Below are 67,934 nucleotides of genomic sequence, written 5' to 3'. Positions count from 1 at the left end.
TCAAACTTTCTACTTCCTGTTTGGTCTGACTGGGAGTCCAAAAGTCAGATATTCAATTTAAAATAAACGGTAAATGGACTGTACTTGTATAGAGCTTTTCTAGTCTTCTAACCACTCAAAGCGCTTTTACACTACATGTCATATTCACCCTTTCACACTCTCATTCACACACTGATGGCAAAGGCCTTAGTGCCAATCTCCAATCTGGATCTATGCATTCATACCCGATGGCTGCTTCTTTGGGAGCAATTTGGGGTTCAATGTGTCTTCCCCAAGGACACGGCATGTGACTGTAGCAGTCAGGGATCGAACCGCCAGCTTTTCGACCACCGACACTACCACTGAGCCACAGCCGCCATAGACCGTATTTAGCATTTTGGAAGAGGTTTTGTGGTGCACAATGTTTTTTTAATTTCATTTTAGATGACTAATCAGTTTATATAAATATCAATTAACTTCTGCCACTACAGACATTAAGCACAGTCAGATCAGATGACAGCTTTTTGACAGAAATTGATCTCAGAGTTAAAAGATTGAAGAAGACAAAGGGCCTCTGACATTGACTTAAACAAAGTGATCATATGGTTTGCATGGGATAGAAGTGCAGGTGTCTTTCTGACATCAGGATCCGGGTCGGGGAGGAAATATCTTTTTTGAAACCATGCGTCACAAAAATATATTTCCGAGCACTAAAATGAAAGAAAAACAAAAAAACACTTTGGTAAAGACAAAACGACACAAGCCATCCTTCCACAGGAGACCTCACCTCGCTAGCTGGCGTGACGTGAAAGAGCCACAAGCTATCTTAGTGCAATGTCCAAGTAATTTATCTTTAATAGGAAAATTGTTACTTATTGATCTGCACTTTGTGAAGCCTTCAAGCAATGCTCCAATCACCACAGCTGTCACGAGCATGGAAATACACTCTGTTCCTTTGCGATTTGTTGGCACACGGATTCCCATTACTGGCACATTTCCAATGTTAATTACCTTCAACACAACATCATCTCGCTCTGAAGACTCTCGCGCAGGCCGCTCGCGTCCCACCAGAGGACAGCGGGAGGTAAGAGTGATAGGCCGTGTGTGGAGATATCGTGCTTTGCCCGTCTAGAGCTCGTGTTGAATCCGTGCACCACTGAGTCCGGCCATTAGGCAGCATGATGGGCTTTTCTTTTCCACACCATTTCCCATGGTCAAAATAGCATAAAAACACCATTTGGGTTCAATAGCAAAGACTTCAACTGAATAATCACAAGGGTGAAACTGTAACTATTACAGAGGCACCTCTGGGATAACCATACATAACAGGGGTGTCAAAAACACTGTAGGTTTTCTGGAGGGCAAAGTGTTTAAAGTGTATGCTGTTGGCTCTTGCTCCAACATCTGCTTTTAATTACTCAATTAGCGCCATCATTTAGTCTCCTTGACATTCATCCAAATGGCAAATCATAGCCGGAAGTTGTTCTGTTTAAACAGAGCGTTAAGAGGAGTCATGAAAAATGCATGCACGATAATGTATATGGATACTTAACTAATTGAACCAATTAAAGGGAGGGAGCTGGTTTGAGTGAGAGCAGCGCCGAGGCGTCGCCCTCCGGGAAGACGCTTTGACACGTCTGATCTACAGCCTCCCCTCTCCCTACTCACAGACCCAGGCCTCGGGTCATATTTCAGCAGACAAAAGGTTTCTGACTTCAGTCATACTGCAACAATGAACCAGATATTTAAAAGACATGCAGATTGAAGGCTGTGATGAGCGTCAGACAAGCAATTATAGTAAAAATTAACAGCACATTCAGAAGAACTTTGAATCTGTCCTTGGAAACTGAAGGAAACGTTTCAAGGATTTATTAACGCGCACAGAACTTCAATTTCCTCTCTATGGAAGTCAATGCTATAAGGTCCCAAAACCATAATGTGCACTTTAAAGTACAATATTTGCTTGGAGTATCATAGTGCGATGTGAATACATGCATATTTTCATCTTACCAACAGATCAACCTGACGGTTAAATGAATATCTGCTCCGTTTAAGACGAGCTAGTTTACCGCCTCCCAAAGTTAAACCGATGCAATCCCCCCCACCACAAAAAAAAGAATGATTGTACCCCCGCGGTGCTGATTTCCTGCATGCTATGGATGCATAAATAAACATAGGCATAAATACACAGAGGACACTGACTGGGACTCGCTGGCCAAGTGGGGCAGCTGTTATTAAAAGGGCTATTTATCACTGTCACCCCTCTCAGGTTCCATCCCTCTCTGCCCTCCAGCGATGTCACCAGGCCGCACAGGAACAATGTGGCTCATCCAAGCAAACCTACCCCCTTCTTTTTCATACATACGCAAACACACGGTCACAGCTACACAAACACAGAGTAAATACGTTCAGCTTCGCCTGCTTGCATATGTATTTCGTGCGCATAAACTGGAATCGACTTGGCGGTTTGATGACTCGGCTGAAGCAAACACAAAAACAAGAACCTCGCTGCTTTCCATTTCCGTCAGATATCTCCAACACAGCTACACTGCACACGCCGTTCATTTTCCGCTCTGTTACTTTATTGATTGCGGCCACAATTATCCACTTTTCTGAAGCACTGCATTAAGTGAATTCCCCCTTTGTTGGACAATAAGTACAGAAGGTTGGCTAAGTCATGCTATCCCTCAGCCTAAGGGGACAGTCTACTTCTCCCGCACCCTCATCATCATTAGCACGCCCAGATAAAAACACACCTCAATTAGCCCACCTCTACTGAGGAGAGGGGGGCCGCATCAAGCGAGGCAGACGCTTCCAACTGACCCGCGCTCGAACTTCCCTCTCAGGAACTTGCGCCACGTCCACACTGACCGACGAAGATTACCGAGCGATCACGCTTGCTTAAAGGTGTCAGCAGTTAAAGGGGGCCTTTAATTAAATTGAATCCTTAAATTTTCAGTGTGTTGCAGTGAAAGTGGAAAATAGTGGATGTGTACAAAAGAGCCTCAGGTCCAGGAAATATAGCCCTGAACATGAAGTACAATGCACGATCAGCACGTTGTAGAAATACAGTCAGCAAGGCTCGGCCTCTGCATGTCGATGCGTTAAGGAACATTTGCAATAACACGTACAGTATTATAATTAAGGCCTGCAACATACAGACAATATTGTTGTCTTGTTTTGTCTTGACAAAATGTCTAAAATGCAAAAGGTTTCCAGTTTATATTTATGATACAAAGGGAGGAAGCAACTGTCACGTTTGAAACCTGAGAAATTATCGCATTTTCCCGATTTTAACTTAAAAATTAACTTAAATATTCAAATAACAGCTGTAGATTCAGTTGATTAATAGTTTAAGTTCAGCAAAATATAGATTATTTAGGATTTCTTGGCTCCATCTACCAAAAATCAGCCGCCTTCTACCTTCCGAACTCCCTCCTTTTCCTCCATCTCAGTATTAGCGCTCTAAACCAGCGATAAACCTCTCACACAGCAATCCACTCACGATTAATGAAGTGCTTACTTAACCAATTTAAACCCCTAATTCCTATTAATTCAACATAATAGCCACCCTCTCTGCCAGAATTAACAACAGTCGAGCAGAAAGTCTCGAGTCTCTGCAGGCCACAAAGAGTCAAGCCAGCAAATTCCACATCCTTTGATAAATATGTAACAGTATGTATATCACTGTTAAAATGCATAACCCTCGTGTAAGACCCCTATCAAGTGTGCTTTACACCTGTATTACATTTCTCCCTCAATCAGCAGCTTTCTCAGACAGCGGCCTCCCACGAGGAGCAGAAACCATTACGGGGGACTGCAGCTCATTTGCAGAGAGATTGGAGATCACGCTGCATCAAAAAGTATGTGAAGCATTTCTCAGAACAAAATTGATTTATTCCATTTCTATGTTTGTATGCAGCATCTGTATCAGTGTATTTAATGTAAATCCCCAGTCAAGCATTGAGTTGCTGTGTAGGTTGCTGCTTATTGTGCAAGTAAGAAGCAGGGCAATCAAACACCATGAGGGGCCTGTTCTGCTGCAAAATGAAGCTACGTGCAGCGTTTTTTTACCGAACATATTCTGTCTCGTGCTACACTTTAAAAGCCATATGCAACGTGATAAATTATATCAATCAAACAAAGCCATGCATTATGCCCTTTTTCAGATCCACTGACGCCGCTTGTTTAAGCTACAAAGACATTAGCCTGTTCTTCAGTGAAATAAAAGGCATAAGCAAATAAATAAATATTTCGGGATATTTCAATTTTGACTCAGGAAAAACAGATCAAGCAGAGCCCGTGGCTAGAGGAGCCTGACTGCATGCTGGTGGGGGGTAAAAGACAGCCTGGGGGGTGTGGAGGGCGTCTGTTTTTTAATGAGCTGAAACTTTAAATACTGCATAATATATAATAAAAATGGATAGTTCATTTAACTCTCCCGATAAGTCGTGGAAAAACTATTAAAATCCATTACTCTCTTAATGTCAACAGAGTAAGCATTAAGTATGAATGAAGGGAACGTGGTAGCACATCATCGGAGAGGAGGAAAAACAAAACAATAATCAAGTTGGAGAGGAAGAAAAAAGAAGGTTTGGGGATGAAGTTAAGTGCACAAGCTTGAGGGCAGCAGCTACAGACAAATCTGTATCCACTCTAAGAACACAAGATTAGCATGTTAACCATGCTTTATAATGTGAAGTGGAATATAAGTAACCTTGATAAACTTGTCCAATAATGTTTTTTTACTGCAACTTCGTCCATTTGTCATCTGGGAGTGGTCTGCAACTAAAGCTAGAATAGATGACTGACAGACGTTTCAGTCACCCACTGACTGCAGCTTTGGCATCACTGATTGGCACAGCAGGCACGTCGTTTCAATGCTCCCCCTTCCCGATATACACACACACACACACGCTGACACACACACAAACATATAGGACACGTCATAAAGATAAAGAAGGAAGGGGGGATGTAAAGAAAAGAATTATGGTGCCTTGTATCATCCCTTGGGTGAAGAAATACACCATAATAGATTTTTAATGGCTTCAGTATGTATCCCCCCCCTCCAAAGGAAAAACAAAAGTTAGTGATTTAAGTGACAAAGACAAAAAGGTCAGTGGTTATTAAAGTTAGATCTAGACTATAATATACAAATATAATATAATGCAAATCATCACTTATGGGCCTCTATACATGTGTGCTGGTGTGTGCAGACTCTTGTGAGACCCTTCCCTCCGCATCTAAGCTGTTGTTTTGCTTTGCACGGGACTTTTTCAGGAGGGGCTCTGTTGTGGTTCCCTGAGCCAATCACAGCGTATAGGTGAGTGTGGGAGTAGTTGAAGTTAGCAACTGGGGCTCATTCATACCGGCGAACATGGAGAAAGAGCGATGCACAGTTGGCCTTCTTTCTGTTGGACAGGCAGGTGCTTAAAACCAGGTAGGACAAGCTAAGCGCAAAGCTAACTGTCAGTTAGCATGCTAGCGCAAAGGAAACCGGCGGTAAGCATGCTAGCTCAAAGGTAACCGCTGGTTAGCATGCTAGCGCAAAGGTAACCGTGATGCTGTCGGTGTAAGCTCGGCAGGGTGGGTGTGTTCTCACACAAGAAAGTGAGAGTGAGCTTCTGGTGACGAAGAGCCCAGGAGGAGGGGCCCAGTTTGAATGTGTTGACAAAATGCGAGGAAAAATCCTCCTCATTATACCTTTAACTACTGAAGAACACAAAAAACGTGATGCTCGTTAAGTCTAACTCGTCCAAAGCTGACGAAAGAGTGCATGTGTCTTATAGTTGAGTTTGATGTTCCAGCTGTCACATTATTATTCAAAGCGTCACTTCACTGTGAGTATTGTGACAACGTTGGCTGACACCTCTGCATTAACATGTAATTCCAGTGTGATCCTCAAAGTGATCTGAGTGATGGCTGTGGTACCCCCGCTGCTCGCGGAGGAAGCGGGGAGACGGGGCTGCTGGCCGATCCAGAGGCTCAATAATGATAACCTCGCCAGCATTAGCTGCAGGGGTCGCTCGCACAATAATTGTTTCTGCCAACTAATACATCCATATGACAGAGAAGAAACTGCTGCAGCTTTCCTGCTGAATAATTGATTTTAAGAATCGGCCGCATCAACTACTTCAAAGAGATGAACGTGGTTTGTACTATTTGTTTCTTTCTGCACTGAAGAAACGGAGAACTTATTAGCTAATTAGAAGATAATTACAAGTCTCTGCAAGTTGATTAGCAATTTCACTGTTGAACATTAACAATTTACGGCAACACTACACTCAATTTCAGCTCTTGTTTTGCTTTACTTACCTAAATTCTAAACAGTACAAGTATTTAAAGATTTCACCTTGACAAAACTTATTACCAGCGTCAGCATGCAATTAAACTTGCCAAACAGGCATTAATTCTTTGTTCATTACCGCATTAGAAGTGTGTTGGGTAATTTAGACTCTTCAATACAGGACAGGACCACCACGGCTATTAAAAGGCATCAATCTCGCACCAAATCCTGATATATTTTCTTAATTTACAGCAGCTCGTTTGCAGTGCAGACACTCTAAACCTGCACTGGATGTGACTGAAGTTCCACGTGTAACGCTGAGCCTCTGCCTGAGCAGAAGGGGCGCCCTCCCCTGCAGTTTAGAGTGACTCAAAGGTGAAGCCCTGAAAATGAAGACAATGTACTCACATGCTCCGCAGTTTGGATTTCACCGACTCACATCATCCGGTAATAGCCGCACACAAAGCTTGCAGTCAGTTGTAACCCTGTGCGATTGTGTCTGGCTGTTTGCGGCGGTATCATTGCAGCCTGCAGGTCAAAGGGTCAATGAGTAATTAAGACATGGTTGCCTGAGCATTCCCCATGCACACTTTCAGTCCTGATGAAAGGAGGGGGATTTAAGTGCAGCCTGATACTACGGATCAGATTTCCATAAGTGTGTCTAACTGTTCCTTGTTCAAGGCAATTAGTATGATTAACAAACAGTGTGGTGTCATCGGGTTCTGTAAGGGGATTTTACACATGAATTTTGCATCAGGTTGAGACATTTTGAGCACAACAGACATTACAATACTTAAAGTAAGTTTCATCCTTACTCTATTAAGGAAAGTTTTTTATATTTAGCATCAAATTTATTTACCCAGTTGAATTATTTTGCATATAAAGTTCCATAAAGTAAGACACTCATGAAAAGGCCATACATCATGAACAGCATGTTGGCCGATATCGAAGCCGTCAAGTGTGAAGAAGGTCAAAAGGTGAATTGATTTACATGTACGACAAGAAATTATTCGTTCGCTTTCATTGTTGCCAAAAATGAAGAGGCCAAGGCCAGAAAATTGAGGTCGCAGATAAATGCTATTAGCAGGAGATGCTGAGGGGTGAAGAAATCAATATGGCAGTTTGTCAACCTGCCTCTCAGAGGGAGCACGACTGTGCAGCAGAGGTGAGCGTGCCCTGTCAGCAAAGCACATTACCAGAAATCAAAGGCCGGAGAGGGCCTGAAGGAAGATGTCTCTGTACAAAGGCCACACTTTGGTAATTAAAACCCATTTTATCAGACCTGTCTTGTCACTGGTTTTTCTCTAACACTATTGACTATCTGTTGCATGGGGAGTGATCACTAATTTACCTTTAAATAAATGAGCCAGAGTTATTTAAATTCTTGCATTTGTCACACGAAATGAAGCAAAAGACACAGTAGTTTTAGACAAATCATGCCACTAGGTATCACTTATCTGAATTATTAATAACTCTTAATTCATGAGCATTGACAGAAATGTCTTATTTAACATCAGCTGCTCATCTTGAGGCTGACCCTTATGACCTACACAGTCCATGTGGCAAAAAAGGAAACATTGCAGTCAACTCATTCTGTACACTTTTATATTCATTGTAAAAAATATATTTTTACACTCTATTCACTGTGAAGACATACACACTGCAGGCTGATACAACGTTCATCCACAACACTGTGAAACATCCTTAAAGTCATACAATGTTTTCTTAGAGAGAGAAATCCTAAACTTTCCATTAAACTTTAATGGAAAGTAAGCTTCCCAAATAAACACCGTCAGTATAGTATGTCAGTGTAATAACATGCATAACTGACTCCTGCACAGCAACTTTTCAATCTTAAATAATTAAACACAAATGAACCTGTTCAGTCAGACAACAGGAGCACTAATGACACGTTTATCAATAGGTCCACCAGAGCATCACCTCGGGAACTAGCAGCTTAGTTTCTGGGAGAACAGCACAAATGTGTTATCTTCATGGTTAGTGCTGTGCACCTTCTTGTTCTTTGTAGGCAAAATAGACGGTTACAGGTCCAACACTTGTCTGCACTGTTTCTGAAGCTCCCACCACCATCCAGCAACCAATGCCGTAGGCCAAACAAGGGATTCCTGCAACAAAAGGGCACAGTGGTTATGTGGCGTCTGCACTGTTTTAAAATTATCTGTATCATATTGGATTAGGAATAAAGTGAATATACTGACCTAGATTAATACCTTTCAACATTGTGAAGAACTTGTCCTCAAAGTCCAAGTTCTGTGCAGGTGCTTTGGTACAGTGATATTTTATAAAGGGGAAGCAGCCTGTTCTTAGTATCTGGTAGTTTGATCCCTGAACTGTCCAGTTAAAGTTGGACGATCCAAACTGGTCATTGTGGACGGAGCTGTAGCGGACACAGAAAGAAGTCCACGGCGGAAGTTTTCGCTGCAGCAGGTGGCAGGTCAACACCTCTGAAGCAGCTGGCCGCGGGCCTGTCCTCCCAAATGTGCTCGGAAACAGGACGACCTTTAGAAAGACGTTGTGCATCTTCCTTAATAACTCCTTCATGACTTAAACTAAAATTAGAATAATTCACCTTTGCTGCCTTTCGTATTTTATCATCAGGACCTGCATGTATATTATTGACAGCTTGAACTCTGCCTAGTCGTAGATGAAATGTGACTAAATTTAAAGACAGATTTTTTCCAGCAGCAAAACATGCTGTAGTTAGACGCCCTTCAAAATAATAGGGAAAGGTGCTGCACTGAGGACTTGGTGCATGAGCTGCTAACGACAGCTAGCGTTAGCAAACAAGACAGCCTCTGTGTGCTAAACACGACTTAGCCTGCTGTAAATTTCCCGCTACACATGCTGAAAACAAACATACATTTGTCTTGGACTACTCAAGGACCAGAACATATGAAAAGTACCGCTCTCTGTTCGAGCTGAAGTGCAGCAGTGTTGGTTGCTCTGACCTGGTACTCCTGCCAAAGTCGTCCGGATGGAAACCCCGCGCGACACAATTGTTCCTCTCAAACAGCCTATGAAAATACATTACCTGCCTTTGATATCTTATGTTCTCACCTGTCGGTTACTTTGGTCACGTGCCCAGTGTGAAGCCAAGACTGTTCAGCTTGTACTACACTCGCAGCATATAACCCTATAAAACAAACAAATCAAAATAAGCTAATATCGTTTATAATTTAAGAAAATATTCCCAAATTACGTGACAATGTGTGAATGTAATGAATGTCTGTTGCTGAAATTTGTCGTGTTTTTCTGTTTTCGGAAATCTGCATGTCAAATTTATCAGGGCAAGTATAATAAAGTATCAGCTACCATTGCTGCAGATAAACTCTTACCACCGCTAACCTAGACTAATGAGTGTGTTTGTTGGGCTTCACACCAGCACAGCTTCTTTCCAGTACAACAGAACCACTGCAGCATTTACTTGAATATTTCCAATCAACATTTTGGTGCCTGCTGTAGACCAGCACCACTGACAGCAGTACACCACAGCCTGACAACCTAACAATAAGAAACATAAACAACACAAACTAGTATTCATACATTTACATATATGCATTATAAACTTTTAGATTAAAAAAGTTTGAGTGATTGATACAATATTTAACACGTTTTTAAGGTGTACAAAGGTCCAGGAGAAGCACTGAAATACAAGCAAAGATTCTGCTTCCAACCTCATGAGGACCTGGATGAAAATTGGCGTAGATTTTTTAACTATATCTACATGTTCATGAACAAATGTTCTTTGCAATACTGATATCAGTGGCTTATTTTCACCACTGGATATTTCTAAACCATGAGATCAAAAAACAATCACAAATCACAATGTAAATTTTACTCAATAATTATCACCATGGACAAGCCAGCACACCGGTCTTAAAAAAATTAGTGAAAGGGTGAAGGTGACCACTCAAAAAGCGCTGAAGATTAGAAGAGTCAGGTCATGTTTGCAGAGGTAATTTATCATTATATCTTTATTTAACAATTCTTAACAATTTTTAAACAATATGTTCATATCTATGTAAGCAGAATTAATCTGCAGTTCCTTACAAAAAATAAAACTTTATATAATGAAGTGAAAATAATGTGTCTATAGTTTACTGTGTGTCATTAATACATTTCATATCCAACATTAAACAAAAGCCTTTATTATAAAGGTTAAAGTCGAGGTGAAATGAAAAATGTCATTTTAATCCTTTTAGATCACATCCCCGGTAATATTGTGCATCTATTTTACAATACAGGCCAAAAAAAATACAGAAAATCTTTTTCTTTGTATTCTTATATCAAAATCTGATCATTTTTTCTTCCGGTAAAACTAAATTTCACGCGTGCTTACGTAAGTTAGCACCAAACAATTTCAACCAATCAATCTGCAACCTTTAGCCGCAGAGCACCAAGAACGCTGGGTCAGTTAGCTAGCTACTGCGCTGCGGAGCACGTCTGTCTACGCCCACTTCTCAACGATCAAATCAAATCCCTCTAATGAAATGTCCCACCTGCACGTCCTGTTTCACTCGGAAATACGTCACGATACGGAAGCTGGATACTCTCTAAATGCCGTGTCAGCTCGACTTTAATGACAGATTCAGCTGATATTTTTTCAGGAATTATTTGGCTATTTGTAGTTAATCACACAGTTTATCTGACACGCTGGCCATCACATTATGATCAAACCTGGCTGGAGTCAGGCAAGGTTTTTATTGAAGCAGCTGTTTAAGCGGCAGTTTTGTCCTCCACCGCTGGCATCTTGTTCTGTGCAGTCACCTGCAGAGCATCCTCTATGCCCTTGATGAACTCCTCCAAAAAAAAAAACACATAAAAGTGAAATTTAATTACAACCCATTATTATTCCACACTCACACTCAACTTGAGAAACATGTTCATGTAATTTTAAATCTTTTTTAATTATTTGGTTACACTTTCATGAGCAAAAACAATTCAGCTGACCAGAGCTTCACAGAATATTTAATTATATAGATGAGGAGAGATCGTTAAGTCATTAACAGGGTACCTTGAAATTGGTTTCTCCTCGCATCTTAGGGGCTGATATTTCCTGATGAATGACTGACAGATTCCGAGCAAAGGTCACCAGAGCTCCCTGGAGATCTTCTGAGACGGTCCTATTAACGACACCCCAAACAAACGAGTTTACTAATGTTCCCCATGTTGCCAGCTAAGAAACAATCACCTCGTTTATCTGATGCTGGTGGTTAAATGAAACTTTCAGCAGACAACATCTCCAGTCTTTAGGGGGATGAGCACAGCTTGATTTAACTGTTACAGCACTGGGTAAGCTAGAGGATTTAAGTGATAAATATGTTAAATAACCCCCTGCTTAACAACTTTCAGAGTTTGTAACGACATTTGTAAAGCCAGAGGTGGCAACTTAATCCTAAAAGAATCCAAGTCTTTTATCCACCTAAACCTCTACTGTTTTTCATGTGCTTGTTTATTTGAACAGAGAGAGGTTGAGCAAACCTAAATGGGCTCTGAAATCTTTCTCCTGGCAATGGACCCAACATTTGATAAAAACTCTGTGTGTCTAATAATGAAACGCAACAAGAAATACTTACATCATTCCAATATTGCATCGTTCCATGCTGTCATAAAGAGAAAAAACAGTGCCTTGCTTCCTCTGAATTCAAGAGTCAAAAGAAAGAAAGAAGAAAGAAGAATACACAGACTTAGCATCACATTCATACAACATTGTTAGACTTATGATGTACAGTTTAAAAAATGAGAGAGAAATTTTGTTTTTTCTCCTCATCGATACAAAACGCCCACGTTACCCAGAATGCAACTTGCTGACCAGCAGGTCAGTATCAGGTTTGGGTGTGTTATACTAGACTCACTAATGTAGCCTTGAGTGCTAGCCTGAAGCAGAGATAAGAAGAGAGCGACAAAGGTCTGGTTTAATTTCTAATCCACAACCCCAGATAGTTTATATTTTCAAAGTTGTAGTTTTCAACCTCAATTTAAAGACCCCCTCCAGTGAAAATCAAGTATTTAACCCTATAAACATCTCTATGTGGTGTTTTTCATGTGCTACAAGACATATTTTCACACAACACGTTTTCAGATTGGCAGGGTTTGAGACGTCACAAACCGAAGGAGCCAATCCCGTTAATGGACGGGGTGACGCTATGCATATCATTATGTGCAACCTATGGCAACCACTTTGCCGATGCGCAAGCCAGCTGAAACCGTCATCGTAATTTGAGCAATTCACTACTGACTACTAACGTTACGTTACTACTACTAATTACTACATTTCAAGCTAGCTAAGTTTCAACAAGTTGCCACTGGACGATTGCAGAGACGTGTTTTGTTTTCGCGACAGAGGGGGCGGTTGTAAATTTGCATAGTGGGCGGGGACTATGCAGATTGGGTCATTTTTAATGAGAGATAAGGAGGAGATGGCTTGGGAGGATTTTTACAAGGTAATTAAACGTATTTTGCAGAAAAAACATATCGGACACAATTTATTATTTCAAGCAGAGAATTTTATATGTCTGGACAGGACTGGGGCTGGACTTTAACACTGACTCGTGTGACATTACTTAAGGCAACTTGTCACACACTTGTACAGCTCTCTCTAATGTTTATGGTGAGTTTCTTAAAATCAATCATACAAAAAAGAACGAGACACAAGGATGTTAAAAGAGTTCTTACCTCCTTGTTAAATCCTATCCCATGAGCCTTGCACATCTTTAAGAACACATGATGGTATAACATGGAGAGGTTAGCGTGAAACAGGTGACTCCCAATGACTGCATAACGATTAACCACAAGAGGCTGTAAAAAAACAAAGCCGAAGAAAAAGATGTAGAGAGTAAGTGCGTAAAGGTTGATGTTAGTATTTATTTTAATCTTAAACAAGGCAGAATCTTGTTATGCATTTTTAGGGCTTTAGGATAACAGGTGGTGGTGTGCGTAAAATGGGTAGAGAAGAGATGGCTGAACCCCATACACATGTCCTTAGGGTCACTGTTGAGTTTGGGGAGTGTGTGTGATTAGTAAACATGATGCGTGTGGGGCACATGTGGTAAACTGTTGGGCCTTTCTTAATTAACTGCAGGGAGGAACAATTAATGTTTAGAAGACATGCCAAATACAAGATGAGCTTAATTGTACGATGCCAATCAAAGAAACTACTTTAGGAGTGAAAGTCTTTGCATTCTATTTGAGACACAAACACAAAAGGACTCCTCATGGCACAATACGTGTCACCATGATAGAGGTGTTTCGAGCACGTGGGTGCCATAAGTAACACTAGAGAGGTTGATTACTTAAAAGTGGCAGGGCTCAAGAGGATAAAAATGTTCCTGGTTCTGCGGTACCTTTGGGAGATGGAAGGAGCAGGCATAAGCCCCTCTGAGCTCAGGAGATAGCCCATAACTCGCCGTGATGGCTGTGTGTTTACAGATGTCAAACACAGGACCCTCACACAACAATAAAAGTGTCCAACAGGGGTTTAATTGTGTTTGTAATATGCAGGCCCCTAATGATGGCCACTGCTGAAGCCATTAACCACTGCGCTGGCTCTACTGCTGCTCTGAAGCGCCAGGCCACCGACTAAATGAATGTTTGATAAAATAATACAAGCCGCAGATTAACAAGCGTAAACTCAGGCATACTGCTAATAAAAGAACTCCATTGTTTAAGGCCTGGCACCAGGTTGATGAGGTGCTCAAGCATGCATACACATGCATAATGAAAATGGTATGAATTATTAATGTGTTGATTATTTAGGCTCATCCATCAAAATGATAATGAATTCAGCACCTAAACACCAATTGAGCTCAGTGCGTAATTACAGTATTTAGTTGTATTTAACAAAAATGAAGAGCACAACATTGATCTATCTTTGTGATTACTGCAGAGGTATAATTGTATCCTGTAAATCCTCCGCTTGCTTTAGAACGGGCGGTTGTGTTCTTGTTGAGGAAAAAAATTAACACAATTAAACACGCTATACAAAAGTATAAAATGTTAAATATAGCATTTAAAATAGATTTTCTCCTTGTTTAAAAAAATATGTTATTATAGGCAAATATAAAAAGGTACTTTGGCTGCAGTCGGGCGTTCACAGCATTTCTCTCTGATGGGCATTGGCACTTCTAAACAGCCTGTGCGGCAATTCAGCGTTCCTCCAGTCATCATCAGAAGAGTCTGGGTCATGGCCAGCTGGTCACTGTATGAGAGGTCCAGATCAATAGCCCACACCTGCACAGAGGACATCATGAGCTCTGTGTCACATCAGAGAGAAACAGACACTATAAATTCAATCAACCCAATACTCAATATTCAGACAGGGGTCGGTACCTTTTAGTCTTTACAGTGTTATCCAAGTGGAGATGCAGGAGGAAGGAAAAACACACTGTTTTAGGTAATTCAGTTGTGGAATGACACATGCACAAAGTAGATCCTTCGCTGTGCATTGGGTTCAGTTTGCCCCGGGCTAGTTTGTTTGGCTCAGGTCTGATGAGAAGCTAAGTCCAGATCTGTATGGTAAATGGCATCATTATAAGTATATTAAGGGGTCAGGTATGGTCGTAGCCTTCTGCTTAAACAGGGCTAATTTTCCCAATAATAACCTAATAGCTATGCCCTCTCTTCAAAAGTGGCAAATAAATCACCAGTGAAGGAGTTGTTAATAACTAAGTGGCAGTCGGCTGCCTCCTTTTGCTGTTCCTATTTGTCAAAGTAAACGCTCCTGCCACTGAATGCAAATCGCTGCCTGTCTGAAGCCCGCAGTCTCTCTAACCTGAGCACTTTATCTCCGCTAACAGAGGGAGATCTGACCATTAACAGTAATTCTCTTAAAGGCGACGTTTTATTTCTATTAAATTCAGATATATTGTAAAAAACGTAGGTCATATTCTACGGTGGCAAATAACACTTATTTTCATTATATATTATTATATTTTATTTATTTATATTTATTTAAGAGGACGTCTTCAATTGCCTTTTTTAAGTCCAACATACAGCCAGAACGCATCAATATTCATTTACAATGATAGCAGACAAACTACTTAAAATATACCAAATAATGCTGTAAATATAAGGAGGGTTAAGGATTAAACTTCCTTGTTCTAGTTGGGAATCTGGAACAGTTTTCCTAGAGTAAAAAAGCCAATCCTTATGATTTGCATTTGCATCAGTAAATATTATAATTTAAACATTTAAAATATTAATAAAATCAGCTATAAGAGAACCACACATAAGAGAGTAAATCTATAAATTGATATAAACAGCTCACTTGACACAATTGTAAGATGTGTATATTCATGTCTAGCGACAGTTCAGAAGTAACACCATGCCCAATCCCCTTCACTGTCAGAGCTATACCACCGGATAGATGCTCCTCTCTATGCATCAGGTTGGTACCCAGGCCTATGCGAAGAACACCCGCCATTCCCCATTCACCACACTCACTAAAAATCATACTCCATGTCTCATTGTTGCTCTTAACAAAGCTGTGGCAAATGTAAGCCCGGATTGTACCTGTTTTCTATTGCCTTGCATTTTCATTAAAATCCCTGATGCTGCAGCTGGGGCCCCATCGTTCCACAATGTGAGGGAAGACTGCAAGGGCAAACATATGCGACCCACTTCTTCACATCAAATAAAGTAGGCAGCTTTTAGCAACAGGTTTGAATCTAAATTGATGTTTAAATCCAGACAGGTTTGCCCATGTGGCTCTCCTCTGTCTGAGCGCTGTGTGAGGGGAGACGGGGAAGAATCTGTCTTTAATGTCCCTGCCTCTATTCAAGCACATGCTGTTTATAGTCTGCTCTTAATTATGCTGTCACTGAATCCCATTCAATTTCAGGTCAACACTGGAAATAAAAAAATTAAATCTGAGGCTGCTATTATATCACTTCACACAGTAAAAGAAGAGTGCAGCTTCTGTGCCTGTGATGAATTAGGGAAATAGGACAATCAGGACACTGATTTGAGTGTCACTAAAATTCCAATTTAGTATGACTGAATGAAATGTAGAAATACTGTGAGATATGTGGGAGATGTGTTTCACCTTAGAATAGAAACCATTCTAAGGTCCACTCTACAAAGATAGCTGACAAAACATCTGTATTTAAAGGAATCAATAATAATAATGACCTGAAATATAAATTAATTTTTCTTTAAGTTTTAAGGTTTAAATTGCACCGTCTAAACAATGCTTTGCTCACACTGTTGACATGTAATCCATAAGATACTACCCTCTAGTGGCTGCCATGCCCTTAGCTTGTGTCTACTTCAATTCCATTTTTAATACTGAGAATCCATTATGAATGCAAACATAGATTAAGCTGCAAAAGTTAAGACAAAAATAAAAAATACAAGACAATTATTGAAGAGGGAAATAAATTGCTGTCTAATTGTTTTTTAAATGAAAGAATAAAAAACAGAAAATGTCCAGTGCCCCCTCTCTAACCCTTTTGTAGAAATGTAAAGTAGCACTCGTGCTTTCTAGTGCAGGTTGAGTATTTTATAGACCATATTATAAACAAAGCGTTTCATTTTACAGCTCTGGATCAATAAGCAGTCAATCCAGCCACATGTTAGGAGCAGAGGTTAAACCATCATAAACCAGTCCATTTCCAATATCATAAATCAAGACGGGTTTCAGCAAAACTTAATCCTGACAAATGAGATAAGGCTTCTACAGCGGCTCGCTATTATAACGGAGACATTTCAGCAGACCGCTCAAAGTAACCAGCCAGGGGTTAAACACTGACAGGGCCTCCCCGAGAAGCTGCACAAATCACTTTAGAATGACCTATTGTCTGAAGGATAGGTGCCCCTGAATTTCTCGGCATTGCGGGGTTAAAGGGCAAGCCTTAAATGGTGGAATCAGTGTATCGACACAATAAGACCTGACAGTTTATTAGATGGCCTTGTGACACATTTGGTCGCCGTGCCCACTGTTTGCCTTGCCTGTTTTCTGAATCCCAGGGGAGCAGTAGGGGAGGCACCTATCTGTGTATATGGATCCCTCATGCAGCCTTAAAATTGATCTCTGTTACCAATATGGCGAAATAGAGAGCTTTGACACCACGTGTTGCAACAGCCCAGAACATCATTATCGTGGAAACATGAGCTAAAGCCTTCTCTAGCGTCTCACCTTCTGCTCCATGGTGTGGGGGTTCACAAAGGTAGCCAGGTCCACGGAGACGTAACCGACGATAAGGCGCTGCAGACAGGCCCGGCCCACACGCATGCAGATGGAGTTTAAGGTGTCAGGGTGTACAGACGTCTGAGGAACAGTGGAGCCCATAGCTTCCAGTTGAGAGGAGCCGTGAAGCTGGTCTCCACAGGAAAGCATGGTGACATCACCTCCTGGCTCCAGCAGCAGATCTACTGTCAGACAGGTGACACTGTCTGAAGGTGGGTAGGCCTCCACCACACCGCCTGGACACACAGTGAGAGAGTTTACAGCATCTAAAATGTTTAACAGCCGACAAGAGAAGCACAAAAACTGTTTGCCGGTTCACACAGGCAACATCTGGGAGCTAGGATGGACATAAATGTCTTTTAGCATATTCTGAATGGCTGTATTTGCGGGTGAAAAGCTTTCAGTGCCTGACAAAAGTAATCTGACCTTGCCTGAGGAAGGTCTTCAGGAAGCCGGCCCAGGTGGGATAGCAGGAGGTTTTAGCAGGCCGGGCGTAACGGGCAAGCCACTCTGGGATCTCATCTAAATATCTGAGCAGCACAGGCTCCTGCAGAAAGAAAGTGAAGGCGCATACATTAGGAATCTACTGAAATGACAGACTCCTGTATGTTTGTTAATTCAAACACAAGTCAATAACAAGTGCTGGCTACTTTATTCGGTGCCATTATCAAAGCTTTCTAGGTGTCGACTACATTATTGGAAATGCCCTTGTGTTATCCGGATGACTCCAGTGACTGCTTGTTATCCTTGAGACCTTTGGTGGCTGCTTCAATTTCTGTGCGAGTGTCTGATGGGTACTGCGGGAGGGTCTATCAGTGAGTGACAGCCTATTATCAGAAGGCCTCAGGAGTCTAATGGCTTTAACTCACAGGCACACAGACAGCACCTGCCCTCAATAACAACTCTCTCCGCTGGGCAGCTGATGAATGCCTAAGCTAACCCCATCTATCTGGGGATCAATCAGGGCTCGACTGGGATCGATATCACTCTTGTTTCTGTAACTAGGAAACGCCATAATGGTTTCAGCACTTAATTACGCTGTTAATTTCTAACTTTTGTTTTAGGTGTCTTTGGCAAGTCGTGAACAGTGTTTCCTCCTACAATGCTGTGATATGTTTAAAGTAGCTCTACTCTGCCTTGAGCTGACATTTACCCCATATTTACTGTATTTAAAACAATAATTGGAAGCTTACGTTGACTGTATGAAGAGTTTAAGGTCTGGGTCTTCTTTTAAATACAGAGTTCAGTATGTAATAATGTCTTTGTGCGACCATTAAAGAGGAATTCACAATAAAATATGTGAAACCTGCCTGAAAGACGACAACAATCTGAATGGAAATAATGTCTTTGTTCTTTTCTCGTTCCATCTAAAGCGTTACTTTGTTTGAGTATATGCTGTCTGGCTTCACTGGAGACAGGGCTGGAGATTATGCTGTTGATATTCCAGTCATGTAACAGCCATCATCATATTCAAGTACTGTAAGAGGCGAGGTCAAATGCTACACAGTGATTCCCTCTATACAAACCATAAAGCACACAATGGTGCGGGAAAAAGTGTAAGGGAACGGTTGTCATTTTCAACGGAAGAGCAAGCTCACCCCAGGACTTTGCCTATGCAGTTCACAGAAACAGCAGGACGGGAAGAGAAGAAAGAGAGGTATTTTGCAATAAATTATTTGGACTTAAACTGCGTACAGTCCCCTGTGATAGGATTCAGGCTTTGCTTGGTGTCCACATAAAGCCGAGCAATCTGGTCATAAATAAAATAGATGTTGCCCTGCCTCTTTGATTGCTGTTTCATTTCTCCATTACATAGTGACACAACTGAGGAGCTGCTGTAAGTCTCACAAACAGAAGGATATAATCTGACTAGTCAGACTTTTTGTGTTAAGATTCATTTTTTCTGTCCAACCAAAGCTTTGACTTTAATACCCATTGATAATTTCATGTGTAATAATAATGAAACATGAGGTTACTCACATGTTTAAGCATTATTCTCATGCCTAGTTGAATTTAACGTCGTAAGACAAGGAGAGCAACATTTCCTCTGCTTAAAGTGTGCACAAAAACACACTCAAAAAATGGGAACACTTATCTATATAATATAAAAGTGAACAACTTTCTAACGTCTTATTCGGATAAATCAGGGTAATTATTTGAAGGTGAAACATTATATTTTAGAGCTCCTTCATGCAATCAAAGACTGCACAATATTTAGACAGAGAACATCTGTATCAAACGTCCCCCTGCCTCTGCAGTGGTAGTGATTAACAAATGACCCATTTCGTTGACAAACTTAACCTAAATAAGGTGTTGCTCAAGATCTGTTTGTACACAGCGTGACAAAAGGAAATACTCCATCTGTTGACGCTATTAGGTGTAATTTTTACCCTCTTGTGCTTAATGATCCATATGCAAGCTGTGTGAGCGCTAAAGTGTATGTGTGTGTGGCCCCCTTCAGGCATTGCATGGGTGCAGATCTACATGTCTTTAACCTCTCTCTGTGTAAATGCTAAAAGATGCCCGGGGGCTTTCTGCAGGCTGAAACATTGTGCCGGGGGCTGTGTGGGCCTCACAGAGAAACACACACGATCTCCCAGACCTCTGTGAAAGTGTTGATGCAACCTCTCTTGTTTATTGTTGTTGTAGCCTTTTAGGCTTTTCTTTTTCATAGCCAGAAGGGATGTCATTATTATTATTATTATTCTGTAAGATCACATGGCATTTTTGTGAGTCGAGCCTCTTCATGCTGAGCCCTTCAAGACAAGCAATAATTAAAAAAGTGCCCACAGTTTGTGTCGACTAAGGCCAAGGACACGCTCCAATCTGCTTTCTACTTCTGCACTGATTTAACAGTGTAAAAGGCGTCCCACTGAATTGTAAAATTTATTTATATTACATTCATTACAATCATCACCTATTTGTTATTTTTGGTAAACAATGTACTTGTTGAAGAACTGTTCAAATATAAATAAATATTTAAAATGCTTCATTTGATAATGTGTGTTTTATTAATAATTGATTAAATTGCTACTATTTTCATAAACATAGCTTTAAGTATCTATTGCTTAAACACTTGCAGATATTCAGCATTGTGTGTATATATCCTGTTCACTAGCTGTCGTTGCCATTGCAATTAGGTCTATGGTTTTCCAGCAAAGTGCTCCATTAATGAGTGTTATAGCTCAAAATATAGTGCCGCGTTTAAAAATCCATCTACACTCTCTGCTGTGAGGAGAGGACAGCGAGGTTATACACTGATATAAAATATTCATACTTTTCTATCTAATCATCAACATTGTTCTGAAATCTTTCAGCATTAGAGCCAAATTGCTTTCTTCAATATACACACGCACAACAGCAGAAGGACGATGTGATACGTTTAAGGGGCTAACGCATTTTAGGGGAAGATGATGTCATAACAAAAAAAAATCATGCAATGAAGAGCACAGGATGTGGGCTTTGCTTTGATTAAAAGAGCAAGGTGTAGAATAAAGGCCAGTTAAAGTGTTGTGTCCATATGGCCCAGAAGCCCTGAGGCTGTGGGCCTACACTGGGGGCCTCGGCACTCTTCCCTCTCCGTGGGACCCCAGCTGGTGAAACAAACCCCATTTACTTTCCTGTGCTGCCTCAGCCACCATTATGGACCTTGGCTGTGGCTCAGCCACTCTCTGCCATAATTAACAGCACCAATGCCACAACAATTACAGCCCCGCACCGCACATGCACTATGAATCAAAGAAGGGGCTAATAGGAACAAAACAGAGTGAGCATTAAGAAGCTCGAGATGACTGCTGTTCCTTCAAATGGAATAAAAAGTAAAATCGTTGTGCTTCAAGCCCACAATCATTAGCCAGTAATTAGTTTACACAAAGCTCCCAGTTAAATGGCAAAATACTGTAATTAACACATGACAGAAAATCAAAGGCTACTTTGTAAGCATATGAGGAATAAGAGCCAGGGGCTCAGAAGCTGTGTGCAGATTGCATCTGTACTAAATGAACAGTTTACCAATAATTAAGCACATTTTATTTGTTCTGAATAGGTCTGAGATAAACATCCGAATCTATTTTATGAGGAGGAAGCAAATGTTGATATTTTATACAATAATTACAATCTTATGCTTTTAACCATAAACAAGTATTTGTTCTAAAATGTTCCCTTGACAAACGTCTCAGAGCCATCCAATGATTGATGGACAGACAGACAGAAAGCTCAATGTTGTCATGCTGGAGCAGCAGATCAAAGCATTAACATCAGCTGCACATAAGGATCTATGTGTCATTTGTAGTTCAATTAACTTTCAGGACATTTGTATTAGAAATAAAATCAGCTGTGTATCTGTGTGACATTAAACGGCACAGTAGGTTTAAAGAAATGGATAGACACATGCACAGAAAAAGAGATGCTTTGTTTACAATAATGTCTATTGTTGTGTATTGTTTTTTTGTCACTGCCAGGTGTCACCTGGCTCCACTTGTATTGGCCAGTTTCCGTTCTCCCCGACACACCAACACTAGTTGATGTGTGTGCCTCAGAAAGTGTGTGTATAACATATATTTTATATATTGATTTAATGTTCTGTGGCTCTTGGGACGATGCTCAAAATACTGTACCACAGGGACCAGCATTGTGACTGTTACATTAATACACTCTGCACTGGGCTAAATGATGACATCCCTCTGACCCTGCTTTGACCTTCTTGTGCTTTTGATCCTACAGTGACTCTAACCCCTTTGTGAGCTGTATTGTTTCAAGCTGCACAAACTCCATTATGCTATGCAGCTGTTGCTATTTTGTTATCTGTTAAGTATCTGGTTGTTACCATGTTAACTTGAAATGGCTGATTCCTCATTGGTATGAGTGTAATAATAACAGCAATAAACTTTATCTGTATTGCTTTTTTCTAAGAGCAGTGCATTAAAGGGAGCCGTAAAAACCAGACAGAATAGTAAAAAACATCAATTTAGCAAGAAGTAATAAGAGAAATAAATAAAAAAGATAAAAACACAAACCTTAAATTCAATAAAATTGCATAAAAGTAAGTGTGTAAAATGTTCTTAAAGAAGTGGTTGTTTATAACAGGGAGGGAGTGTCGCATCTTTACCTGAATCCATTCGGTCTTCCATATCTCAGGGCCGTAACGATGGTATTCCTGCAGGGCCCAGTTATAGCAGTGGAGATGGCATATATCGCAGTATGCTGTACCACGGCCACCATGCTCAGAGTCCATCTTGAAGAGCCAGCGCTGCACATCTATGTTTTGCGCCATGAGCTCAGCCAGTGTTTCATGAAGCTTAAGCAAGAGAAAAGTGTGAATTACAAACTACAAAATGCAAGTAAATGTTCAATTGAGAAGGCAAGGACCAAATTCTTGAAAGGAGTCTGAGAATGCATGTGTGTGTTTGATCTCTGACCTGGTTTAGCGAGTAGATGTCTCCTTGACCAGGGGGCACATCAACCTCTGCCCCTACAAAGATCCTCCTCCCTCCAGACTTGGTGCTGTAGAGCTGCGCTACAGCCGGTTCTGGAGCCAGGATTGGCACCCCTAGCTCATCCGCCACTGCCAGGTCATCCACATGGGCCACTCCACCCACAATATAGGCCTGCTTCCCCTGGATCAGGTTCTGGATGCGCTTCAGGGTGCGTGGACTGTACTTTAGCAGCGTGGACAGGCACATGTTATGGGTCTGGAAGAGAAGAGGGGGAAAAGATTACTGCTGGAGCTAAGAGTTTTAAGTGTCTTCTTAGGGTTGTTCCTTGACCTGATTTATCACTGTGTACACACAACAGATCTATTATTGTAACAGCCAGCAGGGTTTTGACCTCTTCTGTATTCCAGCAGGTTGAATTGATAAAAGCTGCCTGTGGGAGGCCTCCCCTATCCTTCACATCTTTAATGTGTGCTAGCAATGAGCTCCTTGGGAATATAACTAATTACTTCACATCTGTATTTATTTGATCCACATGGAATTATCCCTTCTGTCACTGGCAGAATGCGCTGCCAGCCATGGGTAGCAGTGATTCATCTCAGCAACACGTCTGGCACAGTTTAACAACAAAACAGCAGGAAAATCAATAGAAAGAAATGAAGAAGTCCACGTCATGTCGCACATTCAATCTGGTGCAAAAGGATGTAAAACAGCGGATAGAATGACTTGATGTAAAAAGAGAAAATAACAACACCTTGATTTTATTGCGCTGCGGTAATTCAGACTATTACAAATTTTTGATAGTGCAGCACTTAGATGAAATGAGTACGTTAATTAAACCAATATGGAATTTAATTGTTTAGCGCACATTATCCAGAGCCATTTAAATGTATTTTAATTAAGTATAACTTATTATAGCTTTAGTTTGTTTACTTTGAAATAACAAAGATGTTTAATTCACAAAGTAGTAAAAGAGAAGAAAAAGTATTAAACAGACAAAGTGAGGCTCTCTGAAGACAATGGTGGAGTAAAAATCTCCTCAACAGTATCCTCTAGAGGAGAGTTCACAAACTACACATGCATCTTAATAATACAATATAATCCCCTTCTCTAAAGGAAGCTTTAAACCCCCTGCTGAACAGTGGACAGAATCACATGACAAACAATGTGATTGACCTTACCGGGAAATAATCTACAGCCTCTGGGGTGAGGATGACAAAGCGTCTGCTGCAGGACGAGGCCTGAGTCGTGCTGGTGTCGGTCCCGTCTGCGACTCCCTCACACTTCAGCAGGCTGGTGTAATAGTGCAAGATGTCCTCCCCCAGATGTCGGGGACATACGTAGATCACCTCCACATTTTCATCTTAAAGAATACAAAAAGACAAAAACAATTTACAGGCTTACAAAAACAAGCAAGTGAAGGTGTTAATTCTAGGGTATGTGAGGCTCAGAAAAGCTCTTACCTCTAATATCACACAGTCTGCATAGTTGCATGTTCTGTAGGATGTGAAATCCCCTCAGGTTCTGTCGCTGGCTATGAGAGAATCCTGAAAATACAAGGTCACAAACATGTGCACAGGACTTTTAAACTGCAATTTACCTTTTCTTTAATTAGCTGTATTTCAAATCTGTAGCTCAACTGTCCTCAGATGTGCACGCTGCTAGACTTGGGGGTACGGTAGTTACGTCTAATCAAACAGTAGTGCAAGCTGAAGATTAATTTAGCTTAATAACTAGCAGGTGCAGTGTCTGTCGTGTGCCGGGAGTCCTGTTGCAGCATGTCCAGCCACCACTGAGCTACATTCAGTGGCACCTCCAGGATTGTACTCAATGTGTGTCTGGATTTCTGCCTGAGAGAGAATCCTCAACTGAATCAAGGTAATTAAATGATTGGATTCATGCTAATTAACAACAATGGGGTTCAACTTTCTAATTATCCTTGCTCACACAGCACTCTCTGTAGCCACCCCAAGTGCAAATAAAGCATTCCATCTGCCAGTAATTAGGCTTAATAATTTTAGACAACCGCTCAATGATTTACAATGCACATGCCTGATTACAGTCTAAATGTGAGCTGTGGTGAAATTAGAACAAAAGCGAGACATAGAGCATGCACTCATGTCAAGTTCAAGAACACAGCAGCTTCTTCTTCTTCTGAGAGTTTTTTTCTGCACAGCAATAAAATAAGACCTTTGTGCCTCTTGCAAATATTCTACATAATGGCTTTTCATTTGCTTAATCTGCAAATTAAATGGCGATCGAGACTAAATTGTTCAGTTCCCTGGCACGGGGACTGTCATCATCCTGTGAGTGCTTTCCTGCAGAGAGTCATTTGAACGAGACGGAGTGCCTCCACCAGCGCCGCAGACTGGGGCAGCAGAGTGGCGAGACAGGGGATGACTGCTGCTAGATCAGATGTGTGTGTGTGCAGCAGGCGGGGAAAGCTACCTAATGAAGGGATGTGGATAATGGTCCTCTTGGAGGACTGGATGTGTTTCCAGTTGGCTGCCAGATGCTGGGGATGGAGAAGGGGAGTGATCAGAGAGGGGACTGCTTAAGCGTGTACACACACACACATATACACACAAATCATCACATCGCTGCATAGCTAAAACACATCAAGCCAATATCTCTCTGGGCTAACAGAAGCAAACCAAGCATAAAATACCACCTTAATTAAATTAAGCGTTTACTTTAGAAACATCTTCTTGCAATTAATTCAATCAGCAAGGTACATGATGCTCCTGCCAGGGGAAGATTAGCAGGCTTAATTAACAGGGTATGAATGTTTAAAGAGTGAGAACATACATTAAGTGCATGTATACACACACAGCGATGGTAAAACTAAATGAACTTGTAGGCACTAATTAATATTGTGTCAGCACTCGAAAAGATGTTCAGCCCAGATGACAGCACAGACATGACATCTATGCTGAATGGGGGAAAATTAACATTATGCATGAAGGAAGCTTGTGCTGTCATACAGCTCTCGTGTTGAGATAAATACAAGCAACATCTATAATTCTTACTGTATAAGGTTCTTTTATGGCAGAAAAAAGTAAAAAGAGGTTTTGTGCAGAAAGCTTGTGATCATAGACTGTCTGATGACTTCATATAAGGTCTGTGGGACACCCTGGAAAATGCAGTAAATGTGTCTTTGGTTAAGCAAGGTGTTAACCCCGAGAAAATGTAGAATTAAAGTATTCAGTCAAAGAGAAAAAAATGCGTTTACATTAACTTCAGCAGTCATAATCTGTTTTCATTTAAAAGCAGATTATCGTGAATTAAGGTATAGCAATCTATCTGTGAAATATGCTGGAGCTGAACACTAGAATGGATTAGTTTCCCCTTCATCTCTAGCCCAAATAGCTACTGTTTCTCCCTTTGTATTCTTTTGCGCTCGATGTGGCTGCTGTTCATCTGTCTCACTCTTTTTTTCTGCTCTTCCCCTCCGTTCATCTTATTCCGCTCATGTTTTATATTTATCTCGCTTCGCTCTCTTGTTCTGCTCTGCTCATCTGTCTCACTGCTCCCCTCTGCTGTTCTGTGTTTCTCTTAATCTTAAACCAGAAGAACGAAAGCAGCACATTTAAGGTAAAGTAACACAGCATGGAAAATGGTCCTAGGCTGTTATTGACATGGCATTGTCCCATTTCTGGCCTTACTTCTATCATTTGCTCAGAGTAGTCAAGACTTGTTACACCTCTGAATCGATGTTCAAACAAAGATTTTAATTTGCCCCCTTAAAAAGTAATTTTTTCATTGGAAAACTGAACTTTATTTTATTAATTCATTCATTATATCAAACAAGGAACCTGTCATATCTCTATAGATTCAAACTGTTTTCTGTTATAGATTTCAAACTGTATTCAAATTTTAAAACATACACTCAAAATCAACCTTAAAAGATTTTGCAGATATTTTTATATTAATTAATAAAATCTAATTGTGGGACATTTATAGAAACAGATAAAGACAGGAAAGCTTTGAAAGGCGTTTGAGCATTTTAAGTAAGAGAAAGAGAGGAAGAGAAAGAAAGCACATGGGTGAAAGAAACATTACCTGCGCTCTGCTGCGGTAATTCTCCAGTTGTCTGAAGCGCCGGGCCTGCAGGGCCTTCCTAACACGACGCGGCTGATTGTGCATCAACCATGAGATGGCGATGGTCTGTGCCGCCCACTTGCGCCGACAGTAGCGCAGGTAGGCCGTCCGGGCTAAGTAGCGCCTCCAGCAGGACTGGATGTGGGTGACAGCTGCCTCAGTGCCACCCTCTCCCTTGTAGCGTTGACCTGGGCGTACGACCAGGCCCAGCACCTCCTCCCAGTTCTCAAGCACTGAGAGGAGGCTCGTCAATGGAGGAGCCTTTCTCCAACTACCATCCCAACCATGAGCGAACTCCACCAGACGTTCCCCGCTCACTCTGGCTAGAGGCACAGCAAAGTCCCTGAGCAGCTTTTCCAGGGCCTCCAGAGGATCTACCACACTGCTCCAACACAAGCAAAAGCTCTGCTTAAAGAGACAGAAATCTGTCGCCAGTGGGTTGATGTGTCCCTTCATGATGATGAAGGAGTATTTGCTGATGTATGCAGAATCTTGCACGGGTAGATTCTACAGAAAACCAATCAAAATCGAAGAAATTAAAAACATGCCATCGATCGATTTCTCTTCCTAGACTTAAATTAACATTAATATATAATATAACAGTATTCTTACCTGAGAGTTATTAGTGGTAAGATCGTATTGCATCAAACTCGTGTGGTCCCGGCTCTTGGAGGTGGTGGATGGAGGTGGTGTTTTTGTGCTCCAGATCGGTGTGCATTCTCTGCCTAATCTTACAGAGGTGGATCCAGGCTCTGTTTCCCATTTCAGATGCTTGTCATGCCTGGGTTTTGAACCTATCAGACCTAAAAACACAGGCTCAAATGAACTCTATTAGGGATTACTCAGTGGTATCGACACTGTCAAATCCTGTGGCAGCTGTCCATACTATGACAGTCACATAAGACAATAGAAACAGAGACAAACTGAATAATTGCTAATGTTGTAGCAATAAGCCTGCATGAAACATTAGACTGCCACAGTGGCAGGCCTTTTTTTCATCAAGTTTCAGTATTCCCAAGGGCAGAACTTTTCTTTATAACCACATAAGGAGCGAGACCACTTGCACCAGTCACCACTATGATGATTTTTTTCCTTTTGAGACATAATGTAATATTTCCCTTGAATGTATTTTTACAATGGGATGTAGAATCTGGTAAAATGCAGTATCTTTAGTCGAGTCTCTGCATAAGCACTGACCCATCATAGAAGAATACGAGTCCTCTCTGGGATGAAGAGAAGCAGCCTTGTGATGGATCGACATATGAAGCGAACTTGTACCTGGCACTGAGGATAGAACATAAAATAAAGAATAACATTATTTATCCTTGTTCATAGACATCTGAGACGAGATCAGAAACCTTAACATAAAAATAGTTAAAACATAATGCTGTATGGTGGTTTTACATGGCATAGAATGTAGCATAAACTGAAAACAAACACCAGCTGACACACAATCACTGAGCAGGAATATGTCTGTTTACCTCTCCTCAAGTCTTCTGTCGACAAGTCCACATTATGCCGGCTCTTCGGTTCAGTTACCTGCAGACTCACTGTGGGGCCAGTGATTATTCTATGAGGTTTAACCTTGACAGAAAATCAGAAGGTAGCCAAGAATTAAAATGAATCTCAAAAAGTATGCGCAATTCGATTCTTTTATGTTTCTGATACGCACCACTGTGTTGTAACAAAATAAAAAATATATTTAATAGCCTTCTTTTATATAAACTGATTTAAATGTCTCTCAGAAAAACAAAGTTTGTGCAGCTCATCCTCCACACCTGTCACCTAATGTCCTTCCCTTCGTTCTCCTCAGACCACTGAGCTCTCTGACAGAGCACAGGTAGAAGACAGGTGCTGGGAGAATCTCCCCTCAAAGGCACACATCTGTTTCAGATGAGGTTGGGAAAAGGTGGCACCTTTTGTAAAATTGCTAAAATGCAAAAGCTCATTCCCTGGCATGGGTACGGAGCGGAGAGGAGCCGGCCTGAGTTGCAGGAGACGGCAGCAGGCAGAGAGCCAGTGGTTAGCAGTTGGGGAAGCTACGGCTGTCTTATTGGCATGCTGGACCAGGTACCCGCTCCTGTCCTGAGACAGCTGTAAACCAGTAGCCCATAGCACAGCAATCAGGCGCCTGTTTCTTTAGAAGAATGCTGATGTGCTGCAATCTGCTGTTTTCCGCTTTCTGCAGCCAGCACTTCCATCTCTCCTACATCAGAATGACAGTCTTGGCTGTTATTTCTCATGTCAGGTACAGATTCCCAAAAACATATTGGAAAAGAGTGTGTGTAAAATATATCTTAAAGTAATGTCGACCTTTGCAAAGATTAATTTGTTTGCTGTGACAAGTGCTGGCTGTCATTACTAAGCCAAGTGACCTTTATGTCACTGTTTCTCCAAGATGAGACTTGAAGCATCTATTAATGCAGAACTCTACCATCACTCTTCACTCCAGCAGAAAGTGTCTATTCTGGGGATTAAAGGAGTAAGTATCAGGGAAAGGAACGATGATATCAAATTCATCTTACTTGTAGCAGAAACTCTTGAAATGCTTCCTAATCAAATCTGTCCTGAGGCATGTGCTGCATGTTACCATTAATATCAACAAACACACAGGAATCAATGTCTCACTGCACAAAACAAATAACTGGAGGACATGACACTATTATTATTATAGTTAATGATAGTCTTTTCCAGCAGAAAGGCTGAAGTGTTATGAGAAAATCTGCTTCATAAGTAAGAAATCCAAAACACCAGATGTATCCTGATTTTCGCAAAACACAGGAAGTTTAAATTCTCCTGTGTTCAGTTGTACAAAGCCATAATTTTATTGACTGTCATCCACTTCACAACTGTCATGTAGACTACTGAATATGTTGACACACAACTATTAAATACAAAAATCAACGATCACCTAAATTCAATAGCCTGAGAAGCTTTTTTGTTTCTAGTGTTTACCTTAAGACTGCCTGGACTACAAACTATATTAAAATTAGGTACTGTGAAAATCACAATCTACTTTTAACATTATTTCTAGGTTAAGTAAATTGAACAATACATATCAGGACTGTGATGGCCCAGAGACCATACAGTATCTTACTTAATCAAACCTCTCAGTCAAGTGTATTTCTTAGGAAAATATGCATGGTATAAAGAAATCTAATATTCCCAATCTACAGGTAAAGTTAAACTCTGTAGTACTTACTGTATTTGTGCTCCTCTTATGGACATCAGGGAGTGATATTCCACATTTCTGCTGCATAAGGACTCTGTTCTCAGGGTGAGCAGGATTACACAGCAGGTGCATGGTTAACGCTGACTTGTGCTGAACGAAACAGACAAAGAGAAAGTTAAAAAATATTTGACTTTCTAACTCATCTACTCACATTAGGAAAAAAAATGAGTATTTAACATGAAGATTTATCTACCTTTTCCCCAGGTGAAGCCCCCAGAAACTCTGACCTTTTTGGACACACATTTGGGATACCCTCCAGAGCAGGTTTCCTGTGTTAAAGGCTCACATTATTATCACTATAATTCATGCAATTCTGTGCATATCTAATCAAAGTTCTGACAGTGACACTAGAAAAGGTGTCCCCACTTTAAACAAGCATTAAGTAACAAGACACATGTAAGCTTCTTCTCACCATTTGGGAATCTTGACCGTCTTTTTTGGTAAGTCTTCAATAGCTGGAAGAACCAGCGGCTGCTTTGTCACTCTTTTCAGATAATCCTCTGCATGTTTCTAGTTGCAAAAAAGAACATAGTCTGTAATTCAGCTACCTTTGTCAAATATCTGTTTAATATCATTGTAAACAGTGAATATTCTGCATGAAGCATCCTTACCCTTATTCTACACTCTGTTTTACGAATGGCAGAGTCCAAGGCTTGAACGTCCAGTGTTTTTTCTCCCTCATTGATAGTGATTTTGTCAAGACTGCATCTGAGCTGCCTCAAATCATCTTGAACCTGTAATACACAGTATAATATACACAGGTTTCTCATTGCATAGCTTATGAAAGATACAAACCTTACTTTTTACTCGTTATCCAGTAGTAGATGCAGAATTCAATGCTGATTTTCTGATTAATATTAACCTTAGAGGCAAAACTCTTTTTTAAAAATTCTGGCTGTAATGTTATGTATGTTGCACACAAACAGTGAAGGAAACCTGCCAACCAGACAAGGCGACGGCTCCAATAGGCTAAAACTTAATTTGACATGGGGCCATGTTTGTAGTTCTGTTGTTAAAAAGTTTGGCACATTTTGTCAAAAAACTGTATTTAAACGTTGATTTCGCCGCAGACAACAATGCTTCTCTACCGGAAAGCCAATCATATCCGTGCAATGACAAAAATACCTTGACATATTAAACCCGCTGCCCGGACAAGAGGTTAAGGAATAGTTTGTATTTCCCCCATATGACGATTGCTTGTTGTATGAAACTCGTATGACCGAATCACGTCGAGGCACTCTAACAACAACCATGAAATGAAGGCGTGTTCTTGTATATAGTAATTTAGATAAATTGCTGTCTAAATGTCTTTAAAAACATAATAAATGTTAACAGTTCGTGAAACCTGCCCTGCAGTGTGGTCATTATTTAGTTAACGTTTACTTGAACCTAAAACTAGCTAGCTGAAGCCGGACAAATTAGCCAGCTAGAGTAAGCATGAACAATTATCTTACAAAGTGGTTAGTTAAGTTTACGGTAGTTATTTGCGAGCTACGGCAACATTTGATTACCTGAAATAAAACTTCTCCCAATGTATCTTCATTTATAAGCGAGTCAGACATAACTGTGTGTTGAAAATAACATTTCTAACAGTTGTATCAGCTGTCAGTACTCGTAACCATAACAACATCATGACGCATAGAAGTAAACTTACTCTGGACTCTGTTATTAGTTTTTGCCCCGAGTTCGAACTGTCAGGCATTCCCCCTTTGCCTGCGGACGAATTAGTCGCAAAAAAACAAATTTGGAAGACAAACGTTACAACAGACAGATAGAAATTCCAATCATGGCCCTACCTTCCTCTTGCTTTCATCATAAACGTGCACATACATTACGAAGTTATTGGTGATGTTTAATTCGGAGGTCGTTTGCCTTAAAGATAATTTCAGGGCGAAAAACATAGTCACTAGAAGCATGATACAGGAAGTGCATTCGATTTAAATCGCCGTCAACATTGTTATCATATATATATATATATATATATTTATGTTTTAGTACATATATAACATGAATAAATTGGCCAATGGCAATGCACGACACGTGTGTATGTATTGAATTGTCGTAACTATAACGTTAGCCCGTTTCTCTTCACAGTAACCGTGCACCGGAAGAGACGTAGCAGCGGCTAAGTCAAAGTTGAAAGGTTAGCAAAGTTAGGTATCGTTACGTTAAGCTAGCAGTCGGACAAGCTTGCCCCAAATATTTTAAAATGTCAGCCGACGAAAATGAAGAGATTACAATTCCGTGTGTGCTTATCACTAGTTGTGATAGTGGCTTCAAAGAAGAGGAGCTGATAAAACGTAAGTTTAGCTAAGCTTATCGTACATGAATTGGCTAACATGCTATCGTTAAACAAAGCTAGCCCACTCTTAGCACAACAGAGAACATTACCCGCTAATACGGGTTAATAACCCGTTTGTCCGAGGTTGTCATGCTAGTTAAGTGACTTATTTTTGTGGGGCTTATGTAAAAACGGCAATGTTTAGACTGGATGAGGGTGAGAGCATCTTAGATCCACAGTTAGCCAGTCACATGGAAAGCAAGTAGAACAATTAAGCATAACGTATTGTCTCTGTTTGTTACATTATTTGTGATTTATAACAAATGCTTTGTTGCCTTAGAGATCCTTAGCTCAAAGAATTTGCCCGAGCCGGTCAAGAGAGAAGAAACTGTAGCCTGGTATCCATGGACCATCAACAACAAATACTATACAGCAGATGTCAGGCTATGTGTTGTACCAAGCACTTTTCAAATGTCATCGGAGATTGCCCAATCTATGCAGGCTTTCATCGCTTATTTCGACAGTACAGTGGTACGTGACTAAACATTGAGGAGTAGTTCTCAACACTATACAGTATGTTGTCATACATGTGTTACCTATAATATGCACATTATGTTTGCAGAAGGACGGTCTGGAAAAGCTTCATCCTTGGATATCAGTAGTGGAAGATCTTGCTCCAGAGGTTCTCATTTTGGTGTGTGACCGAGTCTGTGAAAATGGTTAGTTCTGCGGCTCTTTATGAAAGCAGGTGGCACATAAATACAATTTTGAAGGCTATTGTATGATATTTGAAATGTAATTTCTATTCAAGGGGTCACCAGACATGAAGCCCAACAGTGGTGTTTGGCTCATGCCTTCGAGCTAGTGGAGCTCAATCCACAGGAATTGCCAGATGAGGATGGTGCGTTTAACACACAGCAGAAATTAGATTAACACTGTGCAAATATGTATTTTTGTTATTGAAGTTAATATATATTCTCTCATTCACACTGTTTTTGTTGCCTTTGTCAGATGACTTTCCAGAATCCACAGGAGTAAAAAGAATTGTTCAGGCTCTCAATGCCAACGTGTGGTCAAGTGTGGAGATGAAGGATGGTGAGATTATATCATTAATACAATTGCATTTTGCCTCTTAAGTCTGTTCTGTGTATGTGTGGCATGTGAACATTTTTATATCTCTGTCTGATAGGGCATAACCAGGGCTTTGGTCTGATGAGTAGTTTGGTTGCCTCAAGACACAACAACCCACGCAGCTGTCAAGATCCACCAGTCAGTGGCATTTTTATTTTGTAACTATTTTAATCTTATTTATTTTTTCTTATTTTGTAAATGCATCTTTTAATGTATTGTTACTTTTTTCTTAAGAATGTCAATTGTTTTATTTTAAATACATTTTTAATTAGTCCATTTTAAAGGAGGCATGCTAACCTTTGCTCCTTTTCCATGGCAGTCTTCCAGCTTGCCAGTAGAGGGCTCACCTGTAAGTGAGGAGGCTAACCACACAGAAAGTACTACAAACACAGATACACAGAGAGACACTGTAGTTGGTAAGTGAACACCTTCTGAAGTTATTTTTCCAAAACTGATCTTCACTTAACTGAACCTCCCAGCACATTTCCCACTGTATGTTAACCCAAACAAACATTTCTTGATGATGGGAAATTATGTTTCATTGTGTCTAACGTTATTAATATTAACTTCTGATTCTCTCAGATGCAATGACTGATTTGGACATTCAGGAGCTCGCTAATCTCACGGCTGGTGATGCAGATGTGGATAACTTTGAACGCCTGTTTACCAAATTAAAAGAGATGAAAGGTAATTTTTAAATAAAAAAATGAATGCAAACCCAGTGGGGGAACGAAGCCTGTTCCCTTTTATCAAATATTTGTAGAGCTGATGTCCTACATAATTGTTTTCTTTTTTATCCTGCAGACAAAGCTTCTTCATTACCACATGAGCAGAGAAAGGTTCATGCAGAGAAGGTAAGAAACTGTATTCACCTCCGGTTACAAGACACTAAGGCTTGGACCTCTTAATGTTTATAAGAGGACCACAAAATTTTTTGAACACTATGTCACAACCTCAAGCCATTCTCAAACTAGTCACCTCAATAGAATAGTAATAAAAATGATGTGACAGATACAATTGTCTAATTTTCAAATAGTTTCAAGCAGTAGCATGTTTCAGTGGGATTCGTCTATAGGCTCAGTGAATAGTGTGGCTCAACATGTGTATATAAACTGTAGTACAGGGTTTTAAAACAAAATCTGCTTTCCAGGTAGCAAAAGCGTTTTGGATGGCCATCGGTGGAGATGACGATGAAATAGACGGGTTATCATCGGGAGAGGAAAGCTAAAAGTAACAACCTGTGACTCAGTCTCTTTTCTTCTGATCCTCCTCCTTTCCTGGGACTCCCACAAGATCCAGCGCCCTTTCACTCGCTTCCTGCAACTGGATGGAGATGTTTACAGATGGCACTGTAGGCATAGTCATGTTTAGAAACATTTGATTTTTTTTTAAATGAAATGATTGCAATACTGGTGTATAGTGAGAAGCAGCTGATTATCTTGATTAGGGAGAGAAGAACGCCAAAGGATGGCCCTGACCTTCAGCCTTCTCCCCTGGGTCCCTCCCTATACTTTAAGCCCTGAGTGAAAGTCAACACATATTAGTGTTACACGGAGGTTAACAAAATGAAACCATGCAGACTTTGATTTATGTAAATGTCCTTTAGGTACAGTTGTCACATATATTTGCAAGTGACATAATGTGCCTTATCCCTAGAAAAGTTGTACTACATTTAATGCACATTCTGTGAATCAATATAAAGACTTGTGATTTAAATTTTCTGTGATATATTGTTTTATTCATCGCAGGACAGCAGTATCGAAGGGAACTCGTGTACAGGGGTTTTTTTGTGTGTGTACTGAAAGAAATTGGCAAAGAACTCTTGTTGTTCAGTTGCAATTTATTAATTTTTCCCATATAACAAAACAATGGTCATTTGAAAACAAATATTAGGCTACATGAAAAACCATGTACATAAGACTCGGAACAGAAAACCACCAACTAAAGGGAACAAGGAACACAAGTACTGATACAGGTCAACAAACTACCTAAAGCACTGTAATACACAGTATTTCAGTTTAGCACCATGTTAATGTTTTAAAAAGATAACATGGTGACACAGTCTTATATACTGCAGGTAAGTGCAACATAAACATGGTGGCTTCATAGACAATGACCAAGGACACCAATCATATAACACATGCCTTACAATATTGTAGCAATTGTACATGTAATATACAGTGTTTACTGGACAGGCAAACTACCACTAGAACTAAAGCTTTACACTGATCAACACAGTAAATTTGAAGTGCATCATTCACCCACAAGGAGCATAGTGTACTATTGGCTAACAGTTTGTAATTTGTGAAAAGACCCGCATTTATGTCGTCACACAGTGCCTAAATTCAACCATTCCACTATTATCACTGGCACTTTGTCATATTCTATGTCCCTATCATGAAATAACAGTAAGAGCTGGTACAGAGAACCTGTGTTACACTTAAGAACCAGTTGACCCGCCTGTGAAAGGCCTGCATTTAAGCAGGCCAAGTTTTTGGGTCATTAAAGCAAAAGTTTGTTGTGAGTATACTCATGCCAGAGGTCAGTCAGGTCCACTGTTTCAAGCAATATTTATGACTACAAGAAATCACAAGCTATAAATAGTTATGTACAATTAAATTGAGGCAATAAAAAAAATATATTCCCATGCAGGACAGTATGCAAAAATAACTTATAAAATGTCTCTTTCACTGAGCAAAATAGTTTTCATACAAGGGTTCTTTTCAAGAAACAATGGTGCTAATGTCTATATTTAGTTTAAAATAGATAAAATACCAATTACATAATCAATCAGATAATTGACACTTTTATTATTACAGAATAATCAATATGGGCAAAGTACCTTGTACTTAAAATATTAATTAAATATATTGTATTTAATCACTGCTCCGAATGACATTTTCCATGTTCATTTATGGTTCAATTGATAAATAAGCCTCCTTGTTCAGTGATTACAAAGAGTGATACTGGGACACTGAAACACCAGTAATGACAGTGTAGTCATAATCTTAGCTAATTCATAGAATCAAAAATGTTTTGAAACATTTAAATGGAGGGAAAAGTTCAGACTGTAACATAAGTTCCAACTTTTAAATTTCAATTTTTAAAAAAAGATTACAACACTGAACGTAGACATGATGTCTAAGTGAAAAATGAAGAAAATTCTTTAGAAACCTATTTCAAATACCCTGCGGCTGCCTGTTGAACGCATTAAACAATGTACATAAAACCATTAATTGGAGACACTAAAAGGAAAGTGCTATGGGTGTGAGGTGAAATGTTAGAGACAGCAAGGGAGGAGGGTCATAATAGATTTTATGAATTGGGTCTCTTGCCTTATTATCACTGGGAGACACCTGAGTTTTCCTATGTGGTGTGTGTATAAGAGTGTCAATGTGAAGGAGGGTTCCTGGAAAGCATGAGCATCTTCTATGACACACTGGAGCAGTGGATGCTGGGAGAGCCCATCTGAGTGAGGACCTTGTCCAGCCACTGCAAAGGGCCATTGAGATGCAGCTCTATCCAGCAGGGGGTGCTGGTCACTGTCTGACGTCTGTGGGGTAAAGAAAGGACAGAGGTGGTGTCTGTCAGAGTTCATCCTACATCATAGATTACAATTAAAATCACTGTGAGCTATTTCATCCTTAATGTAACTTCATTACAGCCAACACAATGATGCAGTCGACTCAGGATTTCTTGTCTTGGTTAATTTATCACTAACCCTGAAACAGACTCCACAGGCTATTTTTGAAGTCATTCAAGTTTCTATCAGGGATGTTTTTCTCCAAGGTGTTTGGTGCCAGAAATATAACACGCACCACTCACAGTCCAGTGGGAATCCCCCTTGCTGAGGGTGTCTGAAATGTGTTCACCTCCCACTCCATGTCCCCTTCAGCGCTGCATGCCTGCTGCATTCTTGCTCTGTTACTCAACCCTCTCTTGCCGACTCACGGCTGCACCCTCCCCCATCACCCTCTTTTGCTTTTTTAAAGCCTGCTACTGTCTGTATGGACAACACTGCATTTAAAAATCAATCTATAAAATCGTATTAGAAATCTGTTTGAAATATAAATAATTACCTGTACTCTGCTCCCCAGCCCTTGACAAAACTCATGCGAATGGTGCACATCCTGGTGAGTTGGTAGACGGCCTCAAAGCCCTGGTTGACTGACTGGGCGAGTAGACCTGCAAACTCCTGGTTATTAAAGATCTTCAGGTTGCAGCCTATAAAAAAAAAAAAATTATTATGAGGCACAGAGACCCACAACTCTGGTCATTTTGCCTCTGATGGCGTCATGTGTTTGTGTGTATCTGCTCATGCTAACCCGGGGGTATTTTGCAGACAGTAGCAGGATGCCAGCCGTAGCGCTGGTTGCAATTGGGACTCTGGACAAAGATGGCACTGTCACTGAGACACTCTGCAAACACCTCTCCACCAATGTAGTACAACCTCACACCCCGTCCTGGAGAGGGAAGAGAGAAGACTGTCACACAGTGCACAGCTGCCTGCTGATTGTGTCAATATAAAAGGTTGGTTATTAAAAAGTACCTATGTGTCTCCGTGTGAGCTCTACTGCTGAGTTGCGGTTGACGTTGGACAGCAAACCCAGACAGAAGCGCTCAGAGTTGGAGGGGTCTGTGAAACCATCTACTGTTAGGGAGGGCTGGGAGGCGTGGAAGGTCTCTCCTACACGTTGGTTCAGCTCATAGTAGGAGATAGAGCACCAGAAGGCAGACTCGCAGTACGTCACAGGTTGCAAGTCTGGAAGAGGTTGGATGGAGAGACATTAACACACATACAAACTCCAGTAAGGTCCATGAAAAAAGGAGGGGTCATGAGAAGAGGTAAACAACAATCTGTGAAGATGCGCTCTGCTGATAAAACTTCCCTTTGATTTCTCCTCAACAGCTCTTTCCCACGACCTTCACGCCCCCAGCAAAGACATGACGTACATATTTAGTGTATTAACAGTGACCTCTGAGTGGCTCTCCACATAGATAGACTAACCTGGTAACCGGATATTATTATTGCATTACCTTGAGCTTTCCATAGATGAGGACAGATCATGGACAAAGACATCATTCAGACCATGCTTACTCTGTTACTGCCCTGAGGCCACCTCCACTGCTTCTGTATGTTGCCCATCTCTCTCCCACACACATACATGTCACCCCTACAAAGATATTCTAATCTGATTGTCTGTGGACTCTAGATCTTCAGGATACCAAAAGCCTAAGTTTTATTTATGCCACAGCCACTGAGGGTTCACATTTCCGACTGGGAGTCAGAGATGTCGATTAATTTCAAGTAACCGAAGCCAAAAAAGTAGTGTCCATGGCATGTACACGCTACAAGCTATATTGTACCTTCTCTAATGATATTGCTATCAACAAGTAAAGTGCACATAATGAATGATATGCTCCTTAAGTAAAGCCGATCCCTTTGGTTATGCTTACCAAGATTACTGTTTGCGGGTGACACGGGATTGGGCGACAGGCTGGGTGAACCTGAAATAGAGCAGTAATAGAAGACTAGTTCATAACTCAGGCATAATTAGAACAGTTTGAGCTTGATTAGTATGTACTTTCACTTGACTCACCTGTGTCCATACTGTGGTTGAGCTGGTGATCGTTTGTCTCACCATCCTCACTTAGATACCCGGGTGGGGGAGTTTCTGTGACACACACAGACAACAATTAGGCAACATCTCGTTGCATTAATTCCAGCATTTAGTAAAAAAAGTTGGGGTTTTTCCGATACAGCCAAGTTTCCTTTAGTGTCAAATGTCTCAACAATAACCAGTATTGACTCTAAGCAATGCATACAGAGATACAACCACTTTTTGAAAGTTCTCTCCAATTTAAGCACAAACAAAGTAATCAATCATGAGTGAAAGTCTGCGTGGAGAAGTGATGACACCACCCGGTTACTCACCAGGAATATAGTTACTCTGGGGCTCAATGCCAGCGGGGAAATTGGTGTTCTCAGGGATGGATGGGCTGTAGTCATCCAAAGGTGGAAACTCTGCGGGGATATCTGTGTGTCGTGGTACTAGGACAGGAGGCAAAACTGGAGACATGCACATACCTTCATTAAGGCTCAGTTATATTCTGAAAACTAAATGGCAAAAGTATCATCTTAAATACAGTCATTTGAATCATGTAGCAATTAACTGCACTCACTTGGTGTCTCCACCCTCTGGTAGTGGTATGGGTTGACGCAGACCTCATCCTTCTTTGTGTGGAAGGCGAATTCACAGTGGTCCACAGCCCTCAGCTCATGGTGGGACTGCAGGTCTGGCCAGCGCCACAAGCGACAGTAGATCACATGAGGAAGACCTTTTCTGTGGGAGACCTGGAGACGCCCATCTAAAGATCTGGAAAAAAACACACCAAAAAGACTGTAATGGAACATGCAGATTATTTGTATTTAATGAATGTGCAACTGTAATCTCAAGTCATACTAATAATCTTTGATATATATTATAGTGCTGAATAGACCAATACTAACTAGGGGAGTAACTCAAAGCACGTGGCTGACGTCAGACAAGCTAAAAATTATTCTTACACTAGTTTGATTTTTCATATGATGTATAAAAAAATACTGACACTTCGAATAACAGTATTTATGCCACCCACTCCCTCAGCCTTTTACACATAGTAGCCCCAGCAGGGAAACATTAGCTGTCAGAACCACCCTAAAATAACATTAAGTATAAGAATGTATACAGAATATTAATATGAAACTCTAATGACTACAGATAAGACAAAGGACAATAACAGGTCCTGGATATTTTCCCGTATGTAGAGTAAAGTGTGGTGGATACTTTTTGAAGCTGAACTAGAGTTCCAGGCACATCAGGCCTGCATTTGACCCTTTTAAATGCTGACAATCACTTTCTGACTTCTTCACATTGCAGAAAGCCATGAAGGTTCTGCACAATTGGCGGGCTGTAGTGCAGAATCACTGAATATACTAACAGATAGCAAGACAGCTGTTATTCCGTAAACCTACAGTCTCTGGACCTACCGAGTTTGAACCACAATCCAAACAGTGATCTGCACCCTCCCTTGAGCCTGCAGCACATTCCCAAGAACTGAAGACAAGTTTTTAATGTAGGTTTACACCCATGCTCACTTCAATACACAGCATAATGGGGAACTCCCAGTTTTAGGAGCAATTAAGCCTACAAGCTCTCTGATCAAATATTTGTTAGGAAAAAAGACTTTCCAGAGAAGTAACATGTAAAAAAAAGTCCCTGAGGGTTGCCTGTTACTAGAAGCCAAGATGTGTACCTGTCTTATTCATTTAATGTTTAAAGGAAGAGTAGAGTGAAAAAAACCCTAAAAAATTGTAAGGAGTAATTGTACCAAAAGCAGCAATCGTCGACATTTAAGAAACAATTAACCTTTGCAGTTTTAATTATATTTAAGGTCTCATTACATTTTTCCAGAAGAAAATATGTTGGGAGGACTTTACAAAGTGTACAACAGATAAACTAATTCAATTGCACAATTTTTTGGTTCAACTTTCAACCAAGTGAAACATTTGTTGACTCATTTAGACCACAGAGAATACAACTATATGTATGCACAACAAATTCACACCATCAAGAATCTACCTCACATGTCAGCAAGAGCTGCACATGGGTATCCCATATGGGGAATCCCACACTGAAATCCAACTTTCCCAGAGTTCAAACACTCCAGTCTAAACATCCTCTATGAGTCAGAGTCCCACTTAGCCAAACGCCAGCTTCTCCTCTTCATCACACGTAAACTTTGGGGATATTTGTTTACAGCACTGACGTTAGATTTATTACAGCTAACTCGCCATGCCAGCATGTGAATCTTTCACATACAATTTTTTAAACTTGTTTAGCTATTTAAGAAACACTCACTTCTACTGTAAATTGCCACCCTACACAATTAAACCGCCTCAGTTGTACTAAAAGATTACCTTTGATCTACCAGTAATGTTATTATGTGAGGAAACTTTATAATAATATGTATGGTTTGTCAGCTAGAGGCGTACCAAGTACAGTAAAAGTACACTTACAGAAACATAAACTGTAAAGATAGAAATGTATTGATCCCTAAGGAAATTATAGTGCCAGATAGCTCCACAAATACAGTACAAATAAATAAAGAGGACTAAAAAAAACCCATCTCAAATATAAGCTAAAATATAAAGTGTATGGGTTAATGTAAAAGAGACAGTGTCTAAAAACAATATTACAATAGTCATCAACAAAAGTAAGCAGGACGTAATGGTGGCAGTTAAACTAACAGTAGCATTGACAGTTATTAGGTACTATTGCACGGGATTATGAATTAAAAGTGCATGATATTGAATGTAATTGTAGACAATAATTAAGAAAAGATTATATTGCTCCTGACACTGCACATCATGGTACTAATAAATAGTAAAGTATTGCACATGATTATGCATTCTATAAATATGAACATGAATACAAATATAAATATAGCCAGAAAAGTATTATTGCAAACAATTAACATAATATAGCCAGATATAGAAAAGTAATATTGTTCATATATAAGTAATATATATGAACTGACACACTGGTCAAATGCCAGTTGGCTGTTACTTGTTAACACAACAAAATTTAAAAATGTAAATTAAAAAGCAGGCTGTCTGAACAGCTAATGTTAGCTCTACTATGTTTGACTGCTTTAACTAAGGCAGCTAAAGCTAACTAATAGTGCAATTAATACCCAATGCATAACATCAAACTTCTTATTTCTTCTCCTCAATTTATTTAATATTAACATGTGAAAGTAAACGAATGACTGCACTCATACTAACAAAGCACCTTGCTTCTAATGTAAGCATAAGCTAACTAGCATGCTATCTGGGTAATGTTAGCTGTCATCAACACTTGCTAGCTTGCAAGCTTAGCTAACACGGAGGGTTAGCTCTGTTTGTGTCGTTACCTGGGTATGGTTATGCATTTCGTGTTGACATTCTGTGTTGTGATGGCTTTTTCCAACTCGTCCAACTGTCCCGTCTTTTTCAACTTCTTCACCAGACTTTTGACAGCCTTTTCGCACCATTTCTCCTCTTGCCCGTTCTGCTCTCCCTTCTTCCAGCCCAGCAGCCTCTTCACGACCGGAGGAGTGAACGGTAATATAGACATTTTAAATAGCAACTTTTTAACAATTAATTACAGTTATCTCATTTAATTCTGCCGTTTAGATATTCTAACTGCACAGTTTTACGTCCCTTTAACGACGACTGAGTTAGCTAGTTAGCCTAGCAAGCTAAACTCCCAGACAAACGGCTGGTCGCTGCCGGGGACTCAGCAGCAGCAGCGGCGGCTTGCGTCGCAGGTTCACTGCGGTCGAGGTGGCCGTCTGTCGGACTGTGCGGAGCAGCTCCTCCGGCAGCCGGCTGTCTGTCTGCCCCTCCTCCAGCTCCTCAGTCAGCTGGCCTGTCCTCCACCTGTACCAAGCAAGCATGTCAGGACATAGCATATGCAGTTTAAGTCTTATTTCTCTACACATCACAGTACCACAAGCAAATTAAACAGTTATTTAAAATAAAACAACTACTAATTTAAAAGTCCCTGTCCCGGCTTAGATCTCTTTGGTAACACAGGCTGTAAAAACGAAGACTGTAATAAAGTAATAAACACTTTCATATACTTGGCTATTAAACCACTGTGTTTTAACCTGCGTCATTACTTATTCACATGCACAATTTGTAAAATAATACCTTATACTTGGTAATCAGTGTCAGTGATGTATTTCCCTGCTGTCCCATGCATCAGTTAAACATACTTAGATGCAAGAAATGGAAAAAATGTTGTAATGAGAGATATGTCGACACTGAAAAGTGATCCAACTTTTGCATTTACTGTGTCCATGAATAGAAAACCCCCAGGAGTAATCCCTTTGATCCCCTCATAAAAGTGATTTAATTTCACCACAGATGCATCTTTCCAGAAATGGATGAGGGAGGTGACTGCATTCAGAGGTATTTGGAGTTTTATGGTGTTATTGATAAGTGTGCGCCTGCCTGCTGCCTCCAGTAAACTGCACTGTGCCTTTGCTATAAATATCCCTGTCCAACACCAGCCCCTTCTCTTTCTCTCTATTTATAACCTCCATCAATGAATGCTCTCTATTTTTACGCAGCTATTTGGCAGGGCTTCTTACTTCCTTCTTCTTAAATAAATATTATAGCTATCTTGGCTGTAGCACCTGGACAATAATATCAAAGGACTATTAATGGCTCTCTGTGGAAAAGTCAGCTTAAAGTATGCACTATTTATAGTCATAATGATCTGTAAACAAAGATAAACGCTGACAATTAGGGCTGCTACTCACAATTAAATTTCAACTTCATAACTGATTGATGTGCAAATTGTTTTCCCAAAAGAACACCCAACCAGATGCTTCCGTCGGCAGACTGAGACCCCCAAACTATTCAGTTTACTGTCACCTGACACAAAGTAAAGCACAAATACTCACAATATGAAGTAGGAATTATACATTTTTGGGGTGTTGGGTCTGTTGTCAGCGGGTTAGCTAAGATGTTGCATATATGGTACCTAGACTCTGTAAAACCCTGTGGATCAAATGTTTGTGCACATGTGTGTATCTTGACACTGTTCAAGTATGAGGGATGTTGAAGATGACAATGTCACTGATGAAGAAAACAGGCTGGAGATTGTTTAACACTGCTGTTTGTGTAGCCTCAAGGCTGGGCCAACACCTTCTACCACCAGGGGAAAGAGAGCTGGACAGCTGGCTTCAGGGGTTCCTGCGTGTCTGTGTTTGTGTGTGCGTGTGTGTGAGAGAGAGAAATGGGGGGCTCTAAGTATCAAACAGAGGGGGGCAGATGGACCGCAGCAGGCAGGAGAAGGTCTTCGGGACAGAAAGAGGAATGATTTTGGACAAAAGGCACGACGGCTGGCTGAATAAGTAATGACTGCACACAATCTGATGGATAACAATGGCATTGTGACGGACCACTCAGGGGTTACGTGGGAAACACGCCGAATGTGTTGCAGAGGCCTGATCAGCCGGGCTGCTGTCACAACAATACTTAGACGAGGATGGAGGAGCAATTAGAGTAAATATGCCTTTTGTGCGTCCATATGGGCAAACTGCGGTGAAGACCACTACATTCTTATGAAGCTTTCACACTGATTTCTAATCCAGTTATGGTCATATCTCTGCTATAAATACAGATTCTGTAAAATGAATGATGCTTCTGGAAGAGTGATGAAAAAAAAAATACCCTCACATTTACCCTCCACAAACCTGTAATTGCCCCCACAGCTAATTGCAGTGTGTTCAGATCAGACGTGATGGTTCAACACATCCCCACACGGGTGGGGTCCACTCCTCCCTACAATCTTTGCCTTTTTTTAATCTCCCTTCACACTGAGAGCTGTTATCTGTCGCTCGCAGCCATCAATCTCTCCCCAGACAGTGGCACCTCCAAATCTGGGGCAGAAGTGACCTCCCTCGTTTGTCCCTCCCTCTGGCCTGAACCAAAGAACCCTTAAATCCTCCTCCTCTGGTTGCAGAGTCATGGAGGTGATGCACTTTCACATCCTCCTCTCTGTCTGCCTTCAAACTGTGATTCTCTCCATTCTGACTCTTCTCAGTGTGATGAAATCTCTCTGTTTACCTAGCATGACACTTGCTGCTTAGGTATCTGGAACAAAAGCCTATTATTAACAATGTTACATTAACATTTAATTATCCTGACAAGCCAGCTTATTAGAAGTTGAGAATCCTTTTTTAATGGATTAACAACATTTCGAGTTGTGTTATTACCAGATAGAAAGGGTCATTACTAACAAAGGGGATTTTTCACAACCTGGCAACCCAAAACGTATTATTATTTGCCTCTAAAGGTTCCTTACAAAGATTTAAAGGCAATAAAAGTGCCATTAGTGGTGACTTAAAAAACTCTTTATGAAGTGTAACATCTTATAAAGTGACCATTAAAACTCATCTGAAGAATTTGAGCTGCAATTCTACGAGCAATTATTATCTATAATATTATCCTGATGTGTTTTACAAAGTCTGAAACGAACGTGTGGCCTAAAGGTTTGATTTATGACATCACTTCATTCATTCACAAGCAGGTACCCTGGCTAAAATACAGAAGTGCAAACAATATAGATAACATATCACCACCTAGTGGCTTTGGGCGGTTACTACAGCATTAAATGTAGCGCACACATCCATCCAACCATTATCTATACCGCTTATGCTGCTCAGGGTCGCAGCGGGGGCTGAAGCTTATCCTAGCTTTCATTGGGCGAGAGGCGGTGTACACCCTGGACTGATTGCCTGTCAATCAGCGCTGACACACAGAGACAGACAACCTGTCACACTCACATTAACACCTACGGGCAATTTAGAGTCACCAATTAACCTAGCATGCATGTCTTTGGACTGTGGGAGTAAGCAGGAGTACCCGGAAGGAACCAACGCATCCCACTTCGTCCAAACTGAGATTTGAACCAGGAACCTTCTGTGAGGCGACACCTACACACATACACTTCTAATGAAATTAAAACGATCAGGTATGTAAACAAATATAAAATGAATGGGGGGAAGATTCAGTTTAGCTGCTTCCTGGTTTAATTTATAATGCCTGACCGTCACACTGTCATGGTCCACTGTAATGTTGGAAGAAGAACAACAATGCCAAGTACTTATCATGCGGAATGGCCTATTTTAAAATAATACAGATTAGTTATTATTGTATTATTATTATTATTATTATTATTGATGAATTGAGGATGGGGTTGTTCTTAATGTATTACTTTACATGCTGCTTGAGCTTGAGTGTATTCTCCTTTATCTAAACCTGTAATAATACATTATATTTGACATGTTACGATATTGAAAAATATTTCTCTGCGATGCAAACAAAGTGGAGTAAAAAGTACAGTATACCCCTGTGAAATGTTGTGAAGCAGGGAGATAAAGAAGCACAAAATAGAAACAATCCAGTTAAGTGCAAGTACCTCGCAGTTGTACCTCAGTGCAGTTATTGACCTAATGTGCCATTTGTAGTACAATTTAAAAAGAAATATATATACATATTTTCTTTCTTTTATGTGTGTTTTGTTCTGTTTTGCTTTCCTTCCTCTTTTCACTCTGAAGTACGTTTACGACTCACTGTGATTATAATTTATTTGTGTTTCAGTGCCATTGATTTATGTGCTATTCCATAAACACAATTTACATGTTTATTGTGAACAATGGCCCATAACAGCATTAAGTAGATTCAGAGGCTTTGCAGAATATCTCCTCGTCTTACATATGGATGGAACGCAGCGCTCGGACATGATTCATTAATTTCACCTCCAGGCTAAAACAGCTCGTTGTTTGGCCTGCACCTCCAGCACCCGGCTTGTGTTTACAAAGGATCTCCTTCTTATATAGCTGGACATTAATATGATCAGTGATAGACATCACTGATCATATTAATGCTGTTTCTTTTCTTTGGAGGTGTTTGTAAAGGGAAAGGTGTGGAAATGATAACAGATTCCTGCCGCCTCTGTGCAGTTTCTCTTAAAAACGCAGCTTCACATAGATCAGACTTTGATTTTTACAACTTCCTCCGCGTGTCGTGTCATTTTCTGCAAACTGGTAAATACACTCTGTCACTCACACCACCGCCAAAACTAATGATTGTGAAATTAGTTTCAGAGCAATCAGGAGCTCCCCTGCTAAGACCCACTGTATCCATATGCATGAAATTGCTTGTGTTAATACATGCTATGAATCGTGGGTAATGCAGTGAATAATTCTGACTGCACGCAATAACGCTATCTTCTATTAGATTGGGGACTGTTGTGAAGCAGGAGCCCTGTGGCAATATGCTTGTAAATGGCCATGTATGGATAATTAAGCATTACACTTGAACATTAAAACTTGCTTATTTCAGGGAGCTGCAGGCAGCGGAGAGCTCTCATTGGACTCATCACTATTTTTGGGCTTCTCCATAATGTGTTCTCATTAGTATTAGTATGAAGGCAATTGTAAACTTTCTGATCTCTGTTACTGTATCCTGCAAATGTTTTCATTAGCAGGAGTGCATTAACAGTTTTAATTAAACTTTAAACCAGTTTTTAAAAAAGTCTTATTTTGATGTTTTACTCTTCCATCCCACATTCCAGCTGTAAGGGAGTCGTTTCTGTGCAGACCAGAGGAGGCCATGTCTCAGAGGAGCAGATAAACACATTCCTCTGGTTGGGCGATGACAGGAGGCAGCGCTCCCGTCCCCCAGCTGTTGTGTTCAGGTACAACTTGGTTGCATCATCTGTGTCCTTTACTGCGCCCCATTGTGTCTGAACAACATCCAGTCCACACAGGGTTAATGCAGGCCTGGACTGCAAGGTCACGCAGCAAGGTCAGATGCAGTCAGTGTCTGTAAGAGAGAGGGTCTTCATGAGTGGAGGGGGCAGCAGGTGTGTTGTCGCATTAGGATTTACAATCTTTCTTAGACTCTAAAGCGGATGCAGAGGAAGCAGCTGATGGAGCCGAACACATCTACAATGTCTATGGGCTTTGTCGTCTTCCAGGTATCACCTATAACTAATTAAACTATAATCGTACAGTCTTTGTAATGGGAATGGAGTTAAATGATCCTTAGAAGATGATTTAATGTATCTTTAGGAGAAGGAAGTAAATGTTGTAGTCCTCGACAACCATCTACATTTGTCTATAATGCATTAGCACATACTGTAGGCTCTATTTAACACAAACTTTCCTCAGTTTAAGAAGCAGTTTAGATACAGAGACATAGATGATGTTATTCTAAACGAGATACAGTCGAATCATTGGTAAAGGGGTCTTCTGTTTATATACTGGTGTAAGAACTTTTTAATGCCAACAAAACGACTAAATCAGAAGCAAAGACACACTTTCTTTGACGAAGCCTCTTCAAAGTGCAGGATCATTCTGTAACTATCTTTTTGCAACAAATGCATGTGTATCAAAGTGTCACATGAGATAAAACAGCAGCGGTGTAAAAGAGGAGTGGTAGAGAAGCAGAGAGAGAGAGAGACATGTGCACCAGGATTACTTTGCTTCATTAAATACACAACATAGCTGTGATGCCTGTACTCTTTCAAATCCATATGTAAACCATTTCCTCCCTCCTCCTCCTCCCTCCTCCTCCTCCGCCTCTCTTAAAACCTCCGGCTCATTAGTGTTGCCTTTATGACATGGCTTTACCTAAATGCCGTGGATTTTTCCATTCCCTCTCTCTGGCCCGCTCTCAGGCGGCTCGGTCTCTGCTCGGTCGCTCACAAGAGAGACCCAAAGACATTTTCTTGTTTCAGCAGAATTCCTCTGAGCTGATTGCTGCTTAATAAGACGTGGAGACCTGTTAGCTTTGTAACGCACGCAGTAACTGGTGAATTTGCACCACACAGACTGAAAGTGATGGAAAGATTTGATTAGGGCGGGTACGAGACCTTTTGATCCCTGAGTGTCTGCACACTGACGATTATAGCAGAGGTTCCAAAATACAAAGGCAGTTATGCTGATATATGTTTCATGAAAAATTATCAAAACAATGAAACAAATAGCTTCCAGTCAGAGACTAACAAACCACATGTCACTCTCTCTACCTACTGGTTCAGTGTTTCTAATTAACTCCATTAACTCTTGTAAATCAAGCACTGGACAATTTTGAGGTACTTCATACTTTTACTAAACTTAACTTTAACTTCAACTCCACTTCTAGTAATAAAAATAAAAATAATAAAAATAATACATTATATTTGTAAAGCGCTTTAAAAGGTACTCAAAGGCTCTTTACATGATAAAACAACAGAATAACAAAGACAGTAAAGGGACAGTGTAAAGGACAGTGTAAAGCAATCAAAGTCAAATACATGACTATGAGGGTATGAGAGAGTTTTTGAGGTGTTGGAGGGAGGGGGCAGCAATGGAGAAGGCTCTGTCCCCCAAAGTCTGGTGCTTGGATCAGGTGAAGGTTGGCGTTTGTGGATTTGAGATTACAGGTGGGAGTGTGTTGTTGAAGGAGGTCAGAGAGGTAGGAGGGGGCTGTGGCTGGCCTTGTAGGTGATGAGTTTGAACTGGATTCTATGTCGCCAGTGGAGGTTTGGTTCAGGGGTACTAGCACTACATCACAGAGGTAAATATTGTACTTTTTACTACATATTATTACATATAACTTTTCAGTTAAGATTACGATTTTATATTTAAAAAGATTCACTGTTAAATATTGAACCAGCAGCCCCCTCCTCAAGGCTTGTGACTCTATATAAAAGCAGTGTCTAGACAAAACATCCAATATAATCAAAACAGTCTCAGAAGAATAAACACAACTATTTTCTTTTCTACCTTCCTACCTCACTTGTCATCTAACAACCCCTCAGATTAATCTTGTGACCCTCTGAAGGGCCTGTTTGGACCCCTGGACTTAACTTTACAGACAGAAAATAGTTCCATTTTGACCACCTAAGACTATGCTACTTACACGCTACTTACACACTATTGTAAAAACGTTATATATATATTAATAATACCTCAGGTTCCATTATTTCTGTACTTTTACTTGGATAATTTGAGTACCCACCTGTGTATTTTTCTACCCAAGGAGCATTTTGAGTCATTGACTATTACTTGCAATGGAGCATCTTACTATGTTGTGCTGCTACTTTTACTAAAGGGAATGATCTGAGTGTTTAACACATCTTATCCTAAGAGATCAAAAACACACACAAAAAAACAAAGACAAAGACACTGATCAAATATACACAGCTCGGAACTACATTTCTACATTTAAAGAACTAACACCAACTAAACTCTTATTGCAGGTTAGGCCAACATGGGCAATACAATAAGAGTCCACAAGTGGGCAGTGTAACTTGTGTGATCATCTGTAGCTGCCTCTACGATTGTTATTGTACTTGTTATGAGGAGACATATGTAATCTTTGAGGACCTTCTGATCATGTTGCTTTTATCTGATAGTGCATGTTTTAGTGTGATTATTTATGGTCATATTATGCTAATTAAAATTCTCTGATGTTATTATAAACAGTTAAACACATGTCAGGCAGAGGCGGAGGGCAGGAGAATCCCAGGCTAAAAGCTGGAGGAGTTCTGATGACTGAAGGCTGAGAGAGGAAGGTGAGTGATCCAGCTTTCCGACCGGCTCCTGTATTTCACAGAGAGCGGTTTAGGGTGAGAAGTTTTTTCCTGTTTATCCATTCAGTGGAAAATAATATCCTGTAAAAAGCCAATAAGTTTCTGTCTTTGAACTCGCCGAGAGTTTTCCCTCCCCGCTGGCTCGGCCCTCTTTGGGAGAAATGAGGGTGAGCCGCTTGCCGAAGGACTTCCCATCAGCCGCCTCCAACCCTCCACACATGTTTCTGATAGACCTCCACAAGCCCCAGTAATCCGAGGGCAGCTCATTCAGAGGGAGAGGGAGCGATAAAAAACAGGGGTGGGTGAGAGGGAAGGGAAGGAGATATAGGAGGAGAAGGATGGACTAGAAAGCAGAGTGGGAGCAGGCCAAAGGGGAGGGAGGATAAAAGGAAACATTTTAGAGCATGTTATTTGCCTCTCTAGAGACGGCAGACTTCTCTATTTAAAATGGCAGCGTTTGTTTGTTCCACAGCCTTTGTTCAACTTCATTTTATATACTATACATTATAAAACCGCCATTTTAAAAACAATGCATACAGCTTTTTTTGCCTCTGAGATGCCAAAGAATGACAGCCCCAAAAGTACAAGAGAGAGGAAACTGTAAGTCTGACTAATCCATAAAGTTTGACCCCTGACATCACAAACATCTTAGGCTAAGTGTGCGTCAATGCTTTGCTATAAAAGTGCACATCAATTTGCCTTTTCACAAAAGTGTTTACAGTAAAAGATCCATAATAGTTCAGGCTCAATAGGCCTATCAGAGGACTCACGTTTGCAGCCTCTCTGAAAGAAGCAGCACACACACCCTGCAGATCTTGCCGGTGTCTTAAACACAACGTAATCCTTCAGGCTTCATTTCCTCTCGTCCCTCATCAATCACCCTGAAACCTGTGCGGACAGACAGCAGAGTGTAAACACCTGTTGTGGTGCGTGTCGCTATTTTAACATGAGAGAGTAAATGGGAGTATCAGTGAGTAGTATAGGGGTGGTAATGGAGGTGCAGGAGAAGGAGGAGGGTGGGGGGGTATATTCTGAGATGCTGGCTGGAGGGGGGAGAGGAGGGGGACGGACTGTGAAATGTAAAACAGCTGCAGCGGGCTACAAAGAAGTCTCAGCTGGAATAACTCACTCACAAAAGTTACTCTGCTCTCCTGAGTGCAGGAAGATTGGCGCATCCCCAAACACAGGAGAGCAGATCCATCCTCCCCTCCATCCATCCGCTCAGACACAAAGGAGCTGCTCCTGCTATTAAACACAGTCGCAACAAACCTGCTTCTCTAACAACAGCGGGGCTGCAGGAAGAGAAATACACAGCACCAAACCAGTCCAGCAGGTGAGTCTGTTGTTACAAACTAATGCTGTGCAGCCAAACATCACACAAGCAACCAACCGTATGTCCATTTTAGAAGAGAGATAAAAAGTTAATGCGAGGAATATGATAGAAATTAACTATCAAAACATGTAGAACCTGACCATGCTCAGGCGCTAAAAAACAACAACAAGGTGTAGGTTAAACATTTTCACTCATTGTAAACATAATATAATGTCAAAGAAGAGCTGGAATAAGCTGATACAGAATCAAATGTATATGAATCTGTCAGACAATGTGGAAAAAGATATTAACAACCTGAGAATGGGACGTGTGGAACTTTGACGGCTCAGAGATTTTAACAAACCGTTCATATTTTATCATACAACAGTTAGTTTCGACCAAGCAATCTGATTGGATAAGAGGCATTCCATGAGTGCTGATATAGGGAACAACATCACTCCGCCTCAGCCAGGTGTTCTGAATATTGCTTATTAACATTACAGCAGACTGTGTATGTCTACAGTGATTAAGCTGGTACCTCTGAATCACACAGCAGACTTTAATAAAACAAACACATTAATATACATCACACAGGGTAGCTGATCTGCGGTAACCTGTAGACACAGTGCAGGAGAATGTTTGGGTTGCTTGGCAACAACAGTGCAGTTTCAGTGAAGTTGTGGGACTAGTTGTTACTTTTTACTGCTATTTGTCGCTCGTATTACTGTTGTACAAAAGCAATATCACACTGAGCGACTCAAAGCCGTGCTGATAAGTGATATTGTGTAATTATCAGATTATATCAGGCTATTGCAGCATCAAATGGGAAATCTTTATGGCGATATTTGATGTTTTCGCATCACTGTGATTTTAATCCGTGAATTTCATTTTCACTTTTTTGCCGACCTATCCGTATGTTTTTATATTTCAGTTCTAGCATACTAAAACTATCTTAATCTTATATGACAATCTGTTAATACTTCATTACAGTGACAATTTCTTGTTGTTTTTTTATCCATAGAGTGATCCCTCTCAGAGTTATACTGGATTGCTAGCACTGATGCGTTACTCTGTCAGCAACATCTTTATGTTGTAGCTGGTGGCTAGATTAAGCTAATATTGTACAGCAAGACATCAAAGATTATAAATTGTTTTTTTGTGTATGTGCAATCTTAATTTGTAAAATCACCAATTATTGAGGCGCCGGTCCTCGATGCAGCGCCCCCGGGTTTGACTCCCATCCTCAGCCCCTTGTCGCGTGTCATCCCGTTTCCAAGACTTTCCACTGTCTGTTATTGAACTCTTAGATAAATACAGTCTATAGTCTTTAGTATTTGAGCAAATCTGTACATATGTGTGTACATTCTACATGCCCACAACTTTATGATACTTATCACAAAGTGTGTAATTTCTTCAGTGCAATATGCATAATTATGTACAGTAATGCTCCAGTAGAAAAGCTACAGCATGCTAAGCACGTCCATGTTAGTTCAGGGTACAGGTCAAACACAGCCTCTCCTCTGAGTTAGAGAAGGAGAGCGGGGTCATCGACTGCAAGACGGAGTGACACTGCAAACACAGACAACACAAACACAGGGCTGACGGTGCTGCCTGAGCAGGAAATAAAGTCAGTAATCTTGAGCGCGCTCAGATGTGCGTGTGTGTACAGGGATGGAAGAGTGCGTGTGCACATGGCTGCGTTTAGGGCCTAGAGGCTTGTTTAGCTGACCTCAGTGAAAGCAAACCTCATGACAGAAGGTCTGGCATTGTCTGTGTGCCCGGGCTGCTCTGGAGCCAGACGGTCTGCCGGCCGCCAGCTTTGCTTGCTTATAACGGCTGAGAACATCCGATCCCCTTGGGGAGGACAGGAGGGGAGGGGGGGGTCTACTGCACCGCTCGCCACTTTCCTCTCTGTCTTTATCTCTGCTCTTTAGACAAGGAACAAGCATTAGCCAGGTCATCAACTAGTATGTTTATTATGTATGTGCGTGAGTGCATGTGTACGTGTGTGTGAGAGAAAGAGAGGGGGGGGTGAGAGAGAGAGAGAGAAAGGAGACAACAACAAGAGGGTAGAGCGAGAAGAGGACAAGTTTGGTTCCAAGGAACAGAAACACAAATGGAAAATTGTGTCCATGAGAACAAACACACACACACACACACACATGGAGGAAGAAAAACAGACTTAAGGGTTTTTTCTTAAATTTGATCTGTCCGATCACAGAAAAACATTCCTTTGCAGGTAATCACCGAGCGTCTCAGTGTCACAGTGTTTCATTGATGACTGTGTCCTCTTTCATCCCTCTATCAGGTTCACTTCCACTCATTCATCTATCACGCAGCGAGCAGGCTGAAGCTTTGTGCTCTGACAGAAACAAATGGTCCCTAATCACCACCAGACGCCCATGTTCAACCATGACAGAACACTTCCACTCGCTCCCCGCGCCGTGTGCTCGCCGTGGCCGTCCAGCAAACCCTGCATGGACTCCACACGTGGCCCTCGACGAGCGTTGGCCATTCTTGAAAAGCCCCCGAAGGAAAGAAATATGGAACATGTTTGATGTTTTCAAATTGCATAACTCCTGGGTGGAGAATTTTCCCTGCTTCAAGAGGTTTAAAAATAGTACGCTTTCATTCCCGGTGTGTAGCGTAAGGTGGAAAGCAAACAAGTTGGCGGGAAGGTGGACGAGTTTTACCTCTGCTGCTTCAACTCTCTGTTCACGAGTCAGTGTGGGAACAGGCGGACATCTGCGTGACTGCATGGAAAAGGGAAAACCAAGGGAGGAAAAAGTCATGTGCTGGGAGACGGAGAGGAAAACCTGAAAATAGCAAGTGTAGGAGTCACAACATTAAGGTTATAGTATTCACTCTGTTATGTAAGTGTGGGACACCACAGGAATAGAACATTGAGCTTAATCTGTAAGTATTTCCACAGAGAATTATCATCACCGCGTTCATCCTGTTCCTGTTTTCGTGTCTTTCAGCTCTTTATTTTTACGGACCAAACTGTCTGTCAACACATTGCTTTGGCTCAAAGCAGGAAGCTTCATCATAGAAGCTCTGATGAACACGAAATGACAGACATAGTTAGCGACTAGCTATTGGACATATAGCAGAGCATTTATTAGCTATGATCCAGATATTCCTCAAAGGGAAAGTGAATATAGGGAGTCACATGACTCCAGATGACACTTTGTTTCAGCTGAGGTTTAAATAGTCTGCTTTCTGTTTACAACATGACACCTATAAGGTGATAATATGTCATTTACGTCTTGTTTCGCTGCCCCCAACTGGTCAAAATATCTGTTATTGATGCACAATCTTTTTCAAACTGATGCAAACATGACTGAACTGAAACATGACTTTAGCCCCCTTTAGAGCTGCCAGTTCAAAGGGTGATTATTACACCTATGTTACGACTCGTCCTCTATGTAAAACGCACAGAGGCGGAATAGTGGGGCGAAGTCGTGCCGCCCTGCCTGCTCTGCCGTTTACACGCTTTTTCGCCTCTGTTACGCCTCTGTTACTATTTGCCGGCTCAGAAGCTGTACAGCTCGTGCGAGTTTTGCTGCCCCAATGCCGGAGCGCTGTTTAAAAACACACACTGGGGCAGCTTTGCGCCGGTGTTTCTTGGTCCAATGGAAAATGGCAAAGGTGGCATGATGGCGGAGCTTCGTTACGGCGCTGTTGGGGAACCGCAGTGTAAAAAGGACTCACGTGTTAAGTGCAACAGGTCGCTTATAATGATGAATCCATATGACCAACTTCTCCTCAGCTCTACAGCCTTTTAGCATCATCTAGCTTGTTGTTTTGATATTTCAACAGTGGCTGAAAACATTTTTAAACTGCACCATCTCCTGCTGTTATTTTGCAATTTGCCAACCCCTTACCAAGCTGGCAGATTTTTGAGGTATATAGTCCTGTAGAAGTTAATTTTCGTTAAACTGACGTTTTCTCAACACACACAGCGTCCAGTGAACCAAGAGTTTCTTTTTGTTAACATTCTCATCTTGTAAATCCTTAATAGCCAGCAGTTTATCTTACATTGCTGGAGCAGTGAGCCGTCATCTGCTGCACAGATCCCTCAGTGTGTGTCCGGTAGCCGATCCGCTCTACACACTTACAACACAGGACAAGGCCCAAACAACGCTGCACATCTGGGGCCTCAGCTGGCCTCCAGCCCAACGCTCCCCTCTCCTCCTCCTCCTCCTGCGGTGGTGTACATTACAGCTCACTGTTAACGTACAGTTTCATACCTACAGCCTGAACCACCACTCAGATAGAGACTATCTCTGTGGACAGAGGTCAGACAGAGTTCACGCAGAGCATGGGAAGAACATCTCGCCCGGTCTGTTTGAAGGTGTGTTTCAAGAATGGCCCTGATATCCAGCACATCCTGATTGTCACAGGAACCATGTCGCTAACATGAACGAATACTTCACAGAGATCGACACAATGCACGCTGCTGTGGTGACATGACCTTTAGCAGGTCGGTGATCAGATAGAGAGTAATTTAAAAGAATGCACCAGAGCCACGCAGATTGTTAATCCTCAAGATCAAATGATCGCCCTCCCAGCCGTGACTTCATCCCTGCCGTACAGCTGTGGGAACAAACTATGTATCTGTAAATCTGTGTGTCGATCTTTGTCAGGCGGCACATCAAAGCCGGCGCAAGTTAGCTCACATTGCAAACATTAAAGTAGTGTGGTGTCTCACAGGGAAGAGGGCACCTGGTCCTGTGGAAGATGTTTTCGTGTTCAGTGACGGGCATAAAAAGTAACTCATCTTCTCAATGATGCTGTTGTAGGTCATATAAAGGCGCCTGTTTCCCCTCTCTGTAGGTTTAAAGCAATCTCGGAACCCATCGGCTATCACCTGACGACGATACAGCCTCTGGGAGCGACTGCAACCTTTCAGGCCTCCAGGAGTACCAGCGGTTAGCAGTACATGACGTCCTTTTCCGTGCGCTGGCCATCGTCGCCATTGGTCACCATTAATTAAAAGCTAAATTGTAGTAGGATAGTAGCCGGTGGGTTCTGGGATTGCATTAGGGCAGATGCGTTCCGCCTCTTTTGCTCTCCTCACAGACTGTTTTACTGCATCCAGCCAAAGCTCGCAAAAATGCTGAAGGACAATACTCGTCCAATAGTCCTACAAAAGTTAACCGAAACACTTCAGACACCAGAAATTGCGTCACATGCCCACAGATTCATTTATATGCAGATATATGTTTATAAAGATTAAAGCAGCTGTGAGGAACTTTGATTTAGTGTTGATTTTGGCCTCTATGGACCAAAGCTGAGCACCTGGTGTCTTATTAATCTGGCTACTGTTCCTTTGGTTAGAAAGCAATAGGAAGAGAGACCCAGCCTGGTTTCTTTTCCTTCTTTCCTTTCTCACAGATCCCACATGATGCACCTCCGTGTTTCTGCAGCAGCCCTGCTGGTCCTTTAAGGTATCAAAAGAAAAAGTATGCAATGTTTTTTTTCCTGTATTATGGCAACCCCAACGCCCCAAATGATTCTATTCTCTCCGCAACAAACTACAACTAAGACAACAAAAATAGCCTTTATTTGCTTGCAACTTTACCGTCGTGCGCTTTAGCTTCCCCCGTTCTGGGCAGTGTTGCTCATTCAACTGCGAGGTTGGAGCCAGGCCTGCCCTCCTGTCAGGCTCATACTATTTATATTGATATTTTTTTGTCAACCTCAAACCTGAGCGCATCTAGCCTGAGCTGCAGGGACTTTTATTTACTGTGACGCATGAGAATCTGAAATACTTTATTTATCCAGGGGGGAATTCAGGCGATGCAGTTGCTCTTATTGGACAAGAAGCATGAGGACATATAGGAAATACTGTATAAACAGAAGTAAGGAATGTGTGATATATTATTTATAGTGTACAAATCAATATAGAGAAATAGGAATAGAATAAAAATATAGGCAATAACAACAAAATGTCACCCAGTCCCCCTCCCTCCTCACAGACAGACAGACAGATTGTGTCCCCATTATCCCAGGTGATATTAAATATATGGGGAATCTGAAAAATGACAAGTGTTTTCATATCTTTAGTATGTCTGCGCCTTAATAAGCTAAAATTAAGTTATTCAGTTTCATCCCGGCTGCCAGACACCTAAATTATCTCTTTTGTACGTTGTGGAGGAGCCAGCTCTGTCCCGACCCTTTCCCCCTCTCTTCATCTCTCTTTCTCACCGAACAAGGGTTGACAGGTTCTTGTCGTTCCTGGCCGGTCGGAGGGAGAGCCAACAAAAGAGGCCTTGTTCGAGACTTACCCCTGTCAGACTGCGCACTTTGATATTAAAAACTCTGCTGAAGGAGGGAGGGAGGGAGGGGGGGGGGGGGTCGGAGCAGGGGGGAGATGAAAAGGATGAAAACAAACACCTACTGTCTCTGAGCCCGTGTCTGTAGGTGTAACCTCATGATGGACTCACAAATATTTGTCCAGTCAAAACAAAATAAAACAGCTCTTTGACTGGTCGTGTAGTAAGTCTGATCATCTCCAGCTCGTCCTGCTGTAACAACCACCTGCCTATTCTCTCGTGCTCACACACAGCGCTCACAGTGACACGGGGGGGGGGCTCTCTTTAGTGGTGAACAGGCCTCTCGGGCTGGACCCGAGCCATCGCCAGAGGGAAGAAATCCCCTGATACTGTACCTCCCCGACTGAGGCCGTGCCAGAGACCTGAAATACAAGCAGATGCCGGGTTGTGCCCAAAAAACACGTGCGTGCCAGCAAAAATAAACCAACGCTGACGACCAAATTTACCCTGCCCTCGGTTTAAACCTGTACCCGAGAGCGAGAGCCTGGCAGGAGAGGCCGACGCAGCATCCTGGAGAAGAAGTGAACTTTCACACCAGAGCTCCACGGGACATAAAACACATTACAAAAAATATGAATTTCATCACGTCCCTCACAAACACATCATTCAGCCACATTTCTGGCCAACCTCCTTCAATTTCCAGGCTGTTCCCGGGGCCGGGAGGAATGAACGGCAGCAACAGAGATAAGTCTGTACGCTCTCCGAGCAGAGGTGACAAGCTGCAGCATGTCGGCCATTCACCAAGAATGCAGCAGCAAGTGTAATGAGGATTTTCTTTTGCTTTCTGCTCACAAGGCGCCTGCTATTATCCTGATTTTGAGAAGCCCTGAGGGCAGTTATTACAGCATTTATATTAATTCCCTCAGATTGCTTCATTTGGTTCATACAGGCCGGAGAAAAAAGACTGGGGCAATTAGAGGAATGCCAGAGGAGAGAGGATGACTGCACTTGTCTGTGTGCTGCTGTATGGTCCGCATGTCGTCCTCCTCATGACTGGAACATCCCTGTTGTCTGAAGCACCACTGTACTGCAGCTGACCCGGCTTTCTGTAGCTGGGGGCTCATTCCTATTAGCGATGCTTTGCCATGTTAATGGCTGTAAGAACATCATCAGGCCCCTCAGCTCTGACAGGCTGCCACCACTCGTACCTGCAGCCACAGGCGAGGGGATGGGCGTTCACATAAATCTGCGGAGGAATCTGTGAGAACCGAGGCCATCGTGCGCAGCGTCGAGCTGACAAGAGATAACAAAGCGAGCGTACGCAAACAACCTCCAAGCTTACGGGCAGGAGAGATGGCAGCACAGAGGGAAGAGTTATCACAGAGTGATCGCATGTCATACACTCAGGTATTTGATCTGTGTGGTGGATTACAGCAGGAGTGAGGGAGAGCCAAATGCAGCACTGAGATGATGTTTACTTCCTCTCCCACCTGTAGCTCCTGCTGCTTTTATTCTGAAAGGGTGTACAGCTCAAGCAGTGGAAGAAAGTGCCTGATATATTTACAATTTGAGGCACTCCACTTGAGTATTTCTGTTTTACTCTACATTATACTCCACTACGTTAAAGATTGAAAGATGTTTTATAATGTTTTTTGACAGCTGCGGTTATTTGTGACTTTCAAATTACAACTCTACATAAAAAAATAGGATGTATATTAAAAGATTACAGGATTGATTTAAAGCCATTTTGACTTGTGACACCGTTCAGATGTTTGCATGTCCACCATAGAATGATTTTCCTAAACCTCCTCAGATCATTTCTTTATAAGTAACCAGATCCAACATTTAGTGAAAAAAGAGAAAAGCCCAAAAAGGATGCAAATTTTGGCATCCAAACTTTCTGCTTTCCAACGTGTGATAATCATCTTGAAGCAGCATGACCCCTCACATTTATCTTCCCTTAACGCAGTTCAAATCAACTCCACCTCGAGCAGTTACAGCTGTAACTTGCTGTTAATCAGTGGTGAAATGTAACTAAGTACATACATTTGTCTACTTTTTACACTGTGTGCTGCTTTTTACACTTACACTTCAATTTAGAAGCTAAAATTGTAAAATTCAGCCCTACAGATGTGTCTTTCAGAGCCGCAGAGAGAGAGAGTTGCGACATCACAATGGCGGCTCATGGAGGATATTGGACCTCCGCTGACGCGACTCTCTGTCTATACGGCTCTGGATACTTTGTTCGGGGAGTAGGCGGGGCTGCTCCTCCACTGCTCGTCCGCTGGCCTCACCTACGTCCGCAGCGCGCACCTGCTTTCGAACACGTCGCCATCGGCTTCATAAGGACAGTCCTTGTAACACATTGCCCACAAAAGCGCACATTGACCTGATGCGTTCAGCCACATACTAGGTTCTACCAAATAATTTGACTAAAGGAGTTTGAATGCAGGACTTGTTAGCGGTACTTTAACTTCAGTAAATGATCCAACTACCCCTCAGAGTAAACGTGCAGCCTCTCCTCTCGTCTCTGCTCTTTTAAATCCCAAGTCTTCCTCCTGCCTGCTCCTCGCTCCCTCTCTCCACCTCTCCCCCGCTCTCTTACAGCCAGGTGCTGACAGAAGTTCGCATTCACAATCTTTCTGTTGAGGCTTTAACAGGAGCCAGATGAAAGACAGCAGCAGATTAAGATGTTAAACAGCCTCAGATGGGATGGCACGGGACGAGGGAAGCAGTCGGGGCTGGAGCGCGGTGGAAACGGAGACAAACAAAAGGCCCAGGAATGTCAGATGGAGATCGTGTTGCACGGCCCTCGAGGAATAAGACGTGTTATTAACGCTGGCTGGGAAGCCCTCGGGGGATGCTTATGTCTCTAGGGACCCCACAATAGCACCCAGCCTGGGGACCGAGCACCCGTCCTCTGGGAAAAGTTCTTTTTGTTAAAGTTTAAAGTTGTTGGACACCTGAAACCTCAACGAAAAATGATCTAAAAACTGAGAATCATGATTTTTTTTCCTACATATTGTTGCCATGAAACAACTTATGATTGCTCGGAGGGGTTGTGTTTCTGATCCATAGTATCGAGCAGAAGAGCCAAGAACTCCTGGCTCGAGGCCGCCTCGTCTGCAGCAGCTATATTGGCAGAGAGGTGAGTATTGAATGTAAAGTTACACTGCACATGTGCTGCCAAGCCTGACATAAATTAAGCATGGAGATAGCATCATGAATACAGCTCTAACATCCAAGACCATGTCACAGGCCATAAAACTTTTACGCTGGGTTGGACCAATGTAACTCGTAGAGCTTTTTTTTATTAGTTTTATTGTTGACAAAAAAGTGCAGCTAAAAAGAAACTCTGCATGTTTGGAGCTCAGGTTTATACTAAATCTGAAAGAACGAACACAACACTTAAATCTAATTTACTTTCCCCTCGTGTTCCTCACACAGGCCCGGTTCAGAGACAGTGAAATAAACACTACTGTTAAAGTAATGGAAACCATTGTGTGCGGCTGGATTGCTATTCATATCCCTCTTCCAATTAAAATCGCAACAAAATGAGCGAACAATTAGAACGAGTCAGTGTTGTTTCGCGAGGCTTTTACTTTGAAATAAAACGCTGCAGCACAGCAGGCACCGCGAGCAGTTAAAAGCTGCTTTTCAAGGGCACCGGCTCTGCTTTTTTTTTTTTTCTCTTTTGACTCCCGTCCACCCTCGGAGCTGATTGTGAATGGCGTGTGTGGAGTGTAAACTCTCGGTTTGATTTGGTGAGCCAACTCCTCTCTACATCTGTGTGTGTTTTCCCTGAATCACACGAGAGAGAAACAGCTCGCTCCTTTGTTTGCTTTGATAAGTTTCTGTGCATGTTTGATGATGTGTAATGGAATGTAATATGTTCATTTTGTCACATTAGTTTGCAGGAACAACACACACATGCACACACACACACATTCCTGGCCCCTCGCTGGCACTCATACACTCAGCAGGTATGTCAGTGTGGAGACAGGCGCTGGTATGTGACCCAGGAATGCGAAACCTGACCTCTGGGCTGGAATTTGAGCCTCCTCACTCATCTTCACGCTTCTCAGAGATACGCTCTCAGAGCCGGGCCTCACACCGCCCGGCAGAGTCCTGAAACAGCAACATAAAGTCATCTCCAACAACTGAAGGTTCAGTTTAAGCTCTGGCACCGGCTGAATGAAGATCTCACAACACAACGGTAGACAAAAATAAGCACCAGGAGGACAGCAGAAGGGATTCCTATTTAAAGGATCAAGGAGAACTTAAAGTTTGACATTATTTTAAATAAAGAGTTGGATAAGAAAATTGATTCCACTCTTATGTGCAGTTAACATAAAGCTGCAGCTAGCCGCTGATTAGCTTAGCATAAGCAGAAACAGCTTGTCTGACTGTGTCTAAAGGTCATACAATCTGCCAACCGTTACCTCTATAGCTCACTAATCAACATGCCGCTCCTGTCGCCTAGCAGCAGGTAGCTAGCGGGCTAACTAGCCAGCTAACTGACGTCATGTAACTTAACCTATTAAAGGCCCGCCATGTCTTTGAATTGGCGCACAATGCATCTCGGGATACGTACGAAAAGGAGGACGCATTTGTCGGCCGCATCTGAAGGAGTCTTCAAATTGGGACAGCCTTTCACGTGCCACTGTGACGCCATCGGCCTTCAAAGGATACAGCGCCTTGATTGGGACACAGCTAAGCTAACTCCAGCTAGCTGGTTCCAGTCCATGCCAAGCTAACTGGTTGTTAAATGTAGCTTCATATTTATTTATTTTTTAAGATAATTTTTTTGCCTTTATTTGATAGGACTGAGGTGAGACAGGAAGTGTGGGGAGGAGAGAGTGGGGGAAGTAATGCGATCGGTGCGTCGAGGACTGTAGCCTCTGTACATGGGGCGCCTGCTCTACCAACAGAGCTAAACCAGCGCCACAGTGTAGCTTCATATTTATGCCACAAACATACAAGTGGTGCAAGAATGGTCCTGGCAGGAATGCAAATAAGCATAATTGAATAAATGTCAAACTCTTCCTTTAAGAAGCCGAAGAAACGCAGCTCTGAAAAAGACGCAAGTACAAGTGGGTCAGAATGAAGGCATTAATGTGCATTCTCCGCAGGCACAGAAACAGAATAAAACAGAACCAGCGACGTGGACATCTCGGCTCCGGAGGAGAGGAGGAAGAAAGCCCACATGGCTGAGCCTAACCGCCTCGGCAGCTCCAGCCGCCCAATCAGCCCCAATCCACAGAACCACCAGCACTGCAGGCCAAACCTCAGACTGGAAGCTTGGAAGGCAAAGCAGTGTGACTGCATTTCCTGAGTCCACCCCATTTAAACTCACAATATGGAACATATTAGGAGCCCCACAGAAAAAAAGGGGGCTGCGTTCCTCGATCTTCTCTTTTACAGCCCCTCGGAAAAAAAAAAGAAACACTCAGACTTCTAAAAGGACAAAGTAGGCCCCTGGAAAAAAGCTGTTGAGTTCTTGGCGAGATCAATGAGCATGACATACTTTAATATATAGGATTACCTCTGAAAACATGTGCGACTCTGTGTTAAGTGAACGTATTTTGCATCACTTAGCACAAAGTGTTAAACTGAATCTGAAAGGGTCTCGTTTCCAAACAAACCCACAGGCAGGCACGAAAGTATGCATCTCAGCTCGGCTTTAACGCGCCGCATTCATGTGCTGTTGCCTCACAATTTAGATCGAGTCTGCAGGGATTTGATTATAGCCCATAAAGCCGCTCTATTAAAGGCTGGTGTACATTAGAGGGGGTTTTTTGAGACGATATCGCAGAGAAGCGAGGGAACGCGTCTTTTCTTCTCATCAGCCAAACTCGTCATGCAGAGAGAAAAGTAGAAAACACAGTCGCTCAGAGAGAACAGCATATTAAAGATTATAATTTCGACTGTTGGCGCTGTGAGTGACGACGTCCCCCTCGGTAGGAGCTAATGAGAAAGAGGAATTCGGGTTTTACGGGGGGAAAAACATCCTAGTTTAGGAGAGAAAATGTGTTTGTGTGCAGCTGAAAAAGAGACGCCTGTGCACAATCAGGTAGAGATAATGACTACATTACTATTACTGCTGAAAATGCTAACTCAGGTACCTCAAACATCTTTATTATAACTAAACTCCACGTTTAGAGCCGCTGTGTGTCTTTGATTTGACTTGGACAAGCGGAGGCAGCAATATGCTGTTGATAAATGCTGTCAGAAGCGAGCCTGAGGTTGTGTATGTATGTGTGTGTGTCCATGTGCGTGTGCTCACACTGTGGCATTCTTTTAACCTCTGTGGAAACTCACTAAAATAAATCCTTTTCGTACGTCAGAGAGGCCCCTGTGCACCCTGTAATTACCGAGGGGAGGGTGGGATCTGCAGAGGAGCATCAGGACCGAGCTGCTTTTGGCTTCTGAAAAACCACCTAAATGCTTACTCAATGCTCTGTTCCAGGCGCAGAGTTAGCAGGCCTGCAGCACGGTAGCAGAATGTTTGTCATCGGGGACACACAAACACATCTCTTTGCCTCCATCTTAAACCAAAGGTGGAAAAACACCCAAAAGGAGAAGTCTCCCTGCCTTGGCTACCTCTTCGTGCCGTCCCATAATCCCCTCTGAGAGCGTGGATCCCCTGTGCGTCGGCATGTGTCAGCACGCCCGGTAAGTGGCGAGCATGGCAGCTGCGAGGAGCCGTAATTAACACCCTCAGCCAAGGTGAGAAGACTTCCGTGGGCCGGCGTTCATGAGACAGAGGAGAGAGAAGGAGAGCAGGAAGTGTTTCAGGCGCTCCGTGTAATCTCCCTCCGTTTCTAAAGGTGCTATTACCTCACTGTGTTTTTACTCAGGCCAGATGTGCAGGAGGGGGTCACCAGGTAGTGCCGAGCTGCGGTAGTTCCACATCTGCTCGGCTCTGATGACCTACTAAGACTTCAGGGCTGACGTCTGCATGTGAAATCACTTTAAGGTGACATAATTAATCTAATTTCTTCACAGTCAAACCGAGGGATTTTGCTTTTTGCAGGTGTGCTCGCCTTTGTTAAAGATGAGTTAAGTGGCTTGATTGTAATTATCAAAGAGACCTCAATCCTTTGTAGCCTTCTGTGAACATGGAGGATCAGGCCTTAGGAGAGGCTTAAAGGCAAAAGAATCTACAGTCTGAGGAATGCACTGAGGCTTTGGCAGGACAGAAGCCATAATAACAGGGTTTCCAAACTCGGCGCTTTAAAAAGCAGTCGTCCGCACACAAGCTCAGAGAGAGACTCTACAAGCGCAGCAACACAGATACATCTACATGTAGCGTTTCCTTACTTTAAAGAGCGCTTCCTGTTTGTGTTGTGAAAACGTTGTTTCTCTAACGTACGTTTTTAATGAATGCGGCGCAGCGACTCCAGCTCTCTGTGTCATAAACAGTGGAACAAAATGGCGCCGGGGTTTTTGGGGCAGAGCGCAGCGCGACACACACTCCTCCAGAAAATGATGGAGGGCTGCAGCCTGCTAATCAATACCATTCCTGGGATCATGGCGCACACAGAGCTGCTTACATGGCTTTTCCTCTCCCTCCTTCATCTGAAGTCCTCCTGCCACAACTATTCTAGCTACAGTAGATGTGTAATGTCGCTTGGCCTCCCCCCCCCAGGCCCGTCTAATTAGGCCCCCTCTCATACCCTCTGTGGTGGCTTGTGTAATCTGCCCACTATGTGTCTTAGCTCCTCGCCACCCCATATAATTGTCTGCCAGTTCCTCTCCAGTGGTGTTGTGGGCCCTTTTCCCATAACAGAGACACAAAGGAGCAGGATAATGGCCCCCAGTTGTAGGGAAGAGAGCGGAGGCAGAGACAGAGGCGGAGTGGAGCCACTCCTCTCTGCTGTTTGAACTCTACACAGTCTTGGCTCCAGACAGACAGCGGGCCTGGAGGAGGCTGTCTGAGCCTTTATGGAGGAGGGAAGGACGGAGACGCTGCACTCAGCAGCAGCAGCAGCAGCAGCAGCAGCAGCGCTGAGGATGGAAAGTCACATTTTGAACAAAAATGACGACAACTTATCATAAAAAAAATCTCATATTTTTCTCTTACTCCAAAAAGCTCATCCAACAGAGCACCGTTAAAAGCGTGTATCCTCGTAACGGCACATTTCAACGCTCATTAAAGCAGAATCAGAGTGTTAGTGAATGCCTCTATTGCTGAGTGTTGGCACAGTCCTCTGCCCCCCCTCCCCCCTCTCTCTCACTACCACCACCGCCAATCTGACAACCCAACACCAGCAATTATGAAGGAAGCCAGCTAAACCACATCCACCTTGGCTGCAGTTTTTTAAGATTCCAGCAGGCTTGTAAAACTTCTTGGTTTTTTTGCATACATTCCAGTATCACTGTGGCGGTTTCAGGGTGCCGCATCCCCGCTCGGTTATGACAACGTCCATTGTGAGACGGCCAGGGGCCGAGGAGACCCGAGACCTGCGGGGTGGGGGGGGGGGACGGGCCAACAATGATGTGCTGAAGTAGAGACACCTTTGTGAGGACTGCCGGAGTAGTTTAAAGATTTCCTCCTCCGCTGTCCTCCACCTCATCTCAGTGCTCATACGGGGGCTCCTTAGGACCTCAAGGACATGTGGATCTTAAAGTGTAGCTATGATGCTGCTGAAATGTAAGAATCATCAATTATGTTCTTAGATGTGCAATTAACTCTAATGCAGAAATCACCCTACTCTGCACAGCGAGCAGCCTGAATAAACAGTGAATGAAGCTCTGCTACATGAGTTTTTTCATCTTTTAGACAAACAGCATGAAGGTTTAAAGGCTCAATCTCAAACTTTTTCATTTAAATAAACGTCTGTTACGTCACTATATCGCCACATGAGGTAACAATGGTGATTGAGCCTATGGCCCACTGATGAAAGCCTTTGCATTTGGAGTATTATGGACTGGGTGTCTCGGTGCGACTTCAAGCAGCGCCCAAGTTAGCGACGTGTTTTCCATCAGCCAGCAGTGGTTGGTCTGCCAGAGAGGGTAGGCGGAGCTAAGCGGCTGCTTTTCCGGTCTCTGCAAGTGTTGCAAGTAAACAGTAATCTACTATGGCTGAACAAACAAAGAAAAGATTGAAAAGATCGAAAATCCAAAGAAAGTCCACAAACGAAAGCGAGGAAAAAGTGTGCTCCCGTTATTACCGATTATCGCCAGTGGGTGGTGCTCAAGAGCACACAATAGAAATCTTCGAGATTGTATCTTTAAGTGTACAGGAATCCAAAGCAAATCAATACCCTTATTAAGATAGCATGGAAAGGAACACTGACTGTAAACAAAGAGCTAATGATGCAGACCAAACAGAGAGAAGTATTATGCGAATACTTTATTATCAATGTGTGAATGGTGTTAGCTTTTTGTCTGGATATTAATAGTATATGAAAACTATACACCAAATCCAGACTCATCCTAATTTTGCTGTATAATTTCTCAAGTTGGTATTGAAAGATTCTTTATCTTTATATATATTTATATATATAA

At 41.9% G+C, this 67,934-nt stretch overlaps 5 protein-coding genes across 5 annotated transcripts in view; 1 reads left to right on the top strand and 4 right to left on the bottom strand.

Annotated features, from left to right (window-relative positions):
• Positions 1-7,866: 7,866 nt before the first annotated feature.
• cunh15orf61 (chromosome unknown C15orf61 homolog) lies at positions 7,867-9,231 on the bottom strand. Its single transcript, XM_069687079.1, has 2 exons — positions 8,485-9,231; positions 7,867-8,391 (listed from the first exon to the last, which is right to left on the bottom strand). Exons 1-2 carry the CDS (start codon positions 8,825-8,827, stop codon positions 8,264-8,266), a joined length of 471 nt encoding a protein of 156 aa, XP_069543180.1. The 5' UTR covers positions 8,828-9,231; the 3' UTR covers positions 7,867-8,263.
• Positions 9,232-11,002: 1,771 nt separating this feature from the next.
• Positions 11,003-31,798, bottom strand: iqch (IQ motif containing H). The gene is made up of 20 exons (XM_069686056.1): positions 31,748-31,798; positions 30,848-30,970; positions 30,649-30,746; positions 30,430-30,505; positions 30,207-30,326; positions 28,219-28,288; positions 27,617-27,807; positions 26,966-27,511; positions 25,352-25,418; positions 24,367-24,450; positions 24,085-24,266; positions 22,889-23,161; positions 22,579-22,767; positions 17,898-18,018; positions 17,421-17,707; positions 14,357-14,515; positions 12,962-13,084; positions 11,863-11,924; positions 11,301-11,409; positions 11,003-11,086 (listed from the first exon to the last, which is right to left on the bottom strand). The coding sequence occupies exons 1-20, from the start codon at positions 31,796-31,798 to the stop codon at positions 11,003-11,005; spliced, it is 3,015 nt and encodes a 1,004-aa protein (XP_069542157.1).
• Positions 31,799-32,384: 586 nt separating this feature from the next.
• On the top strand, positions 32,385-35,364 carry aagab (alpha and gamma adaptin binding protein). The gene is made up of 10 exons (XM_069686803.1): positions 32,385-32,536; positions 32,858-33,048; positions 33,140-33,236; positions 33,329-33,418; positions 33,529-33,612; positions 33,707-33,786; positions 33,968-34,064; positions 34,231-34,335; positions 34,453-34,502; positions 34,799-35,364. Exons 1-10 carry the CDS (start codon positions 32,446-32,448, stop codon positions 34,874-34,876), a joined length of 963 nt encoding a protein of 320 aa, XP_069542904.1. The 5' UTR covers positions 32,385-32,445; the 3' UTR covers positions 34,877-35,364.
• A 117-nt stretch (positions 35,365-35,481) lies between these two features.
• smad3b (SMAD family member 3b) lies at positions 35,482-42,997 on the bottom strand. The gene is made up of 9 exons (XM_069685688.1): positions 42,604-42,997; positions 39,832-40,025; positions 39,584-39,718; positions 39,249-39,323; positions 39,106-39,156; positions 38,198-38,410; positions 37,974-38,111; positions 37,728-37,872; positions 35,482-37,201 (listed from the first exon to the last, which is right to left on the bottom strand). Exons 1-9 carry the CDS (start codon positions 42,804-42,806, stop codon positions 37,078-37,080), a joined length of 1,278 nt encoding a protein of 425 aa, XP_069541789.1. The 5' UTR covers positions 42,807-42,997; the 3' UTR covers positions 35,482-37,077.
• A 24,769-nt stretch (positions 42,998-67,766) lies between these two features.
• smad6b (SMAD family member 6b) overlaps positions 67,767-67,934 on the bottom strand; it is an 18,985-nt gene continuing 18,817 nt past the window's right edge. The window contains exon 4 of the mRNA XM_069685756.1: positions 67,767-67,934. This exon is cut by the window's right edge and continues 732 nt beyond it. The gene's annotated coding sequence lies outside the window, so the exon portion shown is untranslated.

The sequence above is a fragment of the Semicossyphus pulcher genome, unplaced genomic scaffold (genome assembly GCF_022749685.1).
Source record: "Semicossyphus pulcher isolate SPU_LCO1_2020_fin unplaced genomic scaffold, fSemPul1.0.p SCAF_8, whole genome shotgun sequence".
Taxonomy (NCBI): Eukaryota; Metazoa; Chordata; class Actinopteri; order Labriformes; family Labridae; genus Semicossyphus; species Semicossyphus pulcher.
The sequence above is the reverse complement of the archived record's forward strand: the minus strand, read 5'-3'. Positions and strand labels throughout refer to the sequence as shown.

Coding starts and splice junctions, on each gene's coding strand:
- iqch (XM_069686056.1), bottom strand. CDS start 31,798: ATGTCTGACTCGCTTATAAATGAAGATACATTGGGAGAAGTTTTATTT. Junction 30,506..30,648: donor ACGGTCAAGATTCCCAAATG/GTGAGAAGAAGC, acceptor CCTTTAACACAG/GAAACCTGCTCTGGAGGGTA. Junction 14,516..17,420: donor CCCACACCATGGAGCAGAAG/GTGAGACGCTAG, acceptor TCCTCTGTGCAG/GTGTGGGCTATTGATCTGGA.
- aagab (XM_069686803.1), top strand. CDS start 32,446: ATGTCAGCCGACGAAAATGAAGAGATTACAATTCCGTGTGTGCTTATC. Junction 32,537..32,857: donor AGAAGAGGAGCTGATAAAAC/GTAAGTTTAGCT, acceptor TTGTTGCCTTAG/AGATCCTTAGCTCAAAGAAT. Junction 33,787..33,967: donor GCAGCTGTCAAGATCCACCA/GTCAGTGGCATT, acceptor TTTCCATGGCAG/TCTTCCAGCTTGCCAGTAGA.
- cunh15orf61 (XM_069687079.1), bottom strand. CDS start 8,827: ATGAAGGAGTTATTAAGGAAGATGCACAACGTCTTTCTAAAGGTCGTC. Junction 8,392..8,484: donor GTTGAAAGGTATTAATCTAG/GTCAGTATATTC, acceptor CTTTTGTTGCAG/GAATCCCTTGTTTGGCCTAC.
- smad3b (XM_069685688.1), bottom strand. CDS start 42,806: ATGTCTATATTACCGTTCACTCCTCCGGTCGTGAAGAGGCTGCTGGGC. Junction 40,026..42,603: donor AAATGCATAACCATACCCAG/GTAACGACACAA, acceptor GTTTTTTTCCAG/ATCTTTAGATGGGCGTCTCC. Junction 37,202..37,727: donor GGCTGGGGAGCAGAGTACAG/GTAATTATTTAT, acceptor TTTACCCCACAG/ACGTCAGACAGTGACCAGCA.